The 64,659-nt window shown below is 36.0% G+C and overlaps 1 protein-coding gene across 6 annotated transcripts; it reads right to left on the reverse strand.

The window, feature by feature from the left end:
- Positions 1-762: 762 nt before the first annotated feature.
- Positions 763-57,856, reverse strand: LOC139958802 (PDF receptor-like). 6 transcript variants are annotated; one of them, XM_071956146.1, is made up of 14 exons: positions 57,402-57,856; positions 56,822-57,076; positions 18,332-18,391; positions 15,923-16,042; positions 14,133-14,251; positions 13,382-13,485; positions 11,947-12,088; positions 10,864-11,017; positions 10,385-10,442; positions 9,268-9,340; positions 8,462-8,547; positions 7,650-7,836; positions 6,282-6,374; positions 765-3,054 (listed from the first exon to the last, which is right to left on the reverse strand). In XM_071956146.1, exons 3-14 carry the CDS (start codon positions 18,348-18,350, stop codon positions 2,950-2,952), a joined length of 1,260 nt encoding a protein of 419 aa, XP_071812247.1. In that variant the 5' UTR covers positions 18,351-18,391; positions 56,822-57,076; positions 57,402-57,856; the 3' UTR covers positions 765-2,949. The 6 variants fall into 6 exon arrangements, with proteins under 6 accessions (XP_071812244.1, XP_071812243.1, XP_071812247.1 ...); XM_071956144.1 differs by having other exon boundaries at positions 56,822-57,080; XM_071956145.1 differs by having other exon boundaries at positions 56,822-57,172.
- Between the last annotated feature and the right edge of the window lie 6,803 nt (positions 57,857-64,659).

The following is a 64,659-nucleotide window of genomic DNA, read 5'->3' on the forward strand; positions in this document are numbered from 1 at the left end:
ACTAATAGCCTTGACTTAGATAAACGCAGAGAAAAGAAGATAAGACGAGCAGATTAATAAAGTGTTAGGGATTTTACATATGTTGGTTAATTAATGTATCTGCTGATTTGTCACATTTCTGGAATCAACCCTCGGCTTGATATTACACATATGACATATAATTCTATTATTTGCTTAACAATGCAAATATCTTTGTGTTTAAGGCTCCCTAATATATATATATTATAACAAACCCATGACAAAAATGAAGCTAGGAATGATCAAATAAGCAAATAAAGCAAGACAGAAAAAAAAACCTGACGGAAGGATGGGATAGTCAGTGGTGGGGGCGGGGAGGCGGGGTAGGGGTGATGGGGGGGGGGTTACAGCCCCGTGCCCGGGATCAATTAGAGAGCCCTTGGTCACAAAGCATTCCAAAAAATTGTATTCTCAGTTTCATGATATATTTAAAGAAATGTGAAAACTGAAGTATATTACATGCCATTTTTAAGGACATGAAATATTCTGTATTTGATTGAAATAATATGCTAACTAAGGGCACCAAATGGTCATTGTTACATTAATGTTGTAATGTTATAATGGGTGAATATTAGCCCTACATGACTTGGTAAGAGTGTTGTATAGTATTTTATATATGGCTTTAACACAAAATACAGTTTGAATGAGGTATGGCCTACATTGTATGACGTCATTAAGAAGGTGATAAATCAGAATACAAAATGAAACAAAGTTTTTATTTATTTTGACTGCTAATATATTTATATAGTAACAACCAGGTCTTTGAAAATAACTCCTTTTAAACTTATGATATATATATATATATATATATATATATATATATTAACATTTTACACAGGATATGTTAAAAACTCTTTGTATTAAAACGACACACTTTTCAGTTGGTTCGGGTATAACACTGTGTTATTGTATAAACTGAATGTACTGGTGGATAATTATATATGTACTGATTTATAGAGTAAAATTTCCGGCGATTTCTCCATTAAATTATACGTCTATATTAATTAGTTAATTAATTAATCAATTGCATCTATATCTGATGAATTACCGGGCGTATACAACTATCAATGTTGACATTGATATACCTCGGACGGAGAGCGGGTGGCTTAGAGTACAAATGGTTTGGGCCATCGGGTTCAAGGGACTGTAAATATTTCGAAGAAAGAAAGAACTTTAAATAGCGATGTATTTTACAAGATCGCCAGTTTTGTAAATTTTAAGCAGCTTTTGGCGTTGATTATTTACCCTAAATTAAAATATTAATATTCCACAACAAGGTAGATGAGTTGCTTGGCTCGTCAATATTTCTTTTAAATAATGCTAAGAAAGTCCAATCATTTGAAATATTCAATAGAAAAATATTATTAAAGCTATATACGAAAAATATTTAAGGTTAATTGGAGAAGTAAACTTTCAATGTACTAATAATGACGAGCAAGCATGCAATCCCCTCTAGAGATATCTAAACAGGAATGACCGTTAATTTAGCAGAGAAATGGTATCTGCACAGAATTATCCATTATCCCCTATAAAGAGAAATTTCCAAAACAAAATATCTACTACTATAACCTTGATGGGTGGGTATAAAAGTAACAAAAATAAACTTCGAATCCAAATGGTTGCCTTATTCACTCTTTGAAGATGTCCAGGATGATCACTGTATTGGGGACATTCTTCTGCCTTTCGAGGACTTTATTTTGCCTCTTGAGGACATTCTACTGCCTCCGCCCTCCTGTGAAGTGAAGTCTTACAAATATAGCTCTAAAATAGATCGGAACCTCTTAACTGTAAGAGTGAAATTTACTCCACAATAGCTTGATCAATATATATACATCATATCTATTTGTGATATGGTCTTGCTTGTGTATATTTGTGTATATTCTTGACGCTGCAGAGTGAACCCCTGTTCCAGCTTTTTTTATTAATGTAATTCAAAGAATTTCAATAATAATAATAGCATGTAATAAGTATGTATATGTAATATTTAAGTATATGTAATAATTAAGTATATGTAATAATTACAAACATTTACATTATATTTATACTCTATTTACATAATACTATTAAATTCTCGTAATATCATAACATCCATCATATCTTTCATCTGATTTGATTTTTTTTAAAGTAACACGACAAACAAAACACATAGTGAAATTAGAATCAGGCAAAGTGTTCCTATTTTGAGCAGTAATTCGATAAATTCGCTATTTATTAATTTATCTTTCCAATCAAAACTAACGATATAAATTTACAAAAACGGATTTTCAATTTCATATACATACATAATTTTTTTTACAAATCAGCATCGCTCTGCAATTCTTCTTGATATTTAGTTATGACTGACTTGGATCAATTTCCAAACTTATAAATTATCTCCAGGCAGAAAAGTTGACATTAGTAACTCAGTCAGAAAGTTATTTTGTATGTTTCGAGAGAGCACTTTAACACTTAAAAATACATTATTCGGAAGATCCTATCGGCGAAGGTTTCTTTAACTTCAAAGAAACTTTGACAGAACGGGTTAATTCTCATTCTACAACACAATGAAAGCTTATTTACAATGAATTATTTGTTGTTGGTTTTATATGTGTATACGCATATTCGTGTTAATTAGTATTGTAATGAGCTTTCCAACCTTTGAAGTAATCCGGAACTGCGCCAAATCCAAGGTTAAAGAAATAGAGTTGACAGTATACAGAAGAAGTAGAAGACAAAAAAAAAACCCTTCTTGTCGAAGTGCATAAATGGCATAAACTCAAGTTCAATTTCACTATTCGGTACAAACCGTATGTGAAATTAAGATGCACATATCTCGGAAAACTGCATATATAGGTATTGAATGGAATTTCACCATAATGCATATAGATCATCAAAATACCTGTTTGCTGCCCCCCCCCCAATGAAATTGACCGGAAGTGTTCAACTTGACTGCTAGGTGAGAGTCTCAAATGTTGTACTTCCGGGTCGGGTCAATGACTCGAATGTGCTACTCGCCGGTCTTCCAAGTCCTCTAGAACCGTGACTTCGTGTACTGACCTGAATTGAAGAGATGAATTCATAAAAAAAATTAAAACAAATGTATAAGTTAAGCAGAGGCGGCGGGTCCAGGAATGTAGACGTAAACTTATGCAAATTTAGGCAATAAATTAGGTCTGTAAGAGGTCTAAGCGCAAGGTTGTGCTATTAACTTTCCTTTTTTTCTGGGACTGAGTTAGGAAGGTGTCGTCCACCCACCGAACCCCCCCCCCCCCCACACACACACACTCCCCTCATTGGGTCCGCGCTCGTTAAGTGGATAACAGCGCGAAAAAAGGACAGATTAAGTACCAGCATGCACATGCCTGCATTCGCCCCTTTTATAAATATATTCAAAAAGTCCAAAATATCAAAGACTGAGAATTCCGACTAGTTCATTTAACCACAATCAAGCTGTTTGGAAAGAGTAATGCAACATGGTTGAAACAAAGAAGACAACCAACCAAACGATTAGCACGATTTCTTCTGAAGACAAAATAGCTGAATAGTGGAAAGAATTCATTATAACACGTCATAATGTAGTGGGTGACGGGGTGGGGTGTAGTTCGTGGAACCAATACGTGACATTAGAGTGAAACATGACCTATTTATCGGAAGTATGTCACGCTGGATTTGAAACATATTCGTCTCATGTTATCACAGAAAGTAATATTTGAATTTATCTGTCGAAGAAAACGGGGCAAAGGGGGGCCTCGTTCAGTCAGTAAGTGTGTTGCTGACGTTACGATGGTCGGGTTCAGTCAGGTCTCAGTCGGGCAGTTTGTGGCCGATTTAATTACCTATCATTGCAAACTTATCGTTTGGTAGTTATTTGGAATTTGGAGAAGAAAAAAAAAACTTGCAAGCTTCTCCAAAGTTTGTCGCACCGTTCGTCCATCTACTTAATGTTGATTTTGTTTTGCGAATGATATACTCTTGTCGTTTATGTAGTTATACACATGGCGTCAGTCAGCAGTGAATGCAAAATCAAATTTCATGACAAACCTGTTGAATAATCCCATTCTAAATCACGTGCAATTAATCAAGTGTCAAATTATGCACGCTATTGCTTGGAAACACTTCTCAGCCGGGAGGCCAGGTGTTTTAGAAGAAAAACGATCATGTTATAACAGATGGACAATAAAAAGAAAACGATTTCTTACAGACTATACTAAGAAAAGGTTAACCCCAGAGTATGAAGTAACACGACCTATTTATCGGAATATGTCACGATGGATTTGAGACGTGCAATTGTTAGGTGAACAACGTATTAATCTCACTTCATTTTGCAAAAGGTGGAAGTGTTTACGCATAATCACATATGTAATGTTCTTTTTATACCTTCCACAGGCGGTGATTACTATACCGTTGATAATGCACGTAATGTTCTGTTATGATATGTCATGATCAAATTGCAATTGGCATCCGTGCTACAGTATACCAGATTAATACTGTATTACAATGTGTGTGTGTGTGTGTACATTATATATATATATATATACATATATATATATATATATATATATATATATATATATATACATCCAATGCATTTAATGCATACATTATCAAGCTTCATTTCAACTGTAAAAAGGGTAAAAGGTCAAGGGTTAATAGATGTTAAACTTTCTGATTTGTTTTTAGATATGATTAATATTTATATGATAAAGTGCCATGCATATATATATATATATATATATATACATATATATATATATACATATATATATACATATATATATATATATATATATGTATATATATATATATATAAATATATATATATATATATATATATATATATATATATATATATATATATATATCAATACATATATCAATTTGTCTCATTCCCATATCATATATATATATATATATATATATGTATAGGCTATATTCATCTCTCATTTATATACGGTATCCAGTGAAATCATTGCTAGACGTGCGGCTATATGAGTCGAATGTAATACCCCTTGCAAGCGAGTTATCTCATTAACTTGTCACGTGTTAGGTAAATAACGATCGATCATTGCTACTGATAAAGTTAATCATGAAATCGTGACAATGTATTCAGGAATAAAGTACGGAATTAATATCTATTCAAATTAGACGTGGGTATACATTGATGTCATGATATGACGCGAATCCGTGACAGTACCATGGATATCTAGGACGGTGCAAAAAGATCTAATTCCGAGACATGTATATTGGTTCAAGAAAACTCTTTATTTTGGGATATAAGTTTATTTATATAAGGAATACGGCAATTCATATTCGGTCGGTCCTATTTGATTTTGTAGATGCCTTTCATCTTTGGAAGTTTTGGTGGGCATGCTGGCCTATACACATTATAATGTTTAGCCTATTATAGTTTGAGTGGTCATGAGTTGGTTTTCAGTATACTGACTTTTGATCAAGTATTTGTATAACTATTGTATGCAACCTTAGTGTGAAGTGATGCGAATATGTTTCACACCAGCACATACAAGTACATCATGCGCAGAAGCAGGGATAGGTTGAGATGAACACCTCCCCGCCCAACCCCTTTTTCGTCAAATTCTCACACACAAACTTAAAAAAGGTATTAGCACAACCCTGCCTTTAGATAGTATAATATAAATCATTCATAGCCACAAGTACATAACCCTGTGTTATCATGTCATGTACAATAACATGAGATGGTTTAGTGATGCGAGTAAGTTTACACACTGGTGCGCGCACATCCAGAACCAGGAGAGTTAATGATGTATGTTAACTCACATGCAAAAGCACATGCAAGCATACGTACTCTATCCATGCACCACAACACCAAGGCATAAAGTGATGCCCTAATGATTTACTTTTAAGCACATAACCCTATATCCTTTACTCTGTTCAACGTAGGCTACCTCCGACGTATATGAGAATATTTAAAAGGACCAGCACAGAAAAATTCAAATACTTTTTGAGCTATACTCGAATCAGTGTACTATATTAAAACCCCTAAAACTTGAAAGGTTTTTCTTTCGTTATTTATGAATGACGTCACCTACCTATCTCCATTCAACATATGCACTCCAAACATCCTAGCCTACAGTTCAGTACTGCGCCCCCACTGACCCCACTTTAGGGTCAACGCCCACTTCCACTTCCCTTCCAAAATTCTCTACCCTGATTCTCTGAAGGCTTACTACTACAATATAGAACGTCTCACTTGTATTGATTCATTCATTAAATTTGCCGTTCATCATGACGAGGTTAATCCTTACATCTGATGTCGACGTGATCATTGAAGTCCTTCTCATCGGTGTGTCCATGAAATTCACCCAGATTCTCCACTTCCTCTTAATTAATACACGAACCTAGAAAATGAAACAGAAAACGTCATAAATAGTTTTTTTTTTTCAAGGAGCTGACTTTTCATGACCGATCATGATCGTTATTTATAAAAAAAAACGTAACTCAATCCACGTGGGGAGGGGGTGGGGGGGGGGAGGGCGGAAACACTAGTTATTTGAGAGATAATATAGGGTTGAAAATGTAGAAGGGTGTCCTTTCTTAGTTTGATCAATTTAAAGTTTTATATTTTACGTAATAAAAATCAAAAACTGTATTTATGTTGATGATCAAGTACAGAAATCTTCGTCTATATAGCTACCGCTCTGGGTTATAACTATGCATGACTCGAGGCAATAAAAGTCACGTGACTCGAGCAGGTTCGTCAATATTTTGCCCTCATAGAGATAGTGCAGTGACTTGAATCAATGATTCGACTCATATCAGAACAGTTACTAGCATAGCTTCGATTGCGCATACTTCTTTTAAAGCGCGTTCGGCTTTGAACCGAAAGGTTGGTGATTGAAGTCCTCCCACGAACGATGAGTTTATGTTTTTACTACGTTTTGTCCATACGGACTTGACGAATCGAACGCGTACAACTTTACACCGATCATCAATTTCACGTGTGTGTGTGTTCGTCGAAATAATCCAACACACTTAGACATATACAGTTAACACCACAATCCGTTAATTTACAAATATGTCTTCCATCCCCTTTATTCTGATATACAAAGTAAGCTAGGCTATAGGCACATCTAACTATGAAAGTGTGTTAGTTCTATAGGTCAGCTTTTGCGGGCCACAATGAAAATGTTGTACCAATTCATGGGCTAGCTGGAACACTTTAGGATGTACCCTCCGTGACAAATATTGACATATTATTATTAATTAAAGCAAACATCAAAAAGTACCGTACGTACTTTTGTTCATCTGTTTTGTCTCTAGGATAGGATTTCTTCTTTATCAATCGATCAATCAATTAATCGCTCAAAGTCATCGTCTACCATATAGTTACATCATAGTCATAAGGTGAGTATACCAGTACAAATGCATGAGGGTGAGAAACCGAGTACAAATCTATAAGGGTGAGTACCGGTACAGGCAGCTATGCGAGGGTACGAGTCTGATTAAGGATTCACTACAAGTCTGCGAACCATCCATATAGTACTATATGGACTGTTCGCAGACTTGAAATGAATCCGTATAATCAGCATGTTTGATGCGTACTTATATAAAGACATTATAGAGACAAGACGGAGACGAATTCTCCTCTTTACAAGATTGAGATGACTTCATACCTCCTTGTTTAAGAAACAGAAGAGAAGAGCGACAGCAAATCCTTGGAACGAATAGAAGAACGATATGCCGACGTGGTAGATAACAATGACTGTTGGTGGGCTGGTAGCTTGCGGATGAGGAAGACGCCAAAGAAGATGGCTGATGCCCAGAAGAGGCAGGAGAACAAACAGCGCCTTCACTGCTTTCCTGTGGTAGTTACAAGTTTAAAAGTAAGCTGCAGTCTATGTTACCTTCAGTAGGTGAATAGAGTTGCAAGAGGGTGTGGTGTCGTGGGGTATAGGCAATGTTTAATGTCTGTAACTAATATATCATCCATTGTTGAAACATTGTCGCCCTGCATGGGCACTTTATCATATAAATATTAATCATATCTAAAAACAAATCAGAAAGTTTAACATCTATTAACCCTTGACCTTTTACCCTTTTTTCTCATTTGAAATAAAGTATGTAATGCATTGTTATATATATATATATATATATATATTATAACACATATATAACACATGCATTAAATGCATGCGTTGTTAAGCTCATAGAATAATTTAGAAAGTGGGAATTTCTTGATTTTAAATTAGCAAAATATAGCACCATTTTACATCTAAAAATACCCTTACTCGTGCCAGAATACCCCTCCCTACTAAAGTGAACAGGTCCATAATAGATACTTATTTTTGCCCCTCCCAAAAGATTACCCTGGATTAATTACTTCTAGCCCCACCAATCTGTAACTCCATCTGGGACCCCTGAATCATTATTTATTTACTTTTTTATTGACGGATATAGCATTCACACAAATGTAAAATTGACCTACCTTATGACTTGTGTTTCACCAGAATTGTTATTTTTTAATTTGGTCACCAAGACATAAATGATGTGAAGAAGGAACACGCTATTTAGCTGTCGAAACAAAATAAAAAGCAGAAACCAAAAAAAAAAAATAGATAAAACCTTGATTAACCGAATTGTTTATAACATCACATATCACCTATATCATATATCACTTATAGTACCATCACATATCACATATAATATCATATAATATCACATTTAATATACAGAGTCACTCGCATTGATAATAAACATTTATTTCAACAAGAGTTTAGACCTCGTTCGCCATTTTTGAGCTACGCTTGTCATCTATGATTTTCTCTCATTCTACTGAGTTGGAGATAAATATGTAATTGAAACAAAAGAACTTATAGGCTATAGCAAAAAAAACATAAGCACTGGCGTATCACATCACCATGCATGTCAGACGATTATTTTGAATTCTTTTCATTTTTACATTCGTTAGATAACATTGAAAAGGTTGTTGAATAAATTTATCGATGAATAGGTTTCAGACTTCAGTTGAATGTTAGCTAAAATGAAATGAGTAACATGACAAAAACAACCCGGTTTTTATTTTTTTTTACTAGAAATTTTAGTCCACCTCTCAATGTCAAATAGGAAAATGACATCCACTAGCGAGTGACAGGATGATCACTCCAATTCAAATTTTTGACGGTGAAATGAGACCTTTAAAACTGTAAAACCCCTTTTTCTCTTCCGTCTTTTAAAGAAAAAAAGCTGTTGACGAGTCTTAAGAAAACTAATTTAATTTGAGTTTTTACTTACAATAAATATGATATCTCTAGGAATTTCTATTAGTGCTAAGTAGTAGGGCGAGTCAGTATGAAGAGGCCAGCATCTGAAGAAAGAAAAAAATGATGATATTCTTATTACAAATTTATAAATTCACGTTGGATGTCAAGGCGTTCATGTAACATTACACTGTTTCATAATATTAATATTCTTATTGTTGAAGGCATACATTGATCAGCTTTCTTTTTTTTTATGGAAAATCGAGGAATTTTATACATAAACAAAATCTTGTACGAAAGAAAGAAATAATAAATCCATGCGAAAAAGATGACGTAGAATTTTGAATAAGATATCTTACACAAAGTGACAAGTTTGTCTACTTTTTCACTACAGTGGCGACAATGTATCAATTATACGCTAAGCGACCCTGGGATATTCTTACATATCTTGATCAAAAATTGTAAATTTAAACTTGAAGGGTTTTTACACATTGACAGGCAGACAACGTGCATGACGTCACAAATCTCAAACCAATACTGTTATATATTATTTGATACTGAAATGGTAGATGTAATAATATTGTAGCAATCACAGACGCTCACGACGTAATTCGTATAATAATTTAAAGGGGCGTGTGAGGGTGTGTATCCGTACCCTTTCAACCCCCTCCCAACCCCAACCCCAACCACACACACACACAAGTACTTATTATCACAGCCTTGTTGAAATAGACCGCCTAATTATCGACCTAATTATGGACCCTAAATATACACCAGAATGAACCATTTCATTTCCAACATTTTAAACTTTTTCTGCGAGAGGGAGGGGGGAGCAGGGAGAGACTCCAACACCCCCTATACGGGAGTCGGTTCCACCGATCTCGGGGACACACACCCTCAGTTTTAATAACCTGGGTCCGCCAACGTATACCGAAGGACCACCAGTTCACTCCGCAACATACCGAGCTAACTTGTCAGCATAACTCACAGCTTCCAGCAAAATACTGTCATAATCTGAAGGCTTTATATACTGATATCGGAGATGGCCAAATTCGTTTTCGTCGAAGAGAGGATAAAATAAAGGGATGACTCTTGTTTCAAATGATGGTTTAAGTTAAAAGTAAGTCACACATGACACACATGAATGTTACCTTGAATATGTTGCGAACATTGCAATCGACCAAGCTAACACAAACGGGATCGGGAGAACTGCAGAGTATAGAAAAGAAAAAAAGATAAATTGTGTATCAAATACTGAAAGATGTCGGTAACTTTTCTTTAAAGTGCCTTTTACTTTTACATTCTGCTGGCACCACTCGCATCATTAAAGAAAGGATAAGCTATATTAAACCATAGTTTAGGCCATTTGCAAATTCTCAACAAGAAAAGATGATGAAATTTAACATAAGGAACGTGAAACAATAAAAATATTACATTCATTATGTGGGAATAAAGACAGCCAACCCGCTTTGTAAAATATTTTATAACAGGCGAACAGAAACTTGACTTTGCTCAAAGTTTGAAGCTATAGTGGATATTAAAATATCTTAACAATGCATTTTAATGAACTATATATATATATATATATGTATATATATTATAGCTTTGTTTCTGGAAATTATATACGTACCCCATGCAATAATATAGTAACGGATAAAATTTGGTCTTCCAAATACTGCTGATGATATGAGCGTGTTCAGGTACAAGCCTTCCACAAACATCCATGCGAACGCACAGAGCGTACTGTAAGTACTAACAATGTGCAACGCTTCACATAAACCCAGCTGTAATGTAATATGTAAATTACAATTAATGACGTCAAAAGATCATTCTATTTTCATGTACTTTATTCACTGTTTTACAATAGCATCGGAAGATTATGTCAATATATACATTCTAATTAAAAGATTGAAAATTAACTGTACAGTTGTTATAGTGATTATGACTGAATGTTAAGCCGGGCAAAAAAATATCGTTATATAGGTCATTAGTACTGACATTTACAAGCTTAGCATGCTAAGAATCTCTCAAATGAAAAAACAAGTAGAAGAAGACAAAGGAACACAAAGAATTCAAAGGAAATCAATGGTCTATAAAAACAACTTGTTAAGAGTAATTTAGAACGTATAGATGTATTAATTTAGCTTGACATACTATAGTAAAGACAACACAAGCCAAAATACAATAATTGAAAGATTCCCTCTCTGCTTAATTGAAAGCGCAACACATGAAAAATGCTTGAATTCACTTATACACTACAACAACCACCGCAGGATCCATAAAATGTAATATTAAATACTATGCAAATGAGGTATTGAATATTCACTATCAAAAGTATGGCACACTATCACTTAACTTTATTTTTTTGTGCCAAATGCGTCGTTGCAATACTTTCCTGCAGGTTCTGAGCTTGAAAAGTTGCTCAGAATCTGCAGGTTTCTAAGTATATAACTTTGTTCAAAATGTATGGATTCTACCCCTTTGTTTAGAATCGTCAGATTTTAAGCGACAGCTTTGTTCCCAAATTACCTGCATATTCTAAGCCTACAACTTCGTGATAATTAAAATTGTTTATAGTCTGAACACATCGGATCACTTTTGGTCTTGTGAAGGGTAAACGTAGAGGCAGCATGATTTCAGACCTTAAATTTGCTTTTATCAGAAAAGAAAGAAAAAAAAACATTAAACATACTAATAAAGAAGAAAGACTCACAATATTGTCAGCTGCTCGAAAATCATTTCCCGCTTTATATTTGAGGATGTTGTTAATATCAAACACGACATCTATGGTGAGCCGAATCAACAACGCTGTGAATAAATGCACGTGGATCTTCGTCCGGTTGCACTTCAAAGACCTGATGAAGGAAATAATAGAATAGATAGATGATCTTTGAAGATGTTTTCGTCTTTATCGTCATCATCATTGTCATCATCGTCATTATCATTGCCATCGTCATCGTCATTGTCATCGTCGTCATCGTCATCGTCATCGCCATCGTCGTCGTCGTCATCGTCATTGTCATCATCGTCATTATCATTGCCATCGTCATCGTCGTCGTCATCGTCGTCGCCATCGTCGTCGTCGTCATCGTCATTGTCATCATCGTCATTATCATTGCCATCGTCATCGTCATCGTCATCGTCATCGTCGTCGTCGTCATCGTCATTGTCATCATCGTCATTATCATTGCCATCGTCATCGTCGTCGTCATCGTCGTCGTCGTCGTCTTCATCGCCATCGTCGTCGTCGTCATCATCGTCGTCATCATCATCATCATAATCACCATCATCAGTATCATCATCATCAGTATCATCATCATCATCATCATCATCATCATCATCATCATCATCATCATCATCATCATCATCATCATCATCATCATCATCATCATCATCAGTATCAGCAGCAATTTCACCAAACGTGATGAGTGTTATTCCACACTAGAGCCCAATTGATCAGACTAAACACCTTTCTAGACTTTTACTTCTAATGCAGGACACGTATCCCATAAGCTAATGACACCATTAGATTAGCTATATTTCGCGCAGCAAGTAAACACGTTTCATTTATAGGTTTTGATCACATATCAAAAGTAGATTGAATAAATCTCATCCAAGCCTCCCCACCCACCCCCCCACCCCCACCTCCTCCCTCCTCCACTTCAATATTCAGTGGTGTTGAAATTGCCTCCAAATGGCGGTACCAGGCATGTGTAAAAATCATTGCCGAGTTCTTTTCCTTCCTCAAGTCAATACCTACTATCCCTCGAATTTAGTCCCCCCCCCTTTCCCCTCTCCCTTCCCTGATTAGATCCCTCAACCCCTAAGAAGAGAACATTGCTAGGTTCATTATCACATGTGATGAATACTAATATGAAAAAGTGTCTGGCCAACGACATTCGTATTTATTGGATTAAATTATGACGTAATCACTAATTAACGTTTAATTGACGATGCACGATCTTGGAAGGGATAATTTGTTTCGGTAATTTTAATCAATGGCGGCAATACTGTTTGGTTAACAACGCTATATAGGTACGTTTTGTGTTTGTTTATTTGTCAACTTATAACACAAGAATAGCTGTATAGTGACGTAGCAGGAATATCTAAACATTAGACACGATGATTCATTCATTTTTATACTTTACCTGAAAGACGCAAAGATGACAAGGGCGAGAAGTAAACTGAGCCAGGATATCAAGGAACCGGTTAACCGGATTATTCGACCAATCGCTACAATAAGCAGCAAAAACTGTAAAAGAGAAAAAAAAAACATAAAACATAAACCAGACATCATATATTAATAGAATTAGGTGAAGTATAGGTATTATCCAGTGTGGTGGTTGCTGAATGAGTGTTGTAAATCATGAAGTCTATTACTGTACCTTTCTGACTCACGCCGTCCCTCCATCCATCCCCTGGCGCAATCCCTCCATTCCTTCACCCATCCCCTACCCCGTCCCAAAGAAAATGGATGACATAGGGATCTCCAACAGCTATGACCAGGAGAGCGTAGTTGGGATAATACTATACGGTACATAGTATAAGTTCTCTTTATTATTTACTCAATTAATTATGCAATTTTTTTCTTCTCATTTAATTGGAATTGAGAAACCTTTTCAAGGTGGTAATGGATTGAATCCTTAAGAAGAGAAATAAATAAAAACATCCATGGTTGACAATGTGACAATTTCTAGTCATCCATATTTACTTGGAGGGGCATAGGCCTATGGTATGATTCGAGAGTAATTAGGTCCATCTATTTTTAATTGTTTGTTAATTATTCTTCTCATATAGACATCATCTATTACCAACGATCACGAAAAAAAATACATTGATTTTAACAATTAAATTTCAATGCTTGAAATTAAGAAATATATTAATAATAACATTTCTTACGTCGTGTTGTTCCGTACTTGATGGGGGTATCGTTACACGAGAAAATTCTCCTTTAATACAGCTATGCATGAAGACGTCTTCCCATTGTCCATCAGGCTGACACAACCTCTCAAAGAGCTCTAAAGAACGACAAAATATTTACAACAAAAAAAGAATAAAATATTCCAAAAATTTAAATACTCGTTAAAAAAAAATAAAATCGTAAAAGAAATCACCCGCATTCAAATAGTAAAAAAAAATTAAGTGTTTTTAAAAATTTTATGAAAGAAGATCGGAGAGTTTGAGCCTAAAGTTGTATTTCACATTAAGTTTAGTTAAGTCAAGTTAAGATTAAGACTAAAACACGTTTCATGTCACTGTTTGCAATACCGCAATTATCGCTTCACCTGTATCGATATACAGCCATATAGGACACAATGCAAACGTCTGGACAATACAACGACACATGCGTTATTGTAAATCATACTTCCTTACATAAAACTGATTTTCATCTACAGAAAGAAAACATTTCATTCACCCCCCCCCCCGACCCCACCCCCCCCCGTCAGTTCATCGACGAGTCTGCTCCATAGGAATGGTTTCTCCTTTGTTATTTTACTTTAATTACAATATAATCCGATAAGGAGAGCTAGACTTAACCACAATTTGTAGGACAAGATTCAAAATGTTGACAAATTAATCCCTATAGGTGATATTTGAAATTTGGATTATTCAAGAATTTTTTATCTGATTAAGATCAGGTCTTTTTCATGCAGCAATAGCTAAAGGGGGTCGATATGTATATCCAGAGACCAATTATTGTTTTCTATCGATACGTTCTATATTAAATGTAAAGCCGTTGACGGTTTTATTTAACAACAAAGGTTTTTTTGGTCTTTTTGTGCAACAGACAAAGGGTAACAGGAGTTATATGTCAAGACAACGCAATCTACTGCTAGTTTATCTGATTCTGTGATCGCTGAAAAAATTACTTTCAGATAAAAACCTATTTTATAAGTAGGACGCTGAAAGAAAAGTAGTTTTTCAGGTCAAAAAAGGTTGCGATTTTATACGTTCGGTGCTCAACAAGATATCAAGCACAAAATAATTTTATGTTCCCTAATATTTAGAACAATACCACGAAAGAGTCAGTTAACCCTCGATAATAAGTGTCATATATGAAGAAGAAAAAATTAATATTAGCCTCATTTTTCAAATCATATTTTCACATTTGATAACTTTGTGTAAGAGGCGGCAGAGACCTTGTGAAATCGGAATAGAGGGAATTACCCTGTGCCCTCAAAGTCTTGGGGATCGGGTTGCATTAATATCAGTCAACAGTTCATATCCAATTAAGACCTCGGAGGGTGGGTGGGTGGGAGGGGGAAGGGGATTAAGTGGCCTTCAGCCAATTTAAGTCGCCTACAGTCAATTTAAGTCATTAGGTCTTCGTTATCTCCAAAAATATGGTAAAGAGTTAGATAATGGTCACCCATTGTTATCTTTAGCTTGACCTGAGATGTCCATCGCTGTATCGTTTGTACACTGTGCTGTTGGTATTGACCGCAGCTGTATGTACTGACTGTACACTAGTGTTTAATTACCGACGGTATAGCAAGCTGTGTGTGTATTTTCTGGGATCGATGGTGGTGTCTATACACTTCTGTTACACCTCATTCAAAACTAGGACAGATTACCGGCATTAGAAGTTTCTTTTTGCGCGGGTCTTCACACCCTTTAAAAGCAGTTTAATAATTTCGGAAAGGTCAACGGGAAAGGTCAAGGGGTTATAGATGTATTATAATACTCACGCGTTGGGTCTGTGAAAGGCGTGTCAGGACAAGGCTGATTCGATATGGTTCCGTTTGCTGTTTCTGGCCAACAGACTACATCATAATCATAATCTTTACATACTTCCAGACACAGTAAATCTTAAAAAGAAAAAAGGAACAAATATATATAAAAAAGGAAATGTTAAGATCTTTCGTCTTTATCGGTTGCATGATGTTTGAGTGAAAATAATGGCATTTCTAAGAAAAACTTAATAACATAAAAAAAAAACTCCATGCTAGAGATCAATCAGATGTCAAAGTGGTTCAATTCTTTGGTTTGTCCGTAACTCAAGATGTCGTAGATTTTATTTTATTATAGCCTATTTTGACTGACCAGAGAGTCGGCCAAACCCGGAAGTAGGTGGACTGTGATATCAATAGTGTAGATCTTCAATAGCTTTCTTTTCCACAATAACCTTCCTGATTGATTTTATCTCTTTTCTTTTCAAATATGATGCATTTTTAATATTTGCTTAATGACGGTCAATGTTCTCTTTATCAAGGATTTGTTTTTACGAAAATGCAACCTATATTTTGTAGAAATATATTATCTTGCCTTCATTTATCCTGCCGTTGCTAAATGCATTCACAAAATATCACAAATTTTGAAAAATTCATATCTTCGTAATCGCCGTAACAAATGCCCATACAATGAATGGCTGATAAAAAGTTCAAATGTGATTGCGGAATCACTTGGGAGGGGTGGGGTGAGGGAGGGGTGGAGTGAGGTGAGGTGAGTTGAGGCCGTATTCTAATAACTGCGATCGTTGTCATAAAATAGGACATGAGATTAATTTTAAATCGTATAAACCAACCGACTCCTCGGATTGGTTATACAGGTAAAAGCCTATGAAATGCTAATAACTATGTATGCTTTCATTGGTTAGTGTGAGTATACAGCGAAGAGATGATATTACAAGTGTACGCAAACTGACCTTTTGAGACATAATGTACCAGTAACCATTGAAGCTGTCAAATATAGGCCTATAGATATGCGGCATACATAAAGTGGACATAAGACATATTTAAAATCTCCTCTAGGGTTGAAGATCAAATTTAGACAGCCAGAATTTACCAGAACTATATGCCTACGAATTTGATGATTTTTGATAATTCAGTTATGAACAAAGCCGACCATTCAACACAAATCGCATTAATCCTCGGCTAAAGACTCGTGTTACAAAGTCCGCTAGACTTTGCTGTATTCTGTAGTATAAAATGTCAAGGTATAATATCACCTTAATCCCCCGATGACAAACGTTTATATTTATGGGGGCGGGCGGGGGGGGGGGGTTATGGGGGAAAGTTACAATAGTTTTATTTTTTCAGCATTCTGTTTGAGTTCAAGGTTTACCAATGACGTGGCATGGACCTTGGTGGAAGGGTGTCCTGCATGGGATCAGAGGAGCGGTATGATCCTCCCACGACTGAATGAAAAAGAACAACAACGAAAAGGCAAGGGAAATAGTATGTCTATGGCCTAGTTTATCCACCATAAGCTTGCTTATAGCAGGGTTATTTCCAAGGGGTAAGTGAATGGGGGTTGGATTTGTTGCATTCTTTCTCTCTTTTCTTACTTGTTTTTAAGTTCGTATTTTGTTTTAATTTTTTTCTTCTTTATGTTGCTTCCTACGACCTGATGATACTACAGGCAAGAAGTATTTTTCTTCGTTTCACAAATCGTTTTCACACTTATATAGATTTCGAAACTAGTGCCAGCGACTCACAAATGCTATTATTATTATTATTATCTTTTTTTTTTTTTTCTTCTTTTTTTTTGGCGATGATTTTGGGGACTTAATTTTTTAGCTTTTTCTTCATGTTAGTGAAACCAATTTGCAAAAATGTCGTCGTATTAAAATCGAATGAAAATATAGATTTCTTGCATTTTGAATGATCATTGACCGCGGAAAACTTAAAGAGGATTTCATAGGCAAGTTGATTAGTTCAAACTTGTTGGAGGTTTCACACTCGGTAAACTTGACGGAACATAAAGACAAAAACGCTAAAACAGGCTAAGCTACTTTAATTTGAAACAGTAAAATTTCACCTGTTTAAAGTGTCTGCAGATTTTGTTCTTTTTTCTTAGGAGTGACATATTGCTGAATACTTCTTTATTAGAGCGAAATTGACATGGCGCCACTCTTAAATAGGAGTCAAATAACGAAGAAGAAAAACACATTGACAAAATATCTTCAGTTTCTAGAGCGCGAGTATATTCATGGAGGATCGAGATTATGCTACTTAGCGTTCATTTCATGAAGGAATATAGGAAAGAGCGTAGACTAAGTTGGTTTGTGGCATTTTCACTCTAACTATAGTCGATTATTCTACGCCGTAAAATTGCTAAAATTAGTAACAAAAACGCGCAAAGGATAAGGTACTTACTCGTTCCATTGTCAGCCATCTTGACGATCTGAAGATCAACTTTAGTATGAACCGACGTTACTGAAAGTAAACAGAAAAAAAAAATGCTTATTAAATATGACGTATGGTATATTATATTTATCATAAATTGTCGCGGGCTATTATTTGGAGGGAGGATGGGGTGAGTGCCTGATGGTTCATTATTCTAAGTCAGATTTGTTGTCACATGACTATAGGTTCAAACTTGGATTGGGCGGTGAGAGGCGGGGGTGGGGCAAATTTTGCCACAGTGAAAACCGAAGAAACACATCAATTTGTTTTCGTATTTTGAGACACTCTAGCGGATTCTATTCACCACTTTAGCAGAATTATATACAGTCTACTTTAACGCATGCGGGAAGTTATTAGAAGTGATTCCTTGCTTCGAGCAGTTTAATTCCCGACCTTTACAAGTATAATTCTTTCTATTTCTGGCGGAATCTGGTTAAACCATCGATGAAATCACAAAGCTAGAACTAAACCACTGAGCAATACTAAACGAGATCGTTATCACCGCTATCCTTGAAAAGAACATTAATGCCCTTACTATCGAGAATTTACCGGATCAATCTAAGAGTCTGGTAACTGCATTGAATCTAAAAGAGAGGTAAAAATAACACAGCTGTACCTCCACGCGTGTGTTACATATCGTACAATCATTCATTGTGAACACATATAATCTTTACATATATGGACGATGTGAAGACATACAACACACTTTAGCTGAAAGAACTATATACATTAATGTTTAAGCCAGTGTCTTCAAAGGAACGATATAAAATATATAGTTTTTAGAGAGGTCTAAGGACCGAGTAAAAACCACCATCAAACCTGGAGACTATTATTGTCAAGTCAAGTGCGTTTTGGATTCTGTTTATTGAAAGGCTCGAGTTTAAAAGGAACTAAAATTCCACATAGCACTTGTACCGTTTCCCATTGGACTTTCAGTTCCTGGTGGAACGTTTAACATATCTAAAAAAACAACTGAATAAATTTACATTGTTTACGGATGTTGTTTTGAAAACATCTTAAGGTCAAAGATCGTGTTAATAACGGCGACAGTCGTTTCTACTTGGATAAAGGAAGAGGGGTCGCAATTATCTTATAAACCCACACGTCCGAGTGATCAATTTCTCAATTTTGAGAGGAAAATTTGCTGTCTCTGTTTTAGCGTTCATCTTCGATTACAGCGACTTATTTCAAAGGTAAAGTTTGAGTAGGAAATGACTTCGACGCTCTAAATAAGACAGTTTAAAAATAACTTGCTGGGAAGTTAGGCTGTCGACGAAGTTAGCCTGTTCGGATTTACGTTGAGGCCTACACATAAGGTTTTAACCAGAAAGCGCTATTATGCAACCCATATATTTGTATGTATATAACTTATCAAATCAACGAAAGCGTTACTCATGAATAGTTTTATTTTGTTTCATGCTTTTGAGGTATTTCAAGTCGGGATGCAGAACGCTCCAGTGTTTGATGTATGTAGGTCACTTGTAACAACGCTAGCCAATCAGTTCATGCACAGCACTATTATAACAAAACGATATATATTATAAACTTACTCTGATGCCGGTGTACTGATTTACCATGACGTTTTCGATATATATATATATGTATATATATATATATATATATATATATATATATATATATATATATATATATATATATATATATTTATTTATATATATATATATATATATATTTATATATATATATATATATATATATATATATATATATATATATATATATATATATATATATATTAAACATCTATAATACAGTTAGTATATATATATGTAACAAAATTTAATGAAATATGAACTCAAGACTTTATGAGGGTATCATTATTGAAATTTGAGAATAATGTAATCCATGAAAACATGATACAGAGAATGAAGGGAATAAGATATGACATTTATGCATAAACTAATTATCCACTAAAAAAGTTCACTCATTTCCATAACAAACATTAGTTAGTCTCAGCTGTAGTTCAATGTTCACTTTCGAATCTTACTCCTTCTTATTTCTTTATTTATATACTGAAGCCAGAGTAACCTTAGTGAAAGAACAGTATATATAACACATAACAGATAGACAAAAAAATCTGCTCACAAAACCTGAGGTATATAAGATAAATATAAGATAATATTCCCAACGCGTCTGACAAAACCTCTCTCGTAAAAATGCCGGAACCAGAGGAAAGAGTAACACCTTTTTCCCATCTAGATCATCTCAGGGTCGTGACTATGCAAAATAAAACACACTTATTACTTCAGGGCTATTTTTGACCAGAAGTGTTCCCGCCAAGAGTGTTCCCGCCAAGAGTATATACATTCAAAGTCAGGAGAAAGTACTATTCAGAAGACAATCATTCTACTGGGAATCAATTATCTTTCTAGGATTCAATTAGCTATGTATAATTTACGGTATGCAGTCGCATACCGAGCTTCATATTCTTTTCTTCCCCATGTTTTTCTTTTTATTTCTTGTTTGGCGTCCCACAGTTCGGCATTGCCGCTGTCGGAGAGATTAATACCGGACGAGTAACAGGGAACCATAATTCACCTTCATCACAATGGGGAATCCCCGCATGAAAGTAAAGCTTGGAGATGATGTGATGTTGCAATATACATCGAGGAAATGCTTTTCTTTAATCATCTAGCCATTTAGAAAGGAGATTTGTTCTATACACACAATTCAGGTTGCATTATAAGATTTAGTAAAACAGTTCTAGAGTTCATTTCTGAGAGCATCTTGTTTCAACGGGAAGACGATATACGTGACAAATACGTCACGTGTTATCCAACGAATGGATGAAACTTTGTTCTTCTTTGTTCTTCGTCTAGTTTCGTTCATAATTGGAGGAAATTAAGGACATGTCATTATGAATGGATTTAGAACAAACCCGAGATAAGCCTACTTCACTTGGATTAACATAGGATTAGCCCAAATGCATATGGATTAAACCAGGGATAAGCCCAAATGCACTTGGATACCAAAATCAACTGAAATTAAACTATATGGATATGGCGATGGTTAAGGGGTGAGAAGGCTTGGGAACGGAATGAGGGACAGAGTGAGTGAGAGGGACATAAACTTCTAAATTCACAGACAGATCCCATGTACCAGTGAAATCATTTCAAGGAGAGGTTAAACCAAACTAATTCTCTTCAACCTATCAAAGATAGAAATGCTATTGAAGAGAATGTTAACAAAGTAACAAATAAAAATTGTCTTTTCGTTTTCGACGATATCAGGAAATTATGCAAATTTCTTGCGAATTACATCAAAACTGCATGGCAAAGCTTACTTATACTTCAAACTTAAAAACAAAGAAGCCTGCAGTGCTCATTGTCTCATGGCGTCAATGCTCTTTCTAATCGGACGCCGAAAAACTTGACCTACATTTACAGAGCTCGAGGTACGCCAATGGGTGCAGGCCGGATGGTTACAAAGTTGTGTGACGATCTAGGACCATTAATTGAATTGGAATAATGATATACAAGCGCGTGAACTTTCTTTTTTTTTAAATGCTAGAATCTTGAGTGGCTATACCTTTGGGCATTTTACACATTAACTCTCGTTTGTAGACAAAAGAAGTAGGGGAACACTGAAGTAAAGGCTGTCACTTCATATAGATACTTTGATTGCCGCATGGAAGCAGATATCGGTCACCAAATGAGAGAAGAAGGAAAAAGCCCGGATGGATACTATTAGGTAAAAGGGCAACGTTCGTTTGGTCTTTTGTGGGTGGGGCAAAGCAAGGGGGAAGGGGGATATGGGGGTGGGGTATGGGTTATAACAGTAAGTTAACAGCAATCAGAACAACATACTGAACATATGACAACAACAAAAACATAGAGATAGTGGATCCTGAACTGATCAGAAATAATTGTAATTCAATATATGAGATTTGTCTATAATACAAACATACGTAAACGATTGGATTTCGTGGAACTAATCCATTGACAGTGTTAATACGTTAAAGTACTGAAACATATATATAGTCATAGCAAAAACCAAAATATTATTGATAAACATTAGTCCGTCATAACGATTGCCAACTGAGTATCCTTAACATCGTTATCATCACCTACAGTAGACAAATGTGAACATATGGTTCATCTTTTAAAGCAGCTTTCCGAGTTTATGTTGGTAAATTTATATTTTTCCGATATTGAAATCTACATGAGGTCAGTACAGCTTGAATAGTCACTTGCCATTCAATTTGGAGTCAAACTCGATTTCTTTTTTGTTGCAAACTTTGCCATTTGAATTTGCATGCCGTGAGATTAAGGTAAATTAACCCTTGTTCAATAAATATTCACTACGGCCTTATTTGCATATTTGCATACATAATCGGTACAAAATAACAACACTAGAAATTTTGAAATTCCCAAATTTCCCACCTTTCTTACGATATATATATAGGTTGTAGTAGAAAATATGCCACTAAGTTCCACTATAATAATTAATGTTATGACTAAACTATAAATGGTGTATTATTAGTAATAAAAAAAAAGAGTTTTAATTATAACCTTTAATTCTGTGAGAAAAATCTAGCATAATGTTTTAGCTTCCCCAATTGCAATCTTATTTTGTCTCACGTTTGTTAGCATTGGGATAAATATGCTTATACCAACCAAAGTCAATATGGTGCTTTAAGATCTCCACAGAGCGGAATTTTAAAAATAAATATTTTGTCAACACATGGACTAATCGCTTAGCCCACGTTCCTCTCGTCTGTGACATCATCAGACAATCAACGGCATGAAATGTGTGGCATGGGTGCCTATGTAGGACGTAGTGTCGAGTGAGTAAACACAGTTTCACGTGAGAAACTGTAACAGTCTTAGTTAGAGGGCTGATAGAGCAGAATATACTTCCAGATTATAGAGTATGATAGAGGGAAGTCCTCCATCATCCCCCCCCCACCCCCCTCCGGCCTCCCTATTTATTTTCATTCTATTGGTAGGAAGAACGTCACGTGGTAGCATACGATGATGAAGATAATTTGTTTAAGCCTTCTCAACCGGGTTTTATTTTCTGGTAGTTCCTTGAGATGAGAGTAATATCCCATGACGTTATAGTCTATTAATGTTAACAAATGAAAGTTTACAAAGACACATAGAAACAGTTATGAAGTCAGTTCCAAAACAGTTCATTAACATTCCTGCGACAAATAATGAGGTAACATTGCGCAATAAAGCTGATCATGTTGCCATTTAAGCATGTAACCGAATAAATAAACTTCCCTGAGCGGTCTGAATTTCTACATTTTTTTCTTCGTGCGTTTTTGGTGGACTAAAGTTAAGAAAGATCATCGTTTTCCATTTATGTTCTTCTTTAATATATAGAAAATGTATGTTTCTACTGAAGACACAATGATGATTAACGATAGAATCAAACATAACATATATATATATGTTGCCATATATAGTAGTTAATTTTATTTATCGTTGTGCATATAATGTATATTTATATAGGCCTATATATATATATATATATATCTAACTATGGATCATACCTTAGGTGGACAGTTACATTGACTTACACACTAAATTACATATAATGAGTATATATATATATATATATATATATTTATATAGGCCTATATATATAAATATATATATATATATATATATATATATATATATATATATATATATATATATATATATATATATATATATATAATTAAAATCGTGGTGAGTTGAAAAATCCAGAGCAGTGAAAAAACTTCCAGCCTCTACCGGGATTCGAACCTCCCGTTTTGTACGCGGACACCCTAACCATTAGGCTGTGGAAACTGATTGTATGTCCAGAGGTTCGAAACTGGTGAGGAAGGTCGTAATTCCACACATATAGTACGTACGTAACATATAGTAGTGACGTAGTAGTGACGTAATCCCTCTCCTTGTAACAATAATGTTAGACTATCGTTGCATCATTGCGTCTTCATTAGAAGCAGATATACAGGAACACACACATCATCATCTTTGTACGAAAGATCTAATTTGCGTCTGTACGCTTCCCCGTAAACATAGCGACTCTCCTTATTCAACATACGAACAAATTAAAGGGTAGTTTGTGTTCCAAATTGACAGACGCCTGCAGTCACATTGATATACCCTCGGCAAGATTGAAAACGCTTTTTTTCGTTTTTTTTTCTCTGTTGCGTTGATTTTGCCATGACAACCGTTTGATCTTCTTGCGATCTTCGCTTTGACCTCGACCAGCCTGCCGTAAAAGCCTAAATTACAGTTCAACATTTGAAGCAATTTTTATCTTCCCACCCGTTGCGAACACTTCAGAAATCCGTTACTAACTATATTGAAGGTGACAATTTACGTTGGCATATGAAACCTCCAGCGCCTAATGCAGTTGGCCAGAGGTGCTGGTATATATACTTTCGTACACGCCCCCTTGAAGTTAAAGTCATTATTTGGAATGTGTCGCACCATATAGCTTTACATCCCAAGACGACCCTAGGTTGTACATGTTGCCTTTACACACCCCTTCTAAAAACGAAACCAGCAGGGTTTCAATTTAGTTCAGTTCATGTTTACCTAGAAAGATTGCGTCACATCCAAAAACAAATCAAGCAAACGGGGCGATAAGAAAAAACTTTGTTTGGGTAATACAAAAATCAAAACAACATATTGTGTTATTGCAGTGTACATATTTGTGGGGAGAATGTATAATATATATGTGCTCTGTTGGTCCTGCCTCACACACAAAGGCTAGGTATTGATCTATCGATCAGATAATTTAACGGAAAATATCGAATAGGATATAAACCACTGTCTTTTTCTTGGGCAAACGTGGGCAACGTTATCATTGCAAAATCCAGAGATGGTAAAGTATCTATGCACACCTGACTAGCCATCTAGTTCCCGATCATCTCATCAACATTTTACTCCACCAGCTGCCATTCATCGACGCAATCCCCCAAACCCCACACCCTCCCATTCATTTTCTAGTGAACTAGTAAAATTTGATGAAAAGAAAAACACATGAGGATACGTCACTCCTCAAAGTGGTTTCGAAATATTGATAGTTGTACCCGTCACATTGTGTATCTTTTTGAGACAAGCTGTTTTCTTGAAGTTAGGACAAATTATTGTGATATCACTGATGGACATTGTCAAAAAGGATGCCTTCATTTGATTTCATTTGAGTTTATTTTTCGTTTCGCTTTATTGTATTTGGCATTGATTTAGGATTGCGTAGGGTTCCAATTTGAGCTATATATCAATGGGTTTTGAAGTTTAAACAATAACGACGAATGCGGTTTATTCGTGTTCTGAAGTCACCCGGGCGACACCGAGAATGGGGGGGGGGGGGCAGCGGGGGCATGGTGCCCTATGATCTTTACAGCAGTGGTTTTCACGAGGGGCGTGGGGTCACCACACGCAGCAAATTCATCACCACTGAACATTGGTCTGACTATAACACCCCCCACCCCACCCCACCCCACCCCAATAGTTCTCACAATACCAAAGTTGTCTCTGGTTCCCTGGTTCTGATGCATCCAAGTTTGATGTTAAACACTAGAACAAGACTAAAGGCAATCAGAAGAAATCAAAACTGTAAAGGATTGGCTTACTACACGATAGCTATCTTTAATCATAGGATGCCGAATGAGTATTGTCGTAATGTTTAAAGGTGAGGGGTGTGTAGATGGTATCATAGCAACAAGATATGCATGCATCAAACATAGTACGGTATTTGATCAAGTAAAATCTAGATATATTTCATCAAGTCAGCGATAAAACTTGATGTAAAACGACCGAAGTAAATAACGTACCATCCCACCTCCCCGCACCCCCCTCCACCCCCACTCCCGCACGTCCACATGAACATTTGCACCAATTGCGATATGAGATGAATCACCTGCCTTCTCTCATCCGTTTTCCTTCTCTTCCTTGTGTGTGTGTGTCTGTGTGTGTGTCTGTGTCTGTCTGTCTGTGAGTGTGTAATAAGTTCATTAACCTTAAGAAAAAGTACCGGTATACTCTCGGTTTAAGGTCACTCTATAATATTTTGTAAAATGCAAAACACCTTTTATTTTCCCCCATATTATGTAGCTGTATGTATTATCGGTACTCCAGCCTGATTAAATCTTTTAAGAGATCACTCTTGAATAGATTCAAGAGCTCTTAAAAGTTTAGGGATGCTTCGAGCATTTTTAGAGATAACACTTACAACCAGAGAAAGAAGAGTCGCAATACATGATGAATTCAAGAAATAAAGGTGCACTTATTCATTGAAAGAAAGGAATCAAATTACATTAGGTATAAAAACTACATTATGGACACTGCACGCAGTAAAACAGTAGAATAAAGTAACTGCGGGCCCGCGATGTTTTCGTTGTAGCCTACCCTGGAAATGGATAAAAAAAAATTCCCAGGTTCTTTCCATCAGGAGGTGTACCATAATGAGGTAGCGGTATAATAATGCATTGGTATGTAGTAAAGTCCGTCATATATAGGTTTGGTACCCTGCACGGATAGACTATGAGCTAAAATACATCAGTTCCCTTCTACGGAATTATTGTAGGCTACGAGGGTGAAACCTCTGACTTATAGTAAAGTTATATTAGTTATATGCATTCTTTACGATTTTAATATAACCAAGTCACTGCGATTTTCATATATATTATATAGCCTATATATATTATATATATAATATATAGCAATATATATATATAAATATATATATATATATATATATATATATATATATATATATATATATATATATATAGCAATATGTATATATAGCCATATCTGCATATCCTAACTAACAGACTGTGCGAAGGAAAACCAACCATCATAAACGTTTATATATATTTCAGAACTTCCTAAACACTGATCAGGGAAGAGAAACTTCAGTCAGCTGTTACTACTCAGTAACAGGATAAAGAAGTGAATTTCTATCTTTTTCAGTTTTTTAAAAAATATGTAAATTAGAAAAATAAAATATGCCAGGGGCATTGCAGATTATATTTCAGAAACCCTAGACTTAAGATTGATGAAATGTACGCGCCAGCTAATTGCTATTACTTCCTAATTGATCCAATGTGTGTGGAAACGAAATTGTTTAGAAAATGAAATTAAAATCAATGTTTGATAAAATAATTTTAAAAAATGGTGATTAATGTTCTTTCACACATGTCTTTTTTTTTTTTACTAAATTCGTATCGTATTTTGTTTTTCATCAAGAAACTTATCTATTTCATAATTAATTACTGAGAACATTCATCCTATTACGTGGCCATGATGTCTCTTACTATAATTTCAATGGATTATGTAACCGTACTTTGTCTTTCCATTATCAGTTATTCAAGTATACAGATATCACCACTTAACACGTCGTTCTCTAATTTCTATAAATTTCCACACTTCCTAAAGAATTATTCGTACCCCGTAATTATGATTAAGTGTGCATGCAGCTCTTCATCTTCAAAAGTAAAAGAAAAAGTACATTTTTCTTTCTTTTCTCGGTTAAAATTAATTAAGCATATACGTTAGAGTATTTCCTACATTAATACTGGCTTATTTATGTATAGAGACCTCAAAATGCGATTTTTGTAACATATTTTTGATATTATATTATATAAACTCAGTTGAGATATTATTTTCTATAATTTTTTATTCATGTTTGCAGACGAAGATGACTCGTTTGGTATATAAATAGTAAGTTTTCTCTTTCTGTCTTTCTGTCTTTTTCTTCTATTTTTAAGGTTTTTTTGTGTTTTTTTTTTTAGTATTCACAGCTGTTCACTCCTTCCTGTCTTAAACATATCAAGTCAACAGTAACAGAACTGGGAAAACGTCAATTTCCGTTCCGAAATGGAAATGTGATATTTTTTTCTGCTTTGGTTATAGGACTGTTTCGATCTCACAATGCACATAATGAAAATCAAGAGATGTATCAATTTATGGTATTTTTAGACCACAAAAAAAGAAAAAAATTGGCAAAAAGTGAAAGAAAGATGAAGGCAAAAAGGCTTACTACGATGGGATTATGAAATATATCATATCGCGCGTTGAATGTGATATAGTACGGACAAGGCTTGTCGGGTATCATGATAGACATTCATGTGTAACGTAATCTCCTCGGAAACATATATTTGGCACGAAACAGATCACATGCCGTCCAGAGAGGCGTGGCTATGGACTGGTCACGTGACGGAGCTAACCGAATATTTATCTGGTCATTTTAGTTTTGTTTTAATATCGCTTTAACGTAGTTTCATGCATACATACATTCATACACGCATACATACATAAACACACATATACGCATACACACATAGTCACATACATACGTACATACATTCATTGCCATTAAATGTCGATTTTAAAGGTTGCTTCATTTAACGGAAATTCTGTCGCTTATGTCATTAAATTTGGTTCGACTTGTGTATGTGTGTTCACTTAAAATTGTTACTCTAATTGTTATAAAGACATATCAGATGTGTGTCATTTCGTAATGACTCGAAGCATCTTGTAACGTGATTGCACGCTGAAGAATCGTATTAGCCTAAATCAAGCCCTGTTAGCAGAAATTGTACAGACGTCTTGCCCTTTTGAACAAACCGTATTCCCAAAGCGGTGATGCTTTAGCCAGTTGTCATTAGATTCAAGCACAGTAGGGAGATTTCCATTTTTACCATGACTCCTCCTTCCCTCAGATCAAAGATAACTTTATTGATGTCCACAGCAGCTGTAAGAGGATGTAGCACTTGGATATCAGGATCAGATGTGAGTCTGGACAAATCGTATGATGATATTACTATACTTATATTCATCGGCCGTGACCTCAACTATCCCAGCCACACATTCGTTGTATTAATATTTTATATTTGCGCAGCTATTACAGAAACTGGTTCTAAAATAGCAACATGCATCTATCCTATGTTATTCTTCTTCTTCGATGTGCGGGATCCATATAACTGACGTAAGATTGTAGATCTACATGTTGATTACGTCACTAAACCAACTGATATGTAAACAAACAAACAGACACAAACACGCTCACGCACACGCCCCCACACACACGCACGCACATACATACATACATTTAAAAGAATAATTATCCATTCTTTCACTAATGATAATTTATTTATTTATGTCGATACATATCGTACTGTGCAGTAGAGATACTTCTTACATAAGCTCGATTTTGCTACCCCGATTTTTTTTTTATTTCTCAACCTCCCCCCCCCCCTCATCCCCCTCTGTATTCCCTCCTGTTTCGCTTCTTTTAGAGGTCACATCCAGTCAGACTGGGTGCGTTGTTATTCCTTTTTCCCCGGCAACCATCGGCTTTCGACACCATCATCGCCGTCTCTAACCCACCCCCCCCCCTCTATAAATTACATTTCTCTCGAGGTACGTGTAACGCTTCCAATCAATTGAATTCACCAATAGCAATGTCACTAAACTGTTCAACTGTTGGTGCTTCTCTGTCAAGAATAATTCCACCCAATTATGTGACCGACTCGTCCCTTTGCGAGGCGATTTGTAACTTAATTTGATTTGCTTAGTGACTTCGCGAAGCAACAGTGCCAAATTCACTTTAAATTTTCCAAAATCATAGAAATTAGACTGAGGGGGGAAGAAATTTAAAATGTTGATTAAGTTTCAAATAAAAAAACTGTTTAAGTTACGTTATGATTTAACGCACAAAACGGCGGAACGGAAAAAAAACAAAACACGGAAAGCTACTGACGAGATGGCTTTTAAAACTCGTAAATGGTTTGGAATTTTTCCAAGACATATTTTCTGGATGGTAATAATAAAAGAATTTTCTCTACTTGTTTGGCAGTGGTTTCGGGAGCCAGGTCGGGCCAATAATGTTACCCCTCCTCCTCCCACCCCCATTCCTCATTGTACTTTAAGTAGATTATCACAATGAAAACACAATAAACTTTATCCCAAAATTTTCCGGGCCCTTCCAAATTGCCCCCGGTAGCTCAATAATTAACCGCGACCCCATCCCCCTGGTACCTACCCCCCGTTCCCCGTTCGCCAGGCATGTCTATCCTGGTAGTATGTTTTTAAGTGAAGTAATAACGACATTTGTACCGAAAAAATGTCTGTCGATCATTATAGTGTAAAAGTCATATTTCCTCTGCCGACGAAAATAATAGTCCTACAACAACATCAACAAAATACTATAGAAGAGGCGTTGAACTTAAAGACGACTGGGAAACGCATAAGCAAAACATTCCGATCTATTCCGTGTCAAGGACAAATCAAAACAGTATGTATAAAATAGAAAGTAAATATTATTAAAATATGCGCACTGATGACATCACACACCACCCATAGTGTAGCATTTCCGGAGAAATGGACTATTTTATCTCTTTAGAAGTAGAATCCGACGTGATCATTCCATGTTAATGTAATACTATTTTTGGTTAGAGTTGATCATGTTACTGATTATGTAAGCGACATATGATTCTGACGAATATAGCAAAGAGGCTATACCGGTTGTTCATCATGGTGACTTCAAATGAGGGGGTTACGGTATGTAATTCCATTTGACCCTATAATATAGCCAAGCCGGTACTTGCAATACTGACCTCAGCAATTAGGGTTATGGCCTTTTTGTTGTTGTATATTTATATGGTTGCACATCCTGTCTGCAGTAACAAGGAGGGGGTATTTTTTTAGGCACCTACCCTACTGTGTGCATAGAACTTTGTTGTGTCTATGCTCAGAAAAAAAGTCCATATTTGTTGAGAGCTTATTCACTGTGAGAACTTGCGGCTGTTTCGGGGATATTCCTTCCTCCCTCCTTCCCTCTGAGGCAGGCGCCGATTCAGGGGGTGCCGGTGTGTACAACCCTTCCCTTTTCAACCCCACAGGAAAGTAAAAGTATTTATTTGCACAACCTTGCGCACATGTATAGAACTAACTATAGACATAATTCATAGCCTAACTGTAGACCAAATTCATATCCTAACTATAGACTCAATTCATAGCCTAATTATAGATCTACTTCAAAGCCTAACTATAGACCTAATTCATAGCCTAACTATAGACCTAACTCATAGCCTAACTATAAACCCAATTCATAGCCTATGAACCTTATTCATACCCTAACTATAGACCCAATTCATAGCCTAACTATATGAACCTAATTCATAGCTTAACTATATACATAATTCATAGCCTAACTATGCCTCAGATTACATAATTTCACGTCTACATTTTCTTTAGGGTGCAGGGCCTGGAGGACCCTCGCCGACACCTTCCACGGGAGTCGGCTTCAACAACTCCAGGGCCACACTCCTCCCCCTTTTTGAAACCCTGTTTATGTCCCTGTGAGGATGCATCCGGTAGGATTGAAATATGAATGCAGTGTACACATGTCATGGGCCCAAAATGATGAACAAATTCTCTCGAGAAGAGACTTTGTTGGAACTTCTGTATAAAACAAAACAAATACACTTGATATGAATTAGTTTTGATGTTTCTCATCTTCGAAAAGAAATATTTACAAACATTCCTTTCACTTTGATAAATTCCTTTGGTTCAATATTTTGACAGAATATCCTATATTTTTTTTTAAATCCTTCTTTTGCCAAAAAGAAAAAAAAAGCAGTTACATTTCAATATCGACCGCGTACAGCAAATGGCGTTTATGGAGATATTGATAGACTCTCTCGTTAAATGCCAAAATGTATTAGAGGGTAGCTTACACATATTTTACCAGATCCATATTTCTTTCCTATAACGGTACTTGTGGTACCAAGCACGTGTTCCAACTTTCCCAGCAATTGTTCCCCAAGGGTGTCATTAACGGATGGAGTGATCAAAACAAGGTTAGTAAAGAAAACAGATTGGCACCAAACTTGAGAAATAAAAATGAAAGAGGCGAGAAATATTACCGACATTGTTTATAATATAATATTTCCTACTTTCTATTTTTAAAGCAGACAGGATTTTTATCTATTTATTTATTTATGGTTATTTTTACTTTTTTATTGTCCAAGATGCAAGTAAAGTTGTCAGGAATGATGTCTCTAAAAGTTCTAACAAAGTATTCACAATAAATACCAATGAGTACAGAAAAATATTTTGCGAACTATATGTCGAGGTTAACACATTTTCAAATTCAGTTTGTTTGGAGGTGGGGGGGGGGGGTCGTTTTTCTTCTCTTTAAACTCTTCTTGTTTTTAATGCCCAACGGTGATTGTTACTTGCCTATTATAAAATTGACAGAAATAACTGTATTTAGGACGAAAAAAAAAGAACAAAACACAATCTCCAAATTCTGCTTCCCTTGTCAGAAAATAAACATGTCAATCAAAATAACTTTACATAGAAAGATTTTTTACGGAAAATTATCCAAAATTTTGCAGCATATGTCATTTCCAATTGTGATGAAATAACAGTTTATTTCAGGGAAAATCTTGGAAATGTACTAAGGCGATCCATACATAACCATAAATTGCTGCAAAAGTGTGCTGCTTGGCAAATTTGAATCATTCGAAGCAAATCGTGTAACATTCAGTCACGCGTAATTGGATCAGAGAACATTGCCTATACTTCCATCGGTATAAGCACCGAAATACCTAACGATTTAGCGGTGTATAAGAAAACTTTGGTAAAATATAAAGAATGCAGGCTCATGAACGGTACCAGATATCTGTCCACTATTTGTAATTTTAAATGACCCCTTCCCTCGCCCCCCCCCCCTACATCACCACCTGAAGTTGTCCTTTATACAAAAGATTATGGCCGCAAAGATGTATATTTAGTTATTATAAATGCCTTCCACGGATGTTCTGTGTGAATTGTACATTTTGGTTGAGTTACTGTATTGTATTAAACAATGGATTAACATTATTAACACCATAGGCTTACACCGAGTAACCTATGTCATCATCAAGGTAGAATTAAAGGAGCGTTCCATGACACTAGGTGCTTTTTATTTTCCCTCTTATTCTTCTTCGTCTTTGACATAGCAAGCCTGAACTTGTACCTAAACTTATCCTTTAATTTTCCCTGGTTCGAAACAATGACGGAAATGAAAATTCTGAAATTGAAATACTTTCTTTCTAATTTACCTTGTAAGATAATCGTTTCTAAGAATTCAAAATGAGACAGAGAGTTTGTCGTTGGCTAGTATAACAACTGATAGACAGTTTTCAATCTTCTTGGATAAGGAACAAAGCCGACAAAGCCATAAAGGCTAACTTAAGAATATATTCAGCTCTTGAAAGAATCAACCTACTTAGATGTTATGATTTCATTTATAACTCATTTGTTAAATGGGGTTGTTGACCTACGAGGTGTATCTGGTAACGGTCAGTCGATTCCATGCTAGTCATCTGTTCATTCCCCTCTCAATCATACAAATACTATCCACAGAGACAATGGGGCCAGATCAGGGGATGTAGCGAGAAGCATTTAAAATGGTCGAGAGGAGAACTGAGTACTGCATGGAACTGGGACGACTTTTTCAAATAATATTTTCACATCTTTGCTTTTTCTATATGTAAGTTTTATGCAATCCGTGCAGAGGACAGATTTGTAATAGGAGTACAACAGCATGAGTATACGAGTATATATGTAGAATACCTCTTGATAGGTGTACAAGTACTATAGTACAAAATTCTAAACGATAGTACACGAGTGTCGTTTTTCATTATACTTGCAGAGAAATTTGACTACTCAAGCTAAAACATGAAATTGCCATTTGGGATTTTAATAAGGAACAGGAAGCAATTAATTATGAAGATCAAGTTTATAAAGATGCTTAAACGGGCATTAAACTACGAAAAATTATTCTTTCGAGAAAATCTCACGATTATTTTATAATGTACATAAACCCGGAGCAAAAAAAAAATCCTAATAAAAGAAGGAAAAACAAGATAGAATATTAAGTAATTATAGAACGAATCAAGATTATTAATCGATATTAAATGACTGTATCCTTGTGAGCATGCGCTCCGACATCTTTCATGAGTGGTATGGTGATTTTGGTTTGTACAATGTAGTATATAGGCATGTACTACAATTTCAATATATATATATATACACACACAGGACATTAATATACTCATTTTTGCTCTGTTGACGCAAAGTTACCGGAAAATGGCAATGTAGGCCCGTAAGGTACAGTTAACCCGATTCCACAAAAAAACTGTACAGTCGGAAGACAAAATGTGATCGAATTCGGCTACAAGATATTTTACTGTCACGTTGTAGTACTGCAGGAGGGAGCAATGATTGTTTGAAAATTTAAATTTGGGGGGAGAAAAAGCAGATGACACGTTTATATGGTATTTCGGGGGCCTTGTTTGTTAGTTTCTCTAACAGATGGAGCTCTCGTGACAAAGAGAGGTGAGCTCTGGGTTTCTGAATTATTTGACCAAATTTAAATTAGATCAAATGTCAAAATGTTTACTTCCTAAAAAGTAAAAGAAACTTCACATTACCCTGATAGGAAGAGGGTAATATGGGTTGACGCATCTGCCGATAAACCACAATCATTGTCTTAATCTATATTTCATGTCTAAAGGTGGGTGGAAATTCGTCATTGTTTATGGTTGGTACCCCCCCCCCCCCACCCACACACCTTCACTCACACAAACAAACACACACACTAAATATCTCGACCATTTCGGTGCTACAGTGTCCGATCCTATTAGATATGTTTTATATGCCTGTTCGTGGCAGAGATATCACCGAGAAATCTAGTTGGGAAGGGAGCAGGTAAGATACGAGTGGGGTGTGATGGAGGGGGGAGGGGTAGGGAACCATGCAAGTAGTCATGACAACTTGTACAGCTGTGAGTAGAGTCCGTAATACCTTCATGGTAGAGTATATATAGGAGCTTTGAAATTGTATCGTGCAGAGATTAACCAAGTACAGTTACCATCATGAGCAATGTGTATGGCGGTGTAAAATAAGGAATCAAGGAAAATGATCAGGACGAAATCCTGTGACCCCTCTCCACCCCATTTCTACAAAATACCCCCTTTCCGCAGCCCACACCACCCCTCCATTCCCCATGCACTCTTACCAACAACGCTATATCAATGCATGCTCTTTCTCTTGAATTGCATTGGAATAAATCTAAAACCCTTTTTAAGTCACGTAAAATTGATTCGTTTGTGTTTACATATTTTTCTCCACTCTTCATTAATTCTTTTACCAAATTTCTAAGAGGACGGCTATATAAACGTGGTTTATCACCATGCAGATAACAGTTATGCCACGACTTGTTAACCCTCATTCCGATAATGCCTCAACGGCACTGACACATTTTGTCGTAAGAGTTTCGTGGATGGAATAGTAATAAGGGGGTATATTTCAAATATAAACCATGGGATTCAATATTGATTCTCCAGAGAAATGCTTTTATTTCCCATATGTACCTCTTGTCATTCTCCAAGTACAGTTAAGTTGGACGGTTTGTAATGGACCTAACTATAAAGTTAAAATAACGAAGGAGGAAAAGTGCTGCTGCTGCTATAAACAACGGGATTAATTTTTGACTGAGGGTATCATTTGCCGTCGATTCGATATGAAAAATGTTCGAGTTGAGTTAGGAAGCGTTCATGATGCTGAACAAAGAGTAACTTAGTCTAATCCATTGGGACAAGAAAAAAAACCAAATGATCCCGACGAGAGGATGACACGGTACAGTTTTTGCTCTTAAAATAAAATGTCCAAAAGCTGTAAAAATAGTCTCGAATGAACATTAAACTCGAGGGCTTTTAAAGGGGCGAAAAAGACGAGTCGAGGCAATTCACATAAGCCAGATAGAGGGAAAAAAAACATATTGTATTACTCCAAAATTTCATATGATGCTCTGCTTTTTGTCCATGCATGCGCATTTAAACAAAATAACTGGATTTGAGTTGAACAGCTGACAGGTATACGATGCGTGTTAAAACTCAGTTTGTATTGCTGTCGGAGTGACGGCGGTTAGCGCTTCGGTTTTCGGTTCAACTTTAACTACACAATAATGTATTGGAGAGTCAATACAAACTTGTCGTGTTACATGTGACACTAAAATTGTCACTGTCGTTCGACTTTTCACTTTCGCAGTGTTATTATGTATATCTTTAATATTATTTTTACATTCAGTACCACTTTCCCACCAAGTTCCCATCCCCTATCCGGCGAGGGTAATTTCTTTCAAGTACCAAACATTAATGTGGATTTTTGTAAAAGTTTTTATTAGAAATGAAATGTTGAATAACGATAACAAAGAATAAAAATAATACATAGAAAAAACAAACAGGGCAAATGCTATATTAGGAAATGTTTCCTAAAGCCTCTAAAACTGAACATAATAAAAAACAATACAGACTTGCATGACAAGTAATTACAATGAAATCTAGTTTTCAAAACCGAATCATAAGACCACAAGGACCCCGACACCGGTGGGCCACCCCTCCTCCCCCCTCCTCCTCCTCCTCCTCCATAATGTTCACAGCAATGATTTTCACTCGGGAATGGTGACGCCATTTAAGCACAAGCGCACTATAACTACTGCAAACAGCTTATATATAGGTTAATATATAAAAATTCCGACGCTCCGATCGTAACAAATGTTTCTTCCAAGGAAGCCAATAATCTACGATTTTTCCATCTGAAATGACTTTCTATAAATTGACAAGATTCCAAATTTGAGTTAAAATGTTAAATCGGAAGTTGTAATCCGTAGAGAAGCCACGTTCGTGGTCGCTCTAGCGTCGTAAAAATAACTGCCTCAATATTAATATTATCGTTTTTATATCATTATTATAATAACAAACACAGACAAAAATTAGTTAAATAGGCACATGGGACAGATGTGTTTAATTGGACAAATGAATAGTAGGGGCAGAGCAGAGGGTAAGAAAGAAAGCCGTTAGATGTTAGGTTTGCAATTACGAATATGCCCAGACATCGAGGTCTTACTCCGAAAATTATATTAGTAAATTCACCGAAAGAGGGACCCTAGGAAACACAAAACTACGGAGGCACAATTTAAATTGATGGAAAAGAATTTTTCCCCCCCAACTATATATAGAGGCCTGCAGGTATATGTCCTTGTTCTTATATCCATCAAACACTGCAACGGGAGGTCATTAATTGTTAAGATGCATTAGGTTTTCCTCGTAAAAGGAGAATGAAAAACGATCAGCCTTACCACGGTTGACATTGAAATGTTTCGCATATTATTTGAGCGTTTACCGAAAAGTACATTTGTCTGAGGTCAAACATAACATGTCGCAGAGCGATCCATGTAACACAACAGATTACATTACACAGTCATTCCAACTAATGGGGAACTTAGCTTTATAACGTCTTCCATTATTTACACTATCGAACGAGGCACACACACATACACACACACACACGCATGTTGGTATTACATTCAGACTGAGGACCCCATTGTATTTGTTCAAATCCACGTACCCTTACCCTAACAATACCCCATACAATAGAATTCTTCCGAGGACGTGGTGATTCTTTAGAAATCACAACCGAGGACCTGGAATTGTTTTGTTCAAGTCCTCGGTCAGATAGAAAAACAAACGCACGCACACACACACATACAGACAGACACTTATAGTGTGACGTCATGCAAACAGCTTTCCCCTTAAACAAAATGAAACATTAAACAAAGATTTGGCATTGGTAGAAAATGAAAATGAAAAACTTTGCAACAAATAATACATGAACGTTAAATACGAAATTATAACAATTTTATATACAACGATATGAGCGTGAGATCAGGAGTGGTGGGGGAAGGGGGTAGGTCTTATCTGAATGCTTGCAGTTGTATGTGAACTAAGCATTCTAAACTCTGGAATTCCTGACATAATAAAAACAATTTTTTTTATGAAATCCCGGATTCTGTAATCTGCAACAGAGATCAATTGTGAAGGAGATAAGTGATATGTCGAAATGCTTAAATTATATTAAAGGAAACTGATTCCCTGTGCCAATTCGGCCTCGATATTAGCCTGATCTACGAATATAATAAGGGCACCAAACAACAGTAAATACTACGGTGATGAGTCGAAATTGCCGCGAGGTATAATTTTTGTGCGTTTCTCATTTGAGAAAGTTAGTCGCAGCTGTCTGCTGTGCGAGCCTTGCCTCTATATTTATAGATCAAGCCTGATATCTCATAATTCCTATCTGGGTCGCCAGTATCTCCTTCAGGCCCTCGGCATTTGTTCTACCAGTGGTAGTCTCTTAGCAGCCGCAGCGGGGTTTCCTATACTTGTGTGAGGGAAGGCGTAAGGTAAAAAGTAAAGCTATTATACAATATGTTTATATATGTATATATGTACATATACTTACCTGGATAAGTTGGGTTTAAAAAAAAACAATGTACAATGTAGGACCGAAGGCCAACCGTGTGTAGTGATTCCGAAGACATATGCTCGTACTTTAGCATATAGGTGTACATGTACTCATGCTCTCTCACATACATGTTTACACGTACTCGAGACATATAGGTGCATGTACTCATACTCTCTCACATACATGTTTACACGTACTCGAGACATATAGGTAGATGTACACATGCTCTCTCACATACATGTTTACACGTACTCGAGACATATAGGTGCATGTACTCATACTCTCTCACATACATGTTTACACGTACTCGAGACATATAGGTGCATGTACTCATACTCTCTCACATACATGTTTACACGTACTCGAGACATATAGGTGCATGTACTCATACTCTCTCACATACATGTTTACACGTACTCGAGACATATAGGTGCATGTACTCATACTCTCTCACATACATGTTTACACGTACTCGAGACATATAGGTGCATGTACTCATACTCTCTCACATACATGTTTACACGTACTCGAGACATATAGGTGCATGTACTCATACTCTCTCACATACATGTTTACACGTACTCGAGACATATAGGTGCATGTACTCATACTCTCTCACATACATGTTTACACGTACTCGAGACATATAGGTGCATGTACTCATACTCTCTCACATACATGTTTACACGTACTCGAGACATATAGGTGCATGTACTCATACTCTCTCACATACATGTTTACACGTACTCGAGACATATAGGTACATGTACTCATACTCTCTCACATACATGTTTACACGTACTCGAGACATATAGGTGCACGTACTCATACTCTCTCACATACATGTTTACACGTACTCGAGACATATATAGGTACATGTACTCATGCTCTCTCACATACATGTTTACACGTACTCGAGACATATAGGTGCATGTACTCATACTCTCTCACATACATGTTTACACGTACTCGAGACATATAGGTGCATGTACTCATACTCTCTCACATACATGTTTACACGTACTCGAGACATATAGGTGCATGTACTCATACTCTCTCACATACATGTTTACACGTACTCGAGACATATGGGTACATGTACTCATACTCTCTCACATACATGTTTACACGTAATCGATACATATGGGTACATGTACTCATACTCTCTCACATACATGTTTACACGTACTCGAGACATATAGGTGCATGTACTCATACTCTCTCACATACATGTTTACACGTACTCGATACATATAGGTACATGTACTCATGCTCTCTCAAATACATGTTCACACCAACTCGGTACATATAGGTACATGTATTCATGCTCTCTCACATACATGTTCACACGTACCTGAGACATATAGGTGCATGTACTCATACTCTCTCACGTACATGTTTACACGTACTCGATACATTTTGGCATAGCTTGTATTATGTATAAAGTGCAAGATTGAGTACTTGTATACTTGGATCTATAGAACCTTTGTACTCATACTCGCGTACTCATTACAACAGGATTTGTATACTTGTACTCGTATTCATGTTGTAATTGTACTCGAACAGCAGGTCTGCCGAAGGCCCTGTATTTAAGCAAAGCTGCTGCCACTTATATATTTGCGGCCATATAAACACCTCCTCAATACATACAGTACAAACTTTAAAGGTTTTATGTCGTCTCTGGCGGAATCATATCGAACAATAATGTTTGTCGGAGTTTGCGTGACGTCACATCTTTTCCATTTCTGAAATTCGATCGAGAGCTGATTCGCAAGATCAATCGATCAGTATACAATGTGTTCTTATGTGTGCTATATTTTGGACATATGAATAGACTACCTCGTACCACCATTACATTGCATATTTGTTCGCTGTACACATGTTGGTTACAGGAAGGCCACTCTATCGGCTCTGAATCGAACTTTTCTTCCCAAGTATACATGAGCTTTAAGTGAAAACATGTGAAAACATTTATGATCAAAATACTAGTGTAAAAGTGTTAAAATTAACATGTAACACTTCTGCATATACAAGTGTTACAGTTAACACTGACATCGCTTTTGTTGCGTTATATACCTGTAACACAAGCCTGTATTTTGCAACACTAATGTCTCTACACTTCATATATGTATGCGAATTTGATGTAGCCCAAGGTTAAAAACTGCATTTGCGATAAAAGCTCTGAAATCAATCGTTATCGACTGACCCCTTAGGTTTAACCCTGACAGAATATACAGCAGGTTTTCTACAAGAACGGAACATATAAATTCTTCGCCTTTCTCATGATATATAAATTTCGTTTTCAAGTTTCAATAAGATTTTCCAAGAGCATAATTTTTTTCTCAATCTTTAAACACATACTAATAACTATTTGTGACATCAATCAATATCGTCTTACCCCCTTAGGTTTAACCCTGATAGAATATACAGCAGGCTTTTCTAGAAGAACGAAACATATAAATTCGTCTCCTTTCTCATGATACACATAATTTTTTTTCTTCAAATTTCAACAAGATTTTCCAAGGGCATAAAAGGGATTCTCAATCTTTAAACACATACTAATCACTATTTGTGACATTTTGCCCCGAGACACGCAATTCGTTAAAAATAAACAATGGCCGTGATAATGGATTTGGAGAAATCAATCAAAGTCCTTCCCTAAACGTCCTTTAATACACACATTATTACACATTTTACACAAAGTATATTGGATATAGTATCGAATACTCGTTACTGAATATGTAAGTTTGCGTAAACCTATCAGGCACCTGGCAACAGGCAATGTGAATCATGGTATCATCGTGATTGTTTGAGCTGAAAATGGTTTTACCTTATACCATTGAAATCATCCGCAGAAGTAAAATAATATTTCTACAAAGAAGGAATTGCATTTTGTTATTTTTGATGGCATTTTTAATACAGAGAACATTGCAGTGAAGCAAAGTTAGATAAATGTTAATCAAATTGAATCAAATGATAAAATAAATAAAATAGTTTTTTTGGGGGGGGGGAAAGTAAAGCATTTAAAAGATATTCTGGTGGCTTAAGTTGACTGCTGAACAAAATTTCTGAATCTAACTGTGAAAACCACTTCCTCATAGTATTTTGTATTGTGAAGATATGAATTTTTTTAATTTAGTGATATTTTGTAAATGTATCTGGCAACAGCAGACTGGATGATGTCATCAGGGCACTTCCGCTTAAATGTCTTTGTTTTCTTTATAATTTTGTCAATCTTTTTCTCACAAACAAAGAATATTTCTATAATAAAGAAACATTTCGACGAAATTCTAAGTACAGAGAACTTTGACAGATATGTAAAACATTCCAAATGAATCAGGTTTCAAGGACAAATCAACAAGAACATGATAATAGCCTAAGAAAAGCTTCCAAAGAGCGTTTGCCCAGATGACATCACATAGCCCCTACTGTGATCCAACTTCCTGGAGTAGTTGAGGGTTTAGCCAATCAAAATAGGTTTCATTCAAACAACCATATCTCGAGTTACGGGCATGATATTGAGATGGGGGTTTCAACTAGCAGTGTGGAAAAAATTTCACTTCAATATGACTTTTACATTGTTTTTCACCAGAATATCCCTCAAAAAACATCTAACATAATGACGTCACATACCACCGATAGGCTAACTGTGATCCACTTAGAGGGAAGCCGAAATCGGCAATACATTCAATTAACCATATCTCGAGTTAAGGACAAGATTTTGAGATGGAGTTTTCAAACTAACAATGTGGAATATTTTCCTTATTACGTAAGTGGTACATTTTCTGCTACTGGAATAACCCTTTAATGTTTTCGTCCTTGTTCAGCGAAATGTTGCTTGCTTGTGTGTTTGTCTCTGCTTGCGATGTGTCGGAATTGTCTTGTTCTGGTATATTATTATTATTATTATTATTGCTGTTTATAATTTTATTTTAAAATTGACCTTTGAACCCAATTGACCTTTAATCCCGAACCTAGAAACCTAAATAAGTTGTATTTTAAATTTCGTCTCATCATTCTCTATATATCTTGCGGTTTAATGCCTTTTTCCTACATGTTGACAAACAGAAAATGGCTAAAAACTAATGTTTAGGTTTCTTGACTTTTGACCTATGATGTCATCAATCACGCAGGCACGAATTTATATAGCCAGGCACCTACCCACCAAGTTTGAACTTGATCGGACGTACGGTCTAGGAGTTGTCGACACACCTTTTGCTAACACACACACTCATATACACACAAGTCTCAATCGCACACCTCGCATTTCTAATGTTGGTTGAAATTACTGTACAATATCTCATTTCCCTTTACATTGCATGTTGCATGTTGCATGTTGCATGAAGTAGGTAGAGACGATTCGATTCTTATATATAGAGCAAAACCACAGCCAATACATTTCTGAAAGTATAGTAACACGAAACTGAGAGCATTTGCGATGAATATTGTTGTAACATACAGCAAGTATAGACAGCCAGTTTATAGCTAGTATAGTACATACGATAAAACTAACCATACGGAAAACATATGCAACATACTCAAACACTCATTCACTTCTATATTTAAATAAATATCGATATTAAATCACTTACATGCTCATATAGCCCGGAGAAATTTTGACAGGACGTATAGCTTTTATTAAATTAAGTGCAAGAAATCTTTCCCGCCATGTTCTGTTTGATGTTTATCAAATGTTCTTTCCATAAACTCACACACGTTGCCCACAGCCAGATGGGTATAGGCCTATATATATATATATATTGAAACAAACTATAGCGGTTGAGATTCCTGTGATATAACATACGATTATACAATGTTTAGGCCTATCTTAGAAGTTTGGGAAACACGACAAGCCAATTGTCTACGTAAAGTCATATTGATTTTTATCAGTTATGAACTTATGAATGATTACGGATTATGCAAGAACGAAAAAAAAGAAAAATTAAAACACCAGAAGAAGAACGAAATAAAAAAAAAGAGGGATCAATGACTTCTTTCGAAAAATTAATCGACTGATGAATATGAAACAGTTTTGTGGTAAGCCACAAAACACATGTTAGATGCTTGCTGGAAGATGTAACGCCTAGACATAAAACAAGCAATGATAAGGCGATGAGTAAAATGAGTGAATATAGAATGTCTTTGAACTTATTATAGCAGTTGTTCTTTGGGTTCTTTGTTTTGTGGTTGTTTTTTTCTTATTGCTGTCAGGCTAAATGGAGAACATGATTACATTTTTAACATTTTTAACGAAAACCAATCGATTGACTGATTTACTTCAAAATACATCCACAATTTCCACATATAAGTTTACAATTTGCTCATGCCAATGGAAAAATTCCTTAAGAGTACCACCAAAACAGCTGGACTTGTTTGGCGTTCCATAGAACCAAATATATGTGGGTTTTTTGTCACAATGCTTGCCAAAGAGCGTGCCAAATGTAACTGCTGTCAAATGACATTGAAACCATGCATATTTATTACTGTATATATATATATATATATATCTCTTTATATATATATATATATATATATATATATATATATATATACATATACATATATACACATATACATACAAAAAACGCGTTTGCATAACCTATACATAACCTATGGCGAGCCATCGGGGCCATAACGGATATCTACTTTACGCGTGTTTGAAACAAAGAATCAGTGCAGTGTTTTTTTTTCACTAATTAGATACGTTTGTCAACGCGTCTATATACGAAGTTCTACATCTCTCAACCGAATTCCTGAGAAAGCGCGTCAGTTAGAAATTCGACGATTCGTAGATATACCGTAATCCAAAAGAACGCGTTCTCGAAAGCCGACGAATTGTACCAAGTGGACGTTATTTTCGACACATCTTCCAAAAACATTATATGATTAATAGATGAATAATCACCACCTTTGATCATGAATGCGGACCGAAAGTCAATATCCTTTTACAGTGCGTCTAGACGCATCCATAGAAGGAACTATCAATTAATTTGTCTTGATTGGTTTTATAGGTCTAGGTCAAATGGATATGATGATTTGGATCATTCATTCTCCCCAGTCAAGGTGGTATAGTACACATCAGGTCAAAATATACTTCAATTGCGTTTGTATTCAAATTACAGACATAAATACTATATGTTGCCAATGTGAGTTCAAAGAGCGGCTATTTTTGGGTTATTTCAACGGGAACCCAACTTCTGCTGAAACAGATGGGTAAGTAACCACCGTTCAGAATCACATATGTTCAAAATATTACATAGGCTATGTTTGCCTATAATGGACATATGTTCGTGAAAACATGCAGGTATACCACATGGTGTTTATGATGTCGTTAAGAGGTATACATTCATTAAGTTTTAAACTGTTGCATATATAACTACTCCTTCAATATATCTTTCAAAAGTACACTCTTGTGAAGCATGGATATCGTCTAAACAAGGACATAACCGTACTAATTTAAATAAATTGAGGGTCTTGTTTTTTTTTCTCAGCAGAAGTAGTACGATGGTTTCTCTGGACGGAACGACTATATATATACATATATATATATATATATATATATATATATTTATATATATATATATTTAAAACTATACATATATATATATATATATATATTATATATATATATATATATATATATATATATATATATATATATCGTCCGTTCCATGTATTGTTTTCTACAATAACATATTTCTTGTCATCTCTTGGTGGCGAGGGTTTAACACTGCATTCTTTGGGTCTAGTCATATCGACGACAGAAAACTATTCAGCAAGCCCTCGTTAAAACTGATAGAGAACTATTTTGAGGTGACAACAATAAAATCTCTCTCCCAGAAATCATCCCCTTTGGCCTTAACGCGATACTTACTCTTTGCCCTTTAGCAACCCCGGGCAGAAAATAGATATGTAGTAATTATTGCACTTTTACTCAAAGTTCAAATGCCGCAGGTAGGAAATAATCTGATAGCCCGAGGGAATCACCCCTTATCTGCCAAACAAATTCCATATAAAACAGTAGATATGTGGGTACAAAGGACTGTAAAAAAATAGCACTGCGTTTGTTTACTATAGGCTGTTTTTGGTGTAAATAAAACACCCACTCTTATATGATATTGTAATGGTGTAGGAATTGCCAAAATACTCGACGATATAATATATAATATAATATAATACTCGACAATAATTCGGAGGTTGAAGAAAACCCACTTTCTTGTTGCAAAATGCTATTCTAAAGTTACTATTAAACTGTCTCTTCTGAGATTTGCAAAGAAAAAAAAATATATATATATATATATTTAAGTACATACACTTTCCATTCCACTGCCTGGTATCGCTGAATAAGGTCCCACATTATATTATTATATCTATACATATTCATACTTACAATAGTTTCGGTTCTACGCAGGTTTTTCTTCACTTTTTTGTTTTTACATTTTTCTATCAAATTCATTTTACAAGTCCACATTTCTGCCTTTATTCCCACCTTCTCTGTATTGAACTTTTGTCATATTTAATTTTCCCTGACAACCTCTTGGAAAAGCGCGATGGAGATCAATCGATGAGCCTGATGTAAAATAGATGCTTTGGGCATCTCAGCCTCAATGACAATCTGACAACCTCTCTTTTGCCCTCCCCCCCCCCCCCCCCAAGATCACGACTTTTGTTAAATAACGTTCATGTTAATAGTAATCAACAATGTACCTTGGTGTCATAAATAGTTAACGTTATTAAAGCTTATGAGAAGAACAAAAAAAACGTCTAAGATTTATATGAAAAGTCGAGATAGATGTCAAAAATTATTACTCGGTTGTTAAAGTTTGACGTTGAAACGAAGAATTTGTCACGCAGTTATTTTATTGATTGACACTGATAAGCTTTTTTTTCTCTTTTTTTTTTTTTGATTTGTAGGTCTGTAAGATATGATTAGGGACGAGCGTGGCAAGAATTAAAATGTAAAAAAAAAATGAGTTTTGATTATCATAATGGTGTACGTCTAATGATTTATCTTCCAACATAAGTTATGAATATGTAAGACGTTATAAACAGGACGAGGAAGCGTCAAGGTAATTCGCGAAAAACATTCTGTATGGACAATGTTAGTGTAAGTATACGTATACAAGGTGAATTATTAGTCGACAATAGGGAAGGCATTAACGGATATGGAGTCTTACACTTTGTTGATTTCTCAATAATAGAAATCAAACATAACTCACATACGTTTGTTTAACCTTGAAACATATCGCTTCAAGGCTTATAGTTGTTTGGTTGTGTCAGTAGAGAGACAGCGAGAGAGATATATATATACGGGGGGGGGGGGGGGAGATCTTGAAAATATATTTAGATAATATGAGGCCTACTAATTACGTTGTTTCATGCATTGCAGATATAGATAGACGCTGAAATTTCCAGCTCAAATTAGTCTGGTTTCTCACGGCAACTCCTCAAGATGGAAAAATGCAATTCTGAGCCGTGTATACCCTAAATCTGATAAAGTCACTAGCACGAGACGTCAATTTGACATTGTGTCTTAAGGGAATGATTTACCAACATAAACACTGGCTTACTTACCTCTTAGATAAACCAAATGAAGTTGAAGGGAACGATGATGATGCAGCAGAAAATGAGAAGTACAGATGAAGATGACGATGTACTACCAAACGTGCAGTGATGAAGTAAAAATCACCGAAAAGGTAGAAACTTGACGAAAAGCCACCGTTTCATGCAAATTTACATATGCCATAATACAGTGGTTGCCGATGTGTCACGAGTTCAGAATAAGCCAACGTGTAGATTCAAGCAAAGCCAGTGGCGAAACAATCAATGTTTCATCAACAGATGGGTAACTAAGAGGAAATATTGTCCAGTGGTTGAGTACCTGCTACAACAATGGTCTTCTTTCAAGGTCCAATGAAGTGGATAGCCTAATTTCATCCCCTACACGAAGGTCGACTTCCTCTATATATCCTACCATTCAGCCTATATGTAGGCTATGACTTCCTTTCTATAGCCTACCATTCAGTCTATATGTATAGGCTATATATGCGTTCAGTATACGTGTCTGTTATTCTAATATATATAACGATCCTTCCATGAGTATATATAGAATGCTCAGTAAGCTATATAACAGTGCAGTCTATTCCCTGACACTAATACGGATTTAAAATGCTCCTCGACAACGGTCGATGACCAGTTTTATTAGCAATTAACATCTTCCGATGACTTCCATTAAATGGTAACTCTATACATCTTTTGTGTACAAACATCGTTTTGATGGCCTTCGTAAAGTAAACTATTTACAAATCTACCATCTATTCTATTTTTAAGTTTGACTGGTTTTTCATCTAAATTCAATCCATCGACAAATAATAGACGAATATTGCCTTTCCTTATAACTGTAAGAAAAGAAACCCTCTTTATCTACTGAGGTTTCACCTTTCCTCGCATAGAAGGATATATATATTACAAATATATAGATAAAACTACACGATTTACCATTCTTTCGATTAGTGTGTTTATGCGACACTCAAAGATCAATTTAAAATAATTGTTTTACTTAAACCAATCAAATATCCATCATGATATTTTCGGGGGAAAAAAAATCGTTTAAACAGAGCTTGTTAAACGAAACATGTTTGCCCAAAGCTAATCTTAAAAAGGCCTAATAGCTTGTTGCATTAATGATATATTGGAATTTATGCATATTATTTTCAAGAGACTGCGCATTGCAAAAATCAGTGACGTCATACACAGATTAAAATGAGCATAATTTTTTTTACTGTTTTAAATATAAACCAAGTTAAAGGTAAGATATCTTCTATCGATAAATGTTGCTCATGTCGTAATAAATAACAATAAGTTTTATTTGAACAATACAAAGCAGTGACGTGAAATAATTATGACAAATAAACGGTATATTTTCAGTCGATGTAATTTTAGAAAATGTTAAAGGAGTGGTGGCGTTACACAGATATACTATGCGCCCCTGATAATCGTCAACAAACGTGGTCTCTATTTCGGCATTCCATACGTCCAAGTTAAAAATAAACTGACAGTTAACTTTACAATAATTTTACAGATGGATTATTTTTCAAAAATTTGTGTATGAGCTTCTTTTCCCTTGAGTTTACTTTTTCTTTTTCTTTTTCTTCTTCTTCTTCTTTTTTTTTTTTTATAAATTTCATAAATTAGTTGCCAAAGAAGATAAAAAATATTTAAGAGAAAATTGAAAGGATGTGGTCAAGCTTGTCTCCTTGCCGTCTTCAATTATCTGTTCATTTTTCAAAATATGCTTTGTTTATTATGAAAATCATAAATTAAAGGAAAAGCAATATCTAATTTCGTTAATTACACGTGACGTCAGGAAAAGAAACAATAGAATACAAACAAACAGAAACAAGACGGCCAGGCCAGTGAGGTCAGATGCTCTTAATTATGTTTCCTAATAAGACTCTGACCGATTCCTTTTAATCACAAAATTTAAGGGATCATTTTTGACCAGGTTTTGCTCTAATTCCGTTGAATGTCAGAGTTGATTGTAAGTTAAGATGATGTCGCGCAAATGCAGACCTTTTTGTCTCTTCAAAGAGGACCACAGAAGGTCTAAAAGAGGTAAATTGTTTTAATTTGTGCAATCTATGCCGTGTATACAATAAGAAACCTTTTCATAGGTGCATAAACGTTCATGCTGCCGAAACACGCTGCAGGAAATATGCACATTCAGAGAAATATGTGCATTCAGAGAATACTCTATTACAATTTAAATTTCTACTATTGCACTCAGTAAAAGTAACTTAAAGTAAAACAAAAAAAGCTTATCAAATATTAGTTTATCCAACAATACATTAGAATACGTACATGAAATATCCAAAACAATTCGGGTATCCAGTTTGGACAATTATTAAGCGATATTCTACGGGAGTTAAACGGACATTTGTAGATTAGAATATCATGTTTGACCATTACATTGGATAAAATGTGAACCCTTTTTTTTGGCAACATATAAGTATGGCCTTGATTGAATTATATGAGTCTAATCATACATATTCTATAGCACAAGTTTACTAAGTGAACACGTATTTTAACGTGTGTCAAAACTGGTTATGCATAGACCTTTTTTTCTGTTTAAAAAAAAAAGAGTTTTTAATAATGTCTATGTGTAGGAGTTGGAAAAAGAGGAAAATTGTCATATGATAAGGCTTTGTCTTATTTTTATCCTGCGATGCATGAAGGACTATTTATAATCCTTAGACAAGATTAACTCAGATTAAGAACAGATTTAGACGGCCAAGAGAGTTCATTTTAAGTTTACATACAAAAAAAAAGGGCGACAACTTACAGTAAGAGTGACACAGGACACACGAGTTTGCTGGAACAAGAGAAAATCCGTCAAGTGTCAGAAACATGCGAGTTGGAGCCAACAAAATCAAATTAAAACTGCAGAATGTTATCCTGAATTTTAATCTCTAATGCACTCTGTATAGAAAGTTTTAAAGTTCGGTTACCAGAAGACGCTTGGTTTTATATCAGGCTTGGAGAGAACCCTTACTGTGCATTTGTTTATTGTGGTTACTACGTTATAGGTAGCAATTAAAGATGAAGGAAAACAAAAAATGGGAATTAAAACATCTTCTTCGTCTATGTGCAGGAATGTCATACGTTCAAGTCTGATTTGATGTTTTTTAGTAACAGTCAAAACAAAAACCGAGAGACAATCGTTGTGAATAAAACAGCATATAACTTTTGCTCTTCAGTATTATATATACGATGGGGTGCATATCTTTTAACTAAACGATTGTTACCTTTGGCTTTTATTATAAGTCCTACAAATTTTCCAGTTTTTACAAGCCATGGATGGTGTTTATCGTAAAAGAAGGGCAAAGGAGAGGAAATTACAAGGGCATTCGGCAACTGATTTCAAGAAGCCGATCCCATCTGGATACAAAATTTTTATTCCAAAGAGTGAAATTTAACTCTTTGTGCTTCCCGGGATGGAACACTCATTTAAGAAATTAAATTCTGCTGCTTTCGATATAAGAGTGAAGTCCTCTTAAGTTAGATTCAAACAGAGAGAAAATAACCTCTATTTTAAGAGCTACCCTTTCAGAAAGTGACTCATCGGTGAAAGTGACTTTTTACTCATTTTAAGCTAATTACCAGTCTTGGGATTAAAGAGTGCCTGTTGCGTAAACGAGAGTAACATGTTGTTTGTCTTTTTATATACGCACTGAGTGTCGTCTACTGCCAATAAAGGTGAGAATTTTAAAATTGACACTTTCTGACCTATTTCTGGAGGGAGCACGTGATGCCAATCGTAAACAATTACCCAAAACTTGTAAGCCAACACGTAAAGCAAACTATGGGCTGGCTTTCTCCTCTTTTCTGGGTAAATTTAATTATCTTGCTGGACAACCTCGCCATGCGTGGCACATTGCAATGAACTTTATAAGTGAAAGAAAAACTAAAACCTTGATGAGATGATAGAACTTCAGGCATAAGCTAGCTTCCCGGGGTCAAAGGTCAAAATAAAAATATCATTTTTTTACGGAGGGATGGGGAAGGGGGGGGGAGTGCGAATTTACAAGTCACCACTGACAGTTCATATGAATCGAGAAAGCTTACGTTAGTTTCAAGACTATAATTTCTTGCGGTGGCATTTCGACAATTTATTAGTTTTAGTTAAATTTTCGATAATTTATTTTTGCGGGCACTAATTTTCCAAAGTTTGACCTCACAAATTTGACAAATTTTAGGATTGTGATAAGTCCGACAAATTTGGTCCAAATTTACAAACTTGAGTATTAAAGCAATTTTGTTTACTATGTTAAATGGGGTGATTCTTGGCTGTAACAGGTTTCACCCTGCTGTTCACAGGACAGAGGGTGAGAGGTGAAGGGGAGGGGTGAGATGGGCCACCCATATCAGATATTTTAATGTCACTTAAGCGAATAATTGGCACAAATTCATCGCCGAGATGGAACTAAATATTTCAAAATGACTAGCTCTTTAGAACATTTGGTATTGTTAATGTCTACAACGGTGGGTTTCGATTGACACCCACCCCCACCCGTTCCCCCCCCCCCCCTCGTTCCTCGCGCCTACAGTCATTAAGACATGTATATAAATAATTCTCTACGCAACACTGTTAAGAGCCTCTAATCTTTGAACGAGATGTATAGTGTTCTCTCTAATCAAAATCCTTGCATGGTCATAATTATGATCACAATTACAACTCATAGAGAGGGTATATACTTTTAATTTTTGGAGCTTTTGTACAAAATAAAAATGTTATAAATATGAGGTTTGACGATTGCGATAGACTTTTATGTATTCCCTATTTTTATTCATTTTTTGACTAAGTGATGAAGAAATTTACTATTACGTTAAAGTAGCACGAGACGACATTACAATTATGTAATGCTGGCATATAATATACAGGGTGGCACCATTTGGGTTAAACGTTGGCATTCAGCCAAGCCGGAGTATACTGGATCACCTTGGCATATAGTCCTACACAGAATCAGACATTAGCCGTTACGTGGAACAAGCGTATCCCATACATACACAGAGATTAACAAACATAGTATCAGATATGTTAACTTTACATTAACAATGCGAATTACCAATCTTATGCAACCATTTCCATGCATTCTTGGCGTTCCATACCAGCTGACCATTCAGTTAACGAACGGAGATCGCAAGAGAAAGCACAACCAGTGACTGGCTATGCCTTCTTTCTTTTCTTATTAACAAGCTCTTACCTCTTTCCAGATGGGGGGGGGGGGGGCTGACAGAAAAAAATTCAGTTTCATTGTTTCCAAACAAGATCTCAAAGAATTGCTACATTTTTTCTTTTATATCTTGCTTTGTTTTGTTTTGCCCCTCACGCCCCTCCTTCACCCCTCCCTCCCGCTCTCACCCCTCACACCCCCTCACGCCCTTCAGGCCCCACGTTTGGCATAAGAGTCACCAGCTTGTCTGTGTGTGAGCACATAACCAACATTTTCAAACTAAGATATCATAAAGTGAAACTATTCATTATTGATCGTGCATTGTTAGGCCTGGGGTTTTGCAAAAGGGACCCCCCCCCCTTTTTTTTTGTTGAAGAATCCATTTTCCATAAGTATATCAATGAAAATGAGATTACAGTTAAATACATTATTCTCACTGGGCCCCTATTGCTCCCGGCATTAAGACTGTATCCCCTACCACAATTCTTGTCAAGTGTTGACACTTCTAGGGGCCACAAGAGACCAGAAGAGGGTGGTAGGAGGGGTGAGAGGTTCTTTTTATGATGTATACCACCTAAGATAATTAATGCTCTGCTCTATAGAGTCCGCAACAGTCATCTCTGGGCCGTCAAATATACTTGAAAAATCCAAGAATAACAAGTAGTTATATTTCAACTTTCAAGTGAATTGCATTTTACAGACACCTCTCAAACAAAGTTTTCCGACACTGTTGTAAATTGAATCTCTATTTCAACACTGCATATTCCCCAATGTCTGGTAATAATTTTGATAAGTTGGAAAGTAGTATTGAAAAATTTTTTACGTCATCTTAGTCCGTCAGCTTAGGAGAATGCAATACTGGTGACATTTAAGAATATTCTTATATATAGACGCTGAAGTGGTTGGTAAGAGCAACTCCTGGGCACCACACAAAATTATGTAGAGACACGAGTATAAGAGAATAAAAAAAATCTTGTGTACTTTCTTACAAGTTTAAAGAGTGTCAAACTTCCACCACGGTTGAATGTTATTACTAGAAGATAAAGCAAAGCGAATAACATTGTCGAGACTATCCCTGAGGATTTTTCATTACCATTTTCTTTTTCTTCTCTGAAAATATTCTCAGACCAAGAATCTTCTTATGCAGTTTAAATCCAAACGCCAATTTGTACAGAGAGGTATGGAAAGGATTTCTTTCTAAATTAGACTTTTAGATATTAAATAAATGACGTCACTGGGTGTTGTTTTTGGTATCAACGAATCTGGAGAAGGTTAAAGTTAAAGTAACTGTTTACGTTGAATTTGATTGAACTTGATCAAACAAAGACATCCTCCGAAAACTTCGTAAAAATTTTTTTTTAAAAAATCAGTAATGAGGACCGATAATAAAGGATCCGATTCGATTTTGAAGAAAAAAAACGTCGCCCGAAAACTGTAACATTAATGACGTCATAAAGAGCTAATGAAAGAAATGTTTCTTAAATTTTGCTAATTTCTGTAAATTTCTTACAGTATAAATCACCACTGCAGCAAAGTAAGGTTAATTTCCAATGCTATAAAACCACTCTATACTGTCACCACATACCGTGCTTCAAAGCACTCGTATTGACATTATGAACAGTTCCTAACCTTTATCTTATAGAAAATATGATATTCATACTGCTCATACTGTCAGTTCAAGTGCTCTGAAGCATGACATGGGAGAGTACAGTTTATCAGAAATTGTCTCAATTGGTGTATATAGTGTACTTAGACCAATGTGAGTTATAACGCGTGAATATATACGGAATAGAAGAATTTAACCTGACACTCCAACGAAATTCAAAAGGTTCGCTTTAAGTGAAGGCTACTTATCGAAATGGTCCAAAAATCCTTCACAACTTCAGCTCTGTGACATCTCAAGAATGGAAACAGCTATTTGAATGAGAGTGAAAACCCTATTCAGTGCATTGTCGCGACTTAAGTTGAGCAATTTAGGGGCAGAAATTAGGGGGATTTATTTTACTTCGTCTATAGATCAGCCCCGCAATAGGTCAAAGAATTACCATAATGCACTAATGGGCAGTTTGCCATTTACGGCTGTTTTTTTTTTCTTATTATACAAGAAGAGCAATTATGTTGCTATTTATAGTATCTAAATACGACACATTTAGGCAGTTTTTTGGTAGAAAGGGGCTAAAAAACTGAAATTGATTCATGTAGTTTGGTCTCGGTTTTGTGATGGTTTGGTCCCTGTGATCTGATTCGTTTGTATCAATTAAAAACTTCTACAACGATTTCATTATGTTTTTGTTACACTATATTACTGTACCAGAGGTTCTAACTATGTGTTAAAATCCTACCCAAGAGAGAAGGCGATTCGGCCTACAATCCTTCGCTAATCGGGTATATCCGTGGGATATTTAAGGCATTATGCATTGAGCACCCTGCCGGCCATTATTGCTACACCTACTTGATCTACTTCCAACCCTTACAGTGATCTACTTCCAACCCTGAGAGTGATCTACTTCCCTTACAGTGATATACTTCCAAACCTGGCAGTGATCTACTTCCAACCCTTATAGTGATCTACTTCCAATCTTACAGTGATCACCTTCCAACCATTACAGTTATCGTATCTACTTCCAACCAGTATAGTTATCGTATCTACTTCCAACCCTTAATGTGATCTACTTCCAACCCTGAGAGAGATCTACTTCCAACCCTGACAGTGATATACTTCCAACCCTTAACGTGATCTACTTCCAACCGTTACATTTATCGTATCTACTGTACTTCCAACCCTTAATGTGATCTACTCCCAACCCTTACAGTGATCTACTTCCAACCCTGACAGTGATCTACTTCCAATCATTACAGTTATCGTATCTACTTCCAACCCTTAATGTGATCTACTTCCAAGCATTACAGTTATCTACTTCCAACCCTGACAGTGATCTACTTCCAACCCTTACATTTATCGTATATACTTCCAACCCTTAATGTGATCTACTCCCAACCCTTACATTGATCTACTTCCAAACCTGACAGTGATCTACCTCCAGCCCTGACAGTGATCTACTTCCAAACCTTACAGTGGTCTTCTTCCATCATTTTCAGTGATCTACTTCCATCCCTTTCAGTGATCTACTTCCAACCTTTACAGTAATCTACCTCCAACCCTGACAATGATCTACTTTCAACCCTTACAGTGTTCTACTTCCAACACTTACAGTGTTTTAATATTGACAGTTTTGCACCCACACCAAAAAATTAATGATCATTGCTAGCACAAATCGACCCCATCCTATCCAATCTTCCCAAATTACCTCCTTCACCCACCCCCTATCTTGCAAGTGCAGGATCCCCCCCCATCCACCTCTTCATCTTGCACACTCCCCTTCCCCTGTAAAATCATGCGTGGTTAACGAAAAACAAATTTTAGACCTCTCTGCGAACAAATTCTTGAGAACCAATTTGTAATAAATTAATTATATTGAAAACAAAAGATATAAACTAACTCTTTTTCAGAATATATGTCCTTTGCCAAGGTCCACAATACTGACTGACCAATTCCGCAATGGTCACGTGATGTTACAGAGCCAATCAACCTTGTCCGTGAATGTGATTTAATAAGGAAGAGGCGTGTGAGTTTCGATTATTATCATTTGAATTTGCATATTTCGTTGCTACAAAATAAATATTATATTTGGTGTACGCAGAATTGGAACTCTAGCATAAACCAATTTGATGGTTGGAGGAGGGGGGAGGGTGGGTCATAAATAACAAAAGATAATAGATAACTTTGTATTCAACCATCAGGAAAGTTAGTTGACATTTTAGGATAACTGTTAACTTCAGAATTTATCACTTGTAAAGAAATGACGTTATCATGCCCTGCGAGATCAATATTATGAAATCAGAAATGACGTAATTATACTAACGGACGCCATGATTGCAGAAAAAAAAAGGCAAATTTCGTCATCTCTCACACCGTATGGTGATTGGGCTTAGTGAAGGGCACTTCGTAAGCAGGTCAAGCGGGGGTAAGGGGTGAGGTGGGGTTGGTATACATGGGTGGGTGGGGATATCAGGACTTACACCACCGTTTATGAACGGATTTGAAGTAAACCATTTGCCGCAATCAAGAAGCTTAAAGAAGGCTTAATACCAATAAACCGGTTCCGACATAGTTCCATTACACAATTTCAACATCAGTCTCTTCGCCATATTGGAAAAAAAGTGGCAGACACAATAAAGGTTTCTATGCCTCTTAAGTTTGCCTACTATCCCTAAACTACGACCCAACCCATCCTACACCTATCACCGCCCATCCCACCCCCCTTCCCTGGTTCCCCTTCCCATTCCCCCTCCCTTACCCTCCCCTCCTCAGTGAACGTAAAAGAATACCTTACCTCAAAACTCTAGCGGTAAAACTCTCTTGAAAACAGCAGTGTAGGCATATCGAGCTTCACAAGATCTTCCTAGCTTCTATTAAAGCCATCTTCTTCCAAATGGATTAAATCTAAATGTTCACTTGTTGGAAGAGTCAGTCACTCCTTATACAATCACCAGGCCTCAGCTAAAGTAACGGCTTCTCTTTCCATGTATACGTGATAGCAAAAGAAGAACAAAACTATCCCAGATGATAACGCTGGTATACGTCTTGACTAGCTGGAAAATATAGAGACACAACAGGAGATATAGCAGTATACACTCAACAAGGCTGCCGTCAAGGCCGGTTGAAAAGCTGTTAGATAGAAACCCTGAACAAAAACATAGCAACAACGTAAAATGCGTTCTTCTTCATCTGATTATAACAAAAGGAACGTTATACAATCCACGAACACATTTTTCAAAGAAAAAAAAAAGGGTGTTATATAACTGACATTCTTTTCTCGTATACTTGCAAAAGGTGTCACAATAACAATAACATCTTGAGAGAGATTGAGAGATCTCCATTAAACCAAAAATAAAATTCATATGTATACTAACCTTAAGTCACATAGGACACTTCGCAATGCACTCAACCGTGGTAATACTATATACGTTGGTCTTCTATACTTTACGATCGGTCCTCTATTGACAAAAAAGGCACTTCGCTAATGAATCCATACACAACTGTGTTGTATACTGACACTGATATTAAGTATATATCTCTTCCCCTAGTATAGGCTCCTCTGAACTCTCCGTTTAATTTTTCCCCCCTGAAGAGATCTCGAATTGCTCTAAAAGTTCAGGTAAACAGACAACAAATAGACACACATGTTAGGAGACACATCAAAAGGTGACCCGTACCTACAAGGATTGTTGACAGCTAGAAACTGTTGGCGCTACCAAGACTTCAAGTCGACACACAAGCACAATCCGTTTTGAAAAACCCTTGCAAAGAAGAGAGCTCCTCGCAATATTTCGAGATTGCGCTCTCACCAGCTGTGTCTTACTTTTAAATATTCGGTATGGAGTTCATACGTTGGTTTAAATACCTACGGAGGCCGATACACACGATAAAATGTGTGACCACGCTTTAGTTGTGTAACAATATATATATATATATATATATTGTTACACAACTAAAGCGTGGTCACACATTTTATCGTGTGTATCGGCATATATGTATATGTATATGTATATATATATATATATATATATATATATATATATATATATATATATATATATATATATATTTACGTCGACTGTGTAATATTGGCTCGGAATAAGTAAACAATAATCTGAAACAGTTGAAAACAAACAGCGAAATTATCTAACTTGCTTATGAAGCTATACAGTATATAGTCCAGGGGTTCTAAAGAGGCGTTCCGTTGGCCAGACCCGGCCCGCGCGCAACCCCACTCCGGCCAACATCGTTTTACTGACGGGGTATATGACTGTCCCCTTTAAGGAATAAGTTAGCCTGGGCACCTTGCCGGCATATACCACGAGCAATTGCTTAATCTATAAATATAGTGGGAAACTGGTTTTCTCCCTCTCTCCACCTCTCTCCTCCCACTTCTCCACCCACCACCCTTTCTCTTTCTCTGGCCCTTTTACTCATATTATTGTTTCTTTCTCTCGGCTTTCGCGGAATAATAATTGAAAATTATTTGGTATAGCATAGTATATACAGTATCACTGTTTGTTTATAAAAGATATTGACAAATTCATGTATTGTGTATAATGTATAGGCATGCATGAACTCACATCTCAAAATCTGAGAAATTAAGTGTTCTTTTATTATTCAGGTTTGTTACATTCTCAACAGAAATAATCTATTTTAAGGTCGGAAATTTAATGATAAATAAACAACCTTGGCTCATTAGATACACCTAAACAAAGTGGATGTCTCGGCTTTCGAAAACTTCCAAAGTGCAATTTTCCTTTTCCTTTATGAGCCCAGCAACGACTTATTATACCGCAACCGAACACATAAGGAAATGAAAACACACACACAGGAAGGACACGCACACACGTTATTTCTTGTCAAGAAATCTGTGACTTGACTTGAGTTTGAGTTGAGTTGTCACTTTGACGTCACTCACGTGTCACTTTGTGCGCATGCGCAGACGAAAAAAATCATTAGAAGCTTTCACTCATTCGTTTGGGACGGGAAGGGGGTAAGGGGGGGGGGTCATCGGTTTATTTGGTATATAAGAGCAAGTAAAAAGCAAGTATTTGACTGGTAGCCGGTTCTTTCGTCTGCCAAATTGATAAAGCGGCATTTTACCCCCCCCCAAAAAAAATCTTTTTTTCAGGCTGACGATCTGCTATGTTGTAAAGGCGGACGATATAACGTCTGGAGCCGGAAGGCTATATAACGTAACCACTTCAATGTTAAAATACAGAATAGTATAGGCTTAACATATCCGTTAATTAAACTCTTTTCTCTTGTCAAACATTCGTTATCCGACACTAGGTCTGTCAGTTACATGAGACAACGAATGAAGAGGATTAACTATTATATGCCGTGCATAGGGCAATTATAAATCTTGAGATTTGGTTTCATGAAGGTATATATGTTCAAAGGCGCGAAAGGCACAAAATGGTCCTACGTTTTCTCAAACTGTCGTTCTCTCGATACTCAATACAAGTTATGTCGGTCAGACGAATATACCATGTTCTTGTATATATGTAAATCCAAAACGAAACTAGGACGAAAGTTTAATTCGATTATACGGCTCATGACATTGAAAGTTTTCTTGGCAACAAAAGTGAAAATAAAATTTCTTTGTAACCAGGGACTTTTTGTTTTGTTGGCTCTTTTTTTCTTCAAAGTTAACTTTTATATCTTCTCCGTGCGTGAGAGGTAACTTGTTATAAATGTCGCTAATAAATGATTCATGAACGTCGAAAAAGCCGCTGTTTATCTCTTGAAATGTATAAAATCTGTCAGATAAAATTGGAAATTTCTTTTCCAGAATAGGATTTGTGACGAGAACAAAATGTCTTTTATATTACTGTAACGACATTGGCACGGGATCTGATTACGACATTCATCTACGCTATCAATCGTCATTTAACGTGCATTTGTGGCCAATTACATCTATTAAAGTACACTCTTTTCTAGCATGGCTATCGTCTAAACAAGGACATTACCTTACTAATTTAAATAAATTGAGGGGTCTTGTTTCTCTCAGCAGAAATAGTACAATGGTTTCTCTATCGAAAACAAGTCAATTTGTTTTTTTACTAACTTAAGTGAGCTTTGCTTAACAAGTTACAGTATCTTTTATATAGATAATATGTATATATAAATATATATATATATATATATATTTATATATATATATATATATATATATATATATATATATATACATATATATATATATATATATATATAGTTTAACATGGTAACGTGGTAATATTGGGTAGTATGCAATTAAGTAGTATGCAACCAGTGTTAATTACAGAATGGACCATGCATGCAGTAGGTACTTAGACGGTAACCTACGGTACAGTACAAAACCTCGCTTATCCGAAGGGGGGGGGGGGCAATTTTAAGTCTAGATTATTCGGATCCCTGATCCAACTGTCAGAAGTAACTGTGAAATAATTATTGCACGTAGCTCATACTAAAGTTCTGTTTATAGGATATGTTCGACGGTTCGAGCACAGTGGCAACAAACCACGACACACGCGCTGAACAGAATAACAGTGTCAATTCAATGTGGATGACCGCTGTAAGATATATTGTACACAGAGACGGCCAGTACCAGGTCGGGACGCGGTGACAATTATATCACCGGGCCCCATACTGAAGTCTTCATTCATCAAGCTGGCCTATATTATGAAAATGAGAATATCTTATTCTCCCCCCCCCATGTGTCTCCGGTCCCCAAAGTGACCCAGGCAACCCCCCCCCTCCTCATCCCACCGCTCACCCTATCGCGTCAGCCTGCTTATACTGGTCATTAAAATTCCAATGAAAAGTTCACAGTACAGTATAAAAAAAAGATCCGATTACCCGACTTTTTTTGCGCATTCGGATAACCTCTCTCGGAAATGTGTTGGTAATTCAACCTTCACTGTATTGTGTTGATGTTATTTACATCGGAGAGCTGCAAGGCCTTGCTTTCCTTTGTGTGTTACCATGGTGATTACAACGAAGTCTTTATTCAAGCCACGTGATAGAGCAAGATATTCTTTCGTACCAGTTTCTCCACTCCCGACAAAGGCTCACGTATTACATAAAAACAACAAAATAAAATCGTTCATATCGCTTATTATGAGTTATTATGAGTTGGATAAAGATAACATTAACTGAATGATTATGCTGGTTCGTGTCTTTGACCAGTTTTCATGATCTGGAAAACTCTTCAACAAACTAGTTTAAATGTGATATCTAGGTTTATCAACCATAGCACTTTGGGCTTTCACTCCACCTCCCCGTCTGCTGTCTCCCCACCCACGGGTGCTGACGCCCCTCCCCTTAGTTTTGACTGCCAGCCTCAAATTTTATTACCCTCATCCCACGTGTAATTTATATGACTCAAAGACCACGTAATTGTTGAACTAGCGCGCAAACCCGAAACGAACAGCATCTTAGTGTTCAATAGGACAATTTCCACTATTTCTTACGTCAATCTTATCTAGAAAATGGATGAATTTCACCCCTCTCCTCCCCTCCTCCTTCCCTCCCCTCTCCCTGCATTAACTGTCTTATAGTAATGGTGTCTGTACATTATGATGGTGTCAAACAAACTCCCATTTTTTTTTTTGAGGGGGGGGGGGGAGGAATATTTCCATTTCTTAAACAGAGCATTATACTGCAAAAATGATGATTTTTGATGGAAGGTCGATAATAGTGATCGAGTCATTCACCTTTTATATATTCTTATCAATTCGGACAATTAGAAGAACGGCGATTTTCTGGGCCAAAAGGTCAAATTGCGTGGTCACGCTATGTATCCGTATATACTATAAAGTTGAATCACTTGGTGTAAACAGACACACTGCGTTTAGAATTGAGGATGAAAATGATAGCGAATGTGTTGCTGGCATAGGCGGGATTACGGGGGGGGGGGGCGCTGCCCCCACTTTTTCCTAAACCTTGAGTTGACTTTTTCATTCCAATTCGGTCGGTAATTTTGTTGGTTATGCCACAGTAATACTGATAACTCTTCAATACTTTTATTTTTATTCATAATGTCATTACACAAGCTATAAAAAAGATAAAAAAGACCGATAGTGACGATCCTTATTTAGATCCGTTTGTTACATCCTATGTCGCTTAATAAATCTGGCAACACTTTTATGCAGGTAGCATTTCATTTTTAAATGAAAACAAATAACGTATAAATATTGCAATAGGGGTTTTATAAAATCTCCCTCCCCTTAGACCCTTCACCTATGTTTGCCCACCCCCCCCCCACAAACACACAAACACATCAAACCCCGCACCTGGTTGCTGGTATAGTGTTTGTGTCTTTTTTCAATGTTTGGTAGCCTAAAGATTTCATAATTCCTAATCACCTGTTCTGTCCAATTCCGCAAATAGCGTTTCAAGAGTGAGATCAACATGGAATAGCGAAAAGTCACATCGTGTATAGGCTATCATACACAATGTGGTTATTGTGTGTGTTCTACCACACTTAATTTCTCCATTGACTAATATTACTCTGTCGCACAATAATTAATGTCCCCCCGAATGTAATGTGAATGTTATTCGAGTACTGCATGGTCGTAGGGACGGACGTAATATAATTTTCCATCGGTGAGGCTCATTTCGGGCAAAGACGATATATATCGATCTGTTTATATGTTTAAACAAGCAGACAGTCTTTACATACGTATATAAGTGGCTATATACGGCATCGCCATTATCCATGTTGAAAACAGTCGTTAAGGAAGGCAATTTACAGGTAAAGTAATTAACCATTCATTTGACTAAATGAAGCGAATTGAAACAACTTCCCCCATGCCGTCTGTAACCATGGCGATGATATCTCTTCGTGTTATAATTCATTAGAGTTTGTATATAATTCTATGAAACTATGGGCACTAGTTTGAAGTATTTTTACACCTGTTATTGTTGACTCGGAAACACCATAGGGTCATCGACATCAAACTCATTCCCATGACCATAGTGGGATGCTAAAACACTTAAACTTATGACTTCCTACCGTCCGAAGCCCGTTTTGGCATTGTTTCTCCGTCCTTAGGGGATCCTCCGTTGTATATCTATACATATCTATGTATATAAATATGCAACGTTAAACGTTGAATATCTCTTAGGTTAGCCGCAGGTGATTTAAATATTAAAAAAAAACATTGTCTAAACTTTAAAAGTAAACTCCAAAATATGGGAAATATTTGCACAAAACACACACACACAAACACAAAAAGAGAGGGAGAAAATAATATGAAAAAAAAATAACTGCACCTTGTGAGTTTAATCACAGATGTCCGACAGGTACCATCGGTTGAGAAGGGACATATACCGCCCCTACCCCCCTGTAGTCCCTTTCCTGTTGCTGATCACTGGAAACGGTTTCATAAATCGGAAGTGAATATTCTGTTATATCTAATCAAAGATTTGATAACCACTTCGAGCTACGCACGACACATACGATTAATGCATGTCTTCTATATCGGCTCATATTCAACGGATTAACAGTTCAATCCACGCTGATCTGATCCCTTAATCCCTTATCAAATCGTAACTATAAACCTTGGGTAGGTAAAAAAAAATGTAGTATTATATTTCTTCACATTTTTTTGGGCATAGCAATAGAGGAATGGTGGGTATACAGTGCTACAATTAAACCATATTTTGCAAATTTAATTGACAGAATAATATGATTAGAAATGCTCACATGTTCGTCATCTATACAGTTCCAGGAATATGGTAAGACAAAATACTTTGATTTCAAACAGCTCTCACATTATGCTAAGAGATATTGACTGGTGACCGCACTTCTACCAAGTTCTAAATGAAGTCACTTTAAAAATAAATAGATGCTATCAAATTATTTATCGCATGTAAGTGATATCATGCGCTATTTAACGAATGGAATTCCAAACAGCATGGAGAGTATATTTAGTGTTAGGTATATATGTATTTATATGTATGTATATATATATAATTGTAATAGAATATAAATTGTAATAGAAAAGTGTATAAATATAAATATATATTTATGTATCTATCTATATATATATATATATATATATATTATACACTTTTCTATTACAAGTTCAATTAAGTATTTGAGAATTGGTTTATACTACGAATATGTACAATATAGTTCACTTGCTATACATTAATTATTTCACAATTTATTTGCCGTGTTTCCTCTTTCCGTGAGCTGTTGAATGTCTAACACGGAAAAGCCAGGTTACAAATTAAAAACTTCTTTGCCCGAACACTTTATTTTTATCGATTTTGCAAATAACCGAATCGTCCAATTTTTTTTTGTAACATTTTCGACGATTAATCGTTATTATTTAACTTTAACAAATTTCGCTGTGATTGGAATCTAATATGGAATACCGCTATTTTGAAGTAAAACAAAATCAACGCAAAAGGCTGCCCCCCCCCCCCACTCCTTCCCAAGGTGCACTATATTGATACTTAACCATTATAAAATAACATTCTTACCTGCTTAAGGTCGAAATGCCGCTTTTATTATTAATAATCATAAAATATTTTACGTTATACAGTTAAAGAAAAAAACTTAAAATAGACACGATTGAGTTTACAGTGTGCAATAACCGTCACCCTCACATTACAACCAAATCTGTTGGTAAT

The sequence above is a fragment of the Apostichopus japonicus genome, chromosome 18, assembly GCF_037975245.1.
Source record: "Apostichopus japonicus isolate 1M-3 chromosome 18, ASM3797524v1, whole genome shotgun sequence".
NCBI lineage: Eukaryota > Metazoa > Echinodermata > Holothuroidea > Aspidochirotida > Stichopodidae > Apostichopus > Apostichopus japonicus.

Excerpts from the sequence above, each read along its gene's own strand:
- LOC139958802 (XM_071956142.1), bottom strand. The coding sequence starts at position 50,102 with ATGTTTCTGACACTTGACGGATTTTCTCTTGTTCCAGCAAACTCGTGT. Across the intron at positions 12,089-13,381 it reads GTCATCTTTGCGTCTTTCAG|GTCTTTGAAGTGCAACCGGA; the intron begins GTAAAGTATAAA and ends TTCCTTCATCAG. Across the intron at positions 6,375-7,649 it reads TCTGTTTCTTAAACAAGGAG|GTTCGTGTATTAATTAAGAG; the intron begins GTATGAAGTCAT and ends TTCATTTTCTAG.